Raw genomic sequence first — 72089 nt, 5'->3', positions numbered from 1 at the left:
TTACGTTGCCAAGAGTCTGTCATTTACTCCTTTTGGTAGGCATACATTCTTGATGACTAGATTCTTTTGACTGCAAATTTACACTAGCTTCAGAGCACTTCCCTTCACTGTGGCCACTCTGGAAAAATGGGTATCCATTTCCAAATTCAGTAAGATGGACTTCATGAGCCAGCCTTTTTTCATTTAGTGTTGATATTTGGATGTGATACCTGCTGAATTCTCTTGCAAAAAGAAGAGTTAGTTTTTTCAGATCTACTGAATTTTGAGTTGTCTATAAGTGTACACCCATTCCATGTACCGATGGTGAGTGTAGTCATCTTTACAGATTTGTTTTGTATTTTTTTTTTTATTTTGACCACATTTCCACAGAATGGGATTCCTGTCTGCTGTGGTAACCAAGCCATGGCTGGTTATGCAGGCGATTTTAGGGGAACTTTTTTCTAGCCCCTTCTTCATACCAGGTGAGCAGTACAATTCTTAAAAGACTACTCCGGAACCCAGAGGGCTGCCAAATCCCACTGCTGCTTCTAATGAAAAGATAACCTTATGGATTGGGCTGTCTGTGCACAAGAATGTGACTACAGCTCCCTATGTATCTGCATCTGCTGCTTTGTCACTTACCTGTTACCACAGGATTTTGGGATAGGTAAAAAAAGTGGTAAGATGGTGATGTCCTTTGATTTGTGCATAAATTGGATTTTAGTGAGGGAGAGTTGCACAAAGTCATCAGCCTTACTCTCTCATCCAGAATCATCACATTCCAGTGGTAAGGCAACATCCAAACCAATGGTGGTGGGTTAAGATACAGTGAATGATCTTGACATTTTCAGTGTCTAACCAAGGTCTAAATGCTCCATGATGTCTGCTTCAGTAGCCTTCTTGGCTGTTGGAACAGATTGTTCTCATCCACCTATTCCACTAGGGGATGTCTTCATATGCTTTGAGTAGACATCCCCCTAACTCACCAACGGCTTTGAAACACTTTAGTCACCCTCAACCTCAATTAGTCCATCTGCCAAAATGATTTATGGGAGTGTGACCTCTGCATATGCTATAGCTTCTTGGAGCTATAAGTAAGAGTTAGGTGGAATAGGTGGATACCAAAGGTGGAAAACAGTCCTGAAAAGAGCTCAGCAGCCCTCACACTAGAGGTACTAGTCTTCCCTGAACACACACTATACCATATGTAAATAAACACACACAATATGCATATATATATATGTCATTTAGTTAATTGATTAATAAGAGTCAATTAATAAATGGACAGAGGATATGAACAGGAACTTGTCAGCAGAAGGAATCACAGGTGTCCTTGAAAAAATGTCCTAAATTCTTAATAATTGGAGAAATGTTCATTAAAACAAGTTTGAGTTAGCATCTCAATCTTAGATTGGTTAAAATGACCAAAAAAGAAAGAAATTACAAATTATTGATGGGATGGGAAAAAAGCAATGAATACATTATTGGTGGAATTTTGAACTAGTCCTACCATCATGGAAAACAATTTGGAACTGTACTCCAAGGGCTATGAAATTGTGTATACTTTGCTCCTACCTGTGCATCTACTAGAGCTGTATTCCAAGAAGATCAAAGGGAAAGGACATATATGTACAAAAATATTAATAGCAGGAATTTTTTGTGGTGGCAAAAAATTGAAAATTGAGAGGATGCCCATCAATTGAGGACTGGTTGATTAAGGTGCAGTATAAGATTGTGATGGGATATTATTTTGCTAGAAGAAGCAAATAAGGAAATTGTTTTGTAACATTTATGTGAACTGATACAAAGTGAAGTAAGCAGAATCAGGAAAACTTTGTACATAGGGATAGCACTGATGTAATCATTATCTACTTGTGAAAGTCTTAGCTACTGTGATCAAGACAATGATCCAAGACTATATCAAAGGAATCATGGTCAAAAATACAATCCACCTGTAATGGTAATTTAAATAGAACAATCTTTCCCATTCATTAGGCCTATATGACCTGCTGAAATCGCATGTAAGCTTAAGTCACATGTGGTGGGAAGAGTTTATTTAATGGGTGTAACAGGAAGGGTGGAGCAGAGCTGGGAGGAAGTTGGGGAGAACAATTAGGGCAGAGGGAAGAAAAGACACAGTCAAGCAGACACTGCTAGACTCATGAGTGTTTATTTATTTGTGGGAAGGCCCCAGCAGCTGCTTGAAAGTGCCTTTGTCCCTTGCAGTGATTATGTGAATTGACTTCTTGGTTACTATGATGGGTTTGGCTTTCTGGTGTTGAGATTTGACTTTCTGCATAAATTTGGTGTCTGCATAAATGTTTTTCTTCTGCTTTCTATATGGAGAATCTGTTACACTTTGTGATTCAAAACTACTCTGGCAAATCCATAGTCACTTCAGTGCCATGAAAATTGCCTTGGCAATACACCACCTCCAGACAGGGAACTGAAAAATTCTCAGAGCAGATCAAAATGTTTTTTTTTCTTAAACTTTCTTTTTAATTACTTTTTTGCAATATGGCTAATGTTCAAATATGTTTTGTATGACTTCACATGCATAATGAGTATCATCATATCACTTGCCCACTCAGTGCATGGGAGAGGGACTGGAAGGAGGAAGAGAATTTAGAACTCAAAATTTAAAAATTAATATTTAAAAAGTAGTGTTCTCCTTCTGCATCACCAGGTTTTTTGTTTTTGTTTTTTTTTAATCAAAGGCTTGGTTAGATTTACTCTAAATTCTTCTTGTTTATTCTTATGAAAGAGTGTTTTCAACATGATGTCTAACATCCCATTCAAACCTGAAATCTGAATTTGGGAGAAGATTGAGTAAGTATATCACATTAGGAGTAAGATGTGGGACATCATAATTCCATACTTGTTTAAAATATATATCACACCATACCATCATGGTGTCTGAATAGCCAGTAAATACTTTCCATATCTTTCAGTTATCTTATTATTTAAATAGTATAAAAGATTTATATACATCTAAGTGAAAGTAGGTTCCTTTCAGAATGAAGCATATGACAAAGAAAAGTTGCAAGGGTCACAGAGCTCTTGCTGGTGGATAGGGCATATACTTTGGTGAGGTGACAGATTGAAGACAATCTCCACAAAGAGATAGATAGTTGTAATCTAAAATTGGATGGAGTGTTCAAAACCTATTTTACTTGCATCATAATTCTCGTTACTGACATTTCTGCTTCTGTCTATGAGACTCTATGAAATCCCATGCCTTTCCAAAGACTTCTGAAGAATTTAATTGGAAATGCACAATAATGTATCAGGTTTGAAATTGTCAGTGGCAAAAGGTATTGTAGAGTTTCTTTAAAATTTGAAGGAAAAAATCACCATATTTCTTTAGAAAATTTCGTCCAATTCTGTTTTCCAACAATATGTATGTTATCCTGATAGTAAATTTGAGCTAATGATGCACAATAGAACAGAAATCAATACCCACCCTCTACATGGAATGCAGACTTAAGTATCTGGAATTAATGAATAATTAATCTTTCTGGATAAACAAGGATTTTATGCTTTAGAGGAATGCTGATACTTTGAAAATCACATGACACATTACCTATAATGTATACACAGCAGCAGTAATATTGTATGCTTGTGCCTTCAAAGCTGAGTTGTAGGTAAATTTGTTTTTGTTCCAGGATGCAGATCCCTTGTGACTACTGTCTGTGATATCAATCTAATTGGGTTCTTTTGTTGTTTTTGTTTTACTAAAAGTGCCTCTGATTGAATAATGTGATTAAAGAAGAACTTTCTCACCCATTGATGGATCTCTCCATTGTAGGAGGCTTGATTAGGGGAGTTGTTTTGTAGGAGGGTCCCAAGTAACTACTGTTTTTTCTATTGAAGCACTGGGTCAGAGGGTTATGTCCTCTGCCTCTAAAAAGTGTATAAATACTCTAAGCTGAGGTTTTACTTTGGGGCTTAGTTTTTGTAAGAAAGTTCGAGTGCCAGATGAGGACTCTGGGAAGACACTTTAAAGAGGACCGTTCCCTCCAGTTTTGAAAACCAAGATATCAGTGCTTTCCTCTCTGGTAACTATGGTCAGACAGTTGTACCTGTCTGTTAAATTATGGTCAGGAAGAGGAAACCATGTGTGTTGACTACTTTGGGGCTTAATGACTGGAAGTATTTGACCACATGAGGACTCTGGGAAGCTGCTAAAAGAGCCCCCCATTTTTGAAAATCCAGATGTCAGTGATTCCCTCTCTGGTAACTATGGGCAGCCAGTTAGCATCCAACTGTCTGTTGAATTCAGGCAGAGGAAATCATGTCTCTTGATATTTTGATTTCTCTGTATTTTCTTTGAAATTCTGAATGTTGACTCCCCTGAACTAACTGAATCACACACACACACACACACACACACACACACACACACACACGCACATGCACAAACATATATACTATATATAGTATATATATATATAAACACTAACGTTATTGTTAACCCTTTTCTTTTCTGTCTTTTGAAAATGCAGTTGTTTTTTGTTTTGTTTTATTTTGTTTTGTTTTGTTTAGACCTTGACTGTCAGAGAATTTTATCTCTGATCAAATTCAATGGTCACAAGGCATTAGTTGTTCAGTCTTTGCTTCCCCTTCATTATTTTCATCACTGAAAAACAACGTTTTCTTCACTAACAGGAAATTTTCTCTCTTCTTTCTTCTGCCTCTGTTTAACACTGTGGTGGTCAGCTCTCTCCAGGTAGAAACAGAACGGTGTATGGTACAAAGAACGCCTATACAAGAAATAATTTCTTTGCAAGTGTGAGGGAGGTTATATAAGAACTCCTGTTTTTTAAATAAGTACAATTTTATTTTTAAGATATTTTAAATTGTCTTCACTAAAACTTTTCTTATATCTGTGTGCTTATGTGTCTATCTTTAGTGACACACTATATCTATATATCATATGATACATATATATATATATGTACACACACAAACATACACACACAAGCAAACAGCATATGTTGGACTTGAATACCTTTAAGTTCCTTCTAACTCAAAGATTTTATGATTCTGTGAGGACATCAGCATTTTATGTCTGCCTAGACACCAGTTTTTTGGCACCAATATACAAAATTCCCCTGTGGTTATTAATGCACCACAGTCTGACATAATCTGTCAACTACACTGTTCTTCCATAGAAATGAATATTGCTTCCTGTGCTAAAAACATTTTGTTTCTGATACTATAATGTAAGAAGGGAGGCAAAAAGTGTAAGGGTTGTCCTCTGGGTTCAGTCCAGGCTGTCACCATTTTGCTGCCAATGAGGTGAGGAGTCCAGGAAATTGCAGGCTGTCTGCCCCAACTCCATGAACCTTTTCTCCCTGTTCAAATATAATTGGAATGATTCCTTCAACCCCAACTGAATAATATTGGCCCAAGCCCAGCCAGAGCAATCATTACATCTCTAGGTACTAGAGAAACCAAATAGGACAATGATAGAGAAAGAGAAGAAATACTTTTATGCTATTTCTTTATCTATGAAGAAAAATTCTTTTCAGACTGCTAAATGCACATCAAAAGTCATTAATAGTGAACTGAAACAAGAATAAGTGAAGATCTTTTAATAATAGCTTGGTGTTTTCAATGAGTTTAAGACACTAGGCTCAACAAGTAGAGAATATAGTGCTCTGATAAGATATTTTTGCTGACTTTTGAAAAATCAGACAAATACAGGTGGGTCAAGGGGGATGTGGCTAGATAAAAATTCACATTTCAAAAATGGATTTTAGTAAACTGCGTGCTCAATACGATTCAACAGCATAATTTGGCAGCCAAAAAGTATTTTTTTTAATTTCAACATTAAAAAGAATCAATAGAATTATACTGTTAGGAAAATGTATGTTTATACTGCTACTATACTCTATCATGTTGCATTATTGACACCTGTCTTCCCTACGCTGTCACCCAGATTCCATCAGTGAGCCCTTGCAGAGTTCCTGACAAAATTAGGAATCATTTTTCCTATGACCTGATGCTGGCTGCTATAACATGTATGAGAGCTACCTAAAGAGATATAATGATGAACATATTTTGTAAAATATTGTATGGCAAAGATAAAGAAAAGAAGACTTACAAGGAAAAATAAATTATTTATAAAAAACTAAGTATAATCTTAAAGGAGAATAATGGGTCTTTTAAAAGTATTTCATTAAATATTTTTCAATTACATTTAAAAATTTTAGCATTCATTTCTTAAAAACTTTGAACTGCAAATTCTCTCCCTCCCTCACCCATTCTATACCACTTGAAAAGGAAAACAATATGTTACCAATTATACATGTGAAGTCGTGAAACACATTTTTCCATGTTAACCACTTTGCAAAAGAAAACAAATAACAGAAAAAAAAAAAGAAAATTAAGGAAAGTTTAAAAAATGCTTCAATCTGCACTAAGAATTCATGAGTTCTCTCTCAGGAGGCAGATAGCATATTGTTTGTTTGTTTTCATCATGTATCTTTGAACTTGCCTTGGATCATTGTCTTAATCAGAGTAACTAATTCATTCACAGGTGATCATCATTACACTATTACATTACTGTGTACAGTGTTCAACTCTTTCTGCTTACTTTGCATCAGTTGATATATCTTCAAAAGCTTTTCTGAAAATATCCCCACTCACCTTTCCTTATTACAAATAATATTCAATCAAAACCATTACTGCAACTTGTTCAGCCATTCCTCTACTAATGCACATCCCTTCAATTTCCAATTCTTTGTTGCCACAGAAAAGAGTTGAGATATATGAATGTATTTCTAATGATAGGTCACTTTTTTTCTTTTCTGTTATCTCTTTGGAATATAAAATTAGTAGTGGTATTGCTTGATCAAAGTAAATGGACACTTTTATAGTCTTTTGAACATAGTTAAAATTGGTCTCCGAAATTTTTCATCAGTTTGCAACTCCACTAACAGTGCATTAGTGTTCTTACTTTTCTACATACCCTCTAGCATTTGTCTTTCTCCTTTTCTGTCATGTAGATCAATCTGATAGTCATGATACTGCAAGGTTGTTTTGATTTGTATTTCTCTAAGTCAGTCACTTAGGGCATTTTTTTCATGTCACTATTGATGTCTTTGATTTCTTCTGAAAATTGTTGATATCTTTTGAACATTTGTCAATTGGGGAATAACACATGCTTATTACATATTTGGTTCAGGGTTTTTTTTAGATATTTGAGAAATGAGACCTTTTCCAGAGAAACTTACTGTAATTTTTCCCCCAGTTTCCTTTCTTTCCTTCTAAATTTAGCTACACTAGTTTGGTTTGTGCAAAAGTTTTTGTTTGTTTGTTTGTTTGTTTTGTTTTGTTTTGTTTTAAATTTCATGTAATCAGAATCATTCAGCTTACTTTCTATTATCCCCCATACTTCTTCTTTGGTACTAAACACTTCCCTAATGCACAGGTCTGACAATTACACTTTTTCATGCTTTCCTAATTTGCTTATATCAAACTTAATGTCTAAATCATGTATGCATTTTGACATTATCTTGGTATATTGTGAAGAATGTTCATCTATACCTAATTTCTACCATACTGTTTTCCAGATTTCCCAGAAATTTCTGCAAATCAGTTCTTGCCCCAAAAGTTTTAGGTTTATTAGACACTAGATTATTTTGTCATTTATTACTGTGTATTGTGTATCTAATCTATTCCATGTACCCACAACTCTATTTCTTAACTAGTACCTTTGAAATGCAGTTTGAACTTTGATACTATGAGGTCTCCTTCCTTTTCATTGTTTTCATTGATAACTTTGATATTTTGACCTTTTATTCTTCCATATGAATTTTTTTATTATATGTTCTATCTCTATAAAATAATTTTGTTAGCTTGACTGGTATGTCACTGAATAATCAATTTAACTTGGGTAGAATTGTCATTTTTAAAATATTCACTTGGCCTACCCATGAGCAAGAAATATTTCTCCATTATTTAAATATGACTTAATTTGTGTGAATAGTGTTTCATTATTGTATTCCAATAGACCAGGAGTCTGTCTTGGAGGGTAGATTCCCAAATATCTTATAATTATTGTCTTTAGTTACTTTAAATAGAATTTCTCTTTTTATCTCTTCCTACTGGATTTTTGTGGGTTTATTTTATATCCTGCAACTTTGCTAAACTTGATGATTATTTAAACTCATTTTAATAACAATACCATCATATTATCCATGAGTGAGATAATAGACCCTGAACAGAATAAAATATTTTCAAGAATTCCTGATTTAAATAAAAAGTTTTTGGAGTCTTTAATAAGCAATCACAAGACACAACATAAACATAAAAAGGTAAATAAAATAGAGTAATTTGAAGGGGCTAAACAATGGTGTAAATGCTTATATTTAAAAGGGGAAAAAGGCAAATGCCTTCATATTTCACTATCTATGAATCATAGAGGGAACAAAGAGAGACAAATGAAGAGACCAGGATGGTTTTATTCTGCTTTTTGAGGGAGGGGGTTTTAAGCAATGAAAGACTGTGATGTAAAAAGGAATTAGTGAAGAAATTATGATTAAGGGGAGGAATTTGCTATTTCTTTAAGTTTGGGAGTGCCACAAGAGGAGTATACATGTGAAAGATATGGTAGAGGAGAGGCTGTCTCATGAATCTCAAACTTTCTGAACTGAGTAAAGAAGAGTTGAACACAAATATACATACTTACATACATATGTTTTAAATTCAGCAGGGGTGAGGATACTTTTGCATGAGAAGATAGAACTGAATTATGAATAATGTATTAAAACAGAATTGTTAAATGGGGAGAAAGTATAAGAAACAGTGACTTGGTATCTGGGCTAGGTAAGGAGAAAAGGGATAAAAGTACAAACAGACCAAGTGAGTTGTAGAATATATTATTCTAGACTATATTGATATGATGGATGGAAAAATTGAATTAATAATCATAACAGTTAAAGTGAACAAAGTCAGTCAAAAAATAAACAAGTTTAGTGAAATATATTAGTACACAAAATTAAACAAGAAGTGATTGAGAACATAGATGAAACACAAAAATTCATATGGAATTAGGATAAGGAGCTGGAGAAGAAGTTAACTGTCTTAGGTTTATCCAAAAAGCAGGGTTGGTAATCATCTCTTCATCAATCATTTTACATAAGGTAGAAGTAGAAATGTATATGGTTAAAAAGGGAAGAGAAATTACTGTTTACTTAAAACAATAATAGGTAATGAAATACTATCAATCCTAAAAATAAAAACACCATACTACTCACACACACACACACACACACACACACACACACACACACACACGAGAACATAGCATCTAAATGCTTAAAATAAGCTAATTAAATTACAAACTAAAAACAGACAGCAACATATACTAATTTAGATCACCAGTGTGCAACTTTTATGCCAAGGAACAGCTTACAAAAAGATAAATAAAATAATTAATGACCTAAATATAATTTTAGAAAAGATAGATGTAATAGAGATTTGCCAATTATTGGATACAAATAAAAAAGATTATAGGTAGACAGAGAGACAGAGAAAGACAGACAGAGACAGAGAGAGAGATTTCTCAGTTTTATATGAAAATATTAGAAAAATACAACTCTATGACTGACTCATGCAGATTTAAATAAGTAGAAAATATTAGGTTTGTAGGGACTGGTTTGTGATTGAAAATTGAGTTATCTTTAGGAAGTCTGAGGAACCAATGATAGTGATGAGAAAGCTAATATGTATTATGTATTATATATATATATATATTTCTAATGCATATCATAGGTATATGAGAAGAGTAATATAAATACAGGCCTCCCATCAAATATTTTCTAAACCATAGATAAATGCACTTCTTAGCTTTCTGAGTAACAGTGAGAAGAGTGAATTTAATGCTTTAAATGCCTGTGATAGCACTAATATTTCCCATGTTTAAATACAAGATAGGCTGTGTTTCCCATAAAAGGCTACGAAGTTATCCACAGAAATTGATTAATCCAGAACTACCTTTCTCTTGCCTAAGCATTTTAGTAGTCTCTGGCCATACTGATTTGCCTTTGTGGTCATGTAAGGACATCAAAAAAGTCCTGCTTATGAGGGATCAAAGTCCTTCAGACTTGGCATATGTTCTAAGACCTCATATGTCACTCCACCTTGCTCTGCTGACCAGAATGTGTCCATGTGTAGACAAGAGGATGAATTGTCAAATAATCTAAGAGTGCCTCATTCTATCCCAACATTGACCATGAACTACAAGACTGCTAACCTGCATCAGGCCCAGCCATAATAACACTACAACTACCAACTCTGATATTAACATCTAAATGCCTTTTATTGTTTGCTTTGTTAAAAAAAACCACAGTGGTAGGGGAAACATTTCGTTCAAGTATTTCAGTTTAGCTGGAAATCATTTGACTTCTATAGATGCTGTAGAAGATATCAGCTAAAGGGCAAAGCAAAGTTATTTTTATCTATTTCAATATGAACTCAAATTTTCACCTAGAGTATACTGTAAAACTGAATGAATATAAAATTAAATGATATTCCTGACAACAGATGGTGATATTGTAGATAGATAATTATGAAAATAAGGCAAAATGCTGGCATTATGTATCTTAGAGTCTAAATAACAAGTGACATAAAATTGTTATCAGTCATCAGTATTTCCACTTTCATTATGGCTCAGACTTTAATTGTGAAAGTTCATCTAGGTTTCATTACTGTCGTTTTCCTTTTTCTCAAACTAAAGACTTCTAAACAGATTTGATTTTACTGAACTACCACATTCCAAAAGTCTGTCTTTTTAAAGAAGCTTCTGATGTTCCAATTGAGAGTTTAGAGAGCTAAATATTTAGTCATAAGTCATTAGCATTCTTTTTTAAACACATTATTGTAATTAACAAAGATAAAACACAGCTTTAAAAAAACAGCTAAATTTTTATGCTAGCTTTTGTCAAAATTTATTTCAGATTATTCCTTTCAGGGACAAGGCAAAAAGTTGAAATTGTTAAATGACTCAAGAAGTTAAACAACATGCTTTACCTTAAACTTCAAAGAGAGCACAGCTGTTATGAGTCCTCCAATCAAAAACCCCTAAAAATTAGGTAATAGAATAGTGAAAAATAAAACATAAAATATAGTTATTTCTTCTTTAATTTCACATAGTAAATTCAAGTTGAGAAGAAAACAGTGAGAATTAAAAGGAATGGTTGCTAAAATATTTATAATCCAGATATTAAAATATTTAATATGTTCAGAAAAGAAAGGAATATGTTGGCATAGTATGCCTCCAAGACTTAATTTAGCATAACACTACAATATAAGAATCATTTGGAAAAAGTTCAGTTTATTAATTTTTTTTATATTCAACATGCTTTCTGAAATATTTTCCTTGTCAATAGTCAGTGCCAACATTAAACATTCATTTCAAATACAGTATTTGTGTATTATGAGATTAGTGTATACAAAGGACCTTTTTTGTTCAAACTTTAAAGCTGGTCGAAGCAGGAATGGATGTAATGGGGAAATGTTTTCCAGCAGAAATTGCAAGATCAAATTTCTACACTCAATGCACAAACCTGAGATGAAAGCCTGGCTTGTCAGCAAATGTTTTAATTCCAGTGAAGTTCAAGCCTACCTTCAGTAAACTAATTGTGTATTTCTACATAATTCAACTACATGACATTCTATGTTATAACCCTAGAGGAGCCTTACATTAAAATTCCCTTATAATTAATATGCCCTGAATATTTTGAGTGTCAACTTATGTAGGAAAGCATCATTATAGAGAATAGAAAGTTATGTGAATTTAAAGACTGAAACAATTCCAAGAATGTTACACTGGTAAGATGAAACTCCCTTTAAGTCTGGAAAGGAAAATAACTCTTTAATACCAAATAATGTAATACTATCATAATAAGGAAGGACAAAATAATAAAGTCAATAAAATGAAGTGTTCATAAAAGGAAGCTTCATCAACATTAGCATAATGTCAGCCATGAAAATCTACGTTTAATAGCAGAGTGAATGAAATAGACAAGGCTATTTCAATGAAGAATTTTTTTTCACTTAGAGCAAAATACAAAAGTAGAAAAAATGGAAAGCAAAAGAACACTCTCATCTTCATTTTGTAGAAGGAAGTTCCCTGCCAAGCAAGAGAAAGAAACCAAGAGTTAAGGAACATGGTCTGTGGGTGGAATACAAATTCAATGATGTCAGATCATAGTAAGCAGACTGGCAAAACAAAAGAGCAGGTTAATGTCAGAGACAGGGCAGAGCTGGTGAAGACAGACAAGCAGCTACAAATAAGAGTGAAGCAATTTGCACACTCAAGGGATTCTGTGATAGTACAAATATGGTCACAGGGGGTCCAGTAACTATCTCGTTTTTGATTCTTAAAGGAGCAGTGACTTGATTACAAGATCAAACAACCTGACTGACGAAGTTTTCTTTTTCCAATTTTTTCTTTCATATCCAAGAAGTCAGAGACATATTAGCATTTAAATGTTGTTGAAGCAAAGGCATGTTGATGAAATAGGCTGAATTTTGGTGATTGTTTAGATAGTAATATTCATGTTATGAGAAAAGTTTCCTTTGTATTTGATCAAAATGGCTGTTACGTGTGTTTATATTGGGAGTTCTTTAAAGTTAGTCTGTGAAATGAAATACTAAGAAGTTAATTCATTGAGATGATTTCCAGGAAAAAAATATATTGATATATTTTACATTATGTATAATATATATGCATGTAAAACATACATGCATATACATATAACATACATGCAAATATAAACATCTAGGAACACATATATGTATATGTATATATATATATATACAAATACACATTCATAAATCACTAGACTGCAGATGGACAGATGTATATTCATCTAGATGTATAGCTATATGTTTGTATGATTATTTATGTCTAGATATGTATATGTACCTATTACGTATATATGCGTGAATATATGCATATGTTCCCATATCAATTTTCCATTTTTATTAAAATGCTGAATTTTTTCATATAAATAAATCATTTTAAAATAAAAATATGAATTATCTTAAAGGTCAAAGAAAACTCCATGAATCCATTAAAAATGCAAAAAATAAAAAAAATTGAGTGATATCAAATCTATTAATTTAACATTTTAACTTGTTTACATATAAAATCTTTTATTTCAAGAGAATTACAGAGGCCATGGATTCAAACATGATTTTTTTTGCATTTTATTGAACTAATAAATGTATTCACCTTGTCAGTTTCCAGAAAGAAAGATAATTTATTTCTGTTAGTTTAGGAAAAATCTCAATTATTCAGCCAAATATTTAAATAATGCTTTTTCTTCAGTAATTACTTAAGAAGTATAATAGGAGCCAAATGAAGAATTACTTAAATATTAAACAAACAAGCACTTTTTTATTCTTTATTTCTGCTGTAATTTGAATGGATACTGGTATGAAAATACATCTTTTAACCTTAAAATGCATTTTTGTTGGACTAGAACACACTGTGATCTAAAATGGATCCCTGATCATGACAGGAGTATATAAAGAAGAAGAAGAAGAAACCCTATAAAAATCCCCAGATAGTGATCTGAGAATAAAGAATTCAGGAATGTTTTTTTCCAAAAAATATTCTCTCTTAATTTGAAACAATTTACGTCAAATACCATTCCTTCCAGGAATATTTACCTACCAAAATTAACCAGCACTGAGAACTTAGTCAGTATGAGAGATGTGATTTCCTTTGATTTTTTGGTAATATGCCTTACAAAGTGGAAAAGTCTTTATGATTCTACAGCTAAGATACTGATGCAGGTTCTTAATAATAGGAGATCCTTCCTTCAGTGTCTGGGATTCCTACCTCTACTCTCTTTAATTCTTCAGCATATATGGGTCTGAAAAAGAAAATAGGTATTACATGAGATATAATCTTTACTATGAAGAACACAAGGAGCTTGAGTTATTCCAATAAATGAAGAGAAGAAAAAAAATTATTATTTCTGGTCATCAAGAATAAAATCATCTTATGTCAAACTACTGAAGGACATAGAATTTCCAGGATTCTCTTATATTTATAAGGAATTTTCAGTACTTAAGGCAATAAAAATTTGGAAAGTTATTTTTCATTTTTTCCAAGATTTCAAGGAAATAGAAAAACTTAGAAAACTGGGTTTGAAAAGCCATACCACAAATGAAAAACAGTGTGGAGTTAATAAAGATTTTTTGAATGGGTATTGGTTGATAATTTTTGCTCACTGACACACCACCTTCATTAAAAAAGTGGATAGATAAACAGATGGATAGATACATAGATAGAGATAGATAGGTAGGTAGGTAGGTAGGTAGGTAGGTAGGTAGGTAGGTTATAATGCTATCCATTTTGGGAGAAAATTTGATCAAAATTTACAAATATCAAATAACTTGAAGGAAAACAAAGCCTTAGAAAAATGTAAGAAATACTAGAAAATAAGAGCTTTTGACATAAATAAATGACTCACTAATCCCAAGACAAGAACCTTCAAACTGCTATAGCATGAAGAAAATAAGTTTGTATTTTTGTTGGTCATATTTGTACATATCTTATCAAGATTTGTATGTTATTAAATGTCACCTTTCCCCTGCCACTCAGTTTCATTTCCTTAATATAGCCTCCAAAGACACTTTAGTTAATGTGTATTTGAAGTGCCATTCTACTTAAAATGAACTGTGGTGAAAAATATTATCAAGCCCTTAGTACAGAAAGAAATCAATCTAGTGATGGTAAATGGTCTGTGGTCTCACAGGGATAGACTCATGTTGAAACTTTAAAGCTATACAAATCAGGTATCCATTGCTTTGGGAGGGGGCTGTTTTATATGTAATTCATGTATTTCTACCCAGAAGGCTAATGTCTTTTCAATTCCTATAACATGACAAACATAAGCCTGTCTTTATATCACCATGAAAATGGTCATTTTGGGGTCAATTCCTTCTCTCTTCTCCCTTTCATCGTTGTAATGATGAAAATATGGGCCATTGACTTATCTTCAAATAGTTATCCAATTGTCATCATCATCATCATCATCATCATCATCATCATCATCATCATCATCATCATCATCATTACTACCATTTTATAATGATTTAACGTTTGCAAAGTGCTTTACATATGCTATCTCTTTTTATTCTCACAATAGTTTTGGAAAAATAGGTTCTATTATTAGCCCCATTTTAAAGCTGGGGAAACTAAGAAAAACAGAGGTTAAGTGATTTGCCCATGGTCTCACAGTAAGTAATTGTCTGAAACAGAATTTAAAGTTGTCTTCCTGATTTCCAGTCCAGCTCTTTGTACACTGTTCCCAAACTGCTGCTTATTTAAGATAATTTAATAACGTAATCAAATCAAACATCGAATACCAAATCAATTGTCTGAGTTGATTCTGAAACACTAGTGGTGGGGTGAAACCTATACCACCATTAATCTCAATTTGTGTTTTTAATGATGAATACTATGTTAAAAGAAAGGAACTCACAAATAAGATCATAACCTCTTAAATGTAGAATAGTAAGAATGAGTATCAAAGTTGTACCAGTCTGAAAACCAAAATATATACCCAGTACTGACAGAAAAAAGAAAATGAAATAATCAACATAAATTTTAAAATGTAGAGAATTGTCTAGTTTGTTTTTATCTTTAAAAATGAACAGATGAATCAAACTACTTTTGGAAACTACTTTTAATAAATAAAGTGATTCCCACTGATGAAATATTTATGGTTTTGGAGATATTATACACTTCAAAGTTATCAAAAATCTAATGGCACTTTAAGATATGAAGAAAAACTTTTTGCATGTTTTAAAACATACAAATCTAAATAAGAGGAAATGAACTTCAATTGATGTAAAAAAAGTGAGATTAGATCAAAAGTTAGCAGCATTTACTCTTTGGTTGGTATAAATATTGTTTTCTTTTTTCAGAAACAATAGTATTCCATGATTGATAACTACATAGCATTGTCAAAAGGATACTGTTTCTTTTTTAATGATTGGATTGTGTGTGTGTGTGTGTGTGTGTGTGTGTGTGTGTGTTTCAGGGAAAAACTTGGGGTCACTGGATAAACTGCGTAGTTCTGCTCTCTTCCTCCAATTTTATTCAAGGTACCTGTACTAGTGGACCAGACTGACATATTTTCAAGTATGTATTTACTTGGAGCATTCTTTATACACTTGGTCTTTTGCTGTGTTGCAGGTTATAGAAAATATTATAAATAATACTACTATCCCAAAACTTTACTATCCCAAAACGATAGAACACTAAAAACTGTTAGTAATAGTCTTAGTTTCTGAGCTTTATAAAATCTTTTGGAGAAGTCACGAATTACAGGAATCTGATGAAATTTTGGGATGGAAAGGCCTGCTTTCAAAATCCACATATTTAAAGACCTAATTTATTCCAGACACCACATTTCATGGTTGCACAGTTGACAGAGAGTCATAGGGAAAATGCATCTTGTATGTTAATTTCTTCTTGATTACACATACTCACACACACATACACACACTTTCATTAGTATAAAATTCAACCTTATATTCTATCTTCCAACAGGATGCACCCCAGGAAGGGATTAAGCTCATATAAAATTCTATGACAGAAGTGACCATGGAGATAATTTGTGATGAGTAATAACATCAAAAGAAGTATAAAATCAGGGGCAGAGCCAAGATGGTGGAGTAGAAAGACACACATATGCTAGCTCTGAACCCACAGCCCATAAAATATCTGTAAAAAAGAACTTGCAACAAATTCTGGAGCAGCAGAAGCCACAGAACAAAGGAGCAGATGAGATTTCTGTTCCACAGAGAACAGAAATCCTCTTGCAAAAGATCCATCATGCTGCAGACACAGAGCCGAGTCCAGCCCTGCCTTGGCCATGTGGCACCAAGAGGAGCAGATCCGAGCAGGCTTCAGGGACAGAATCTCCAGCAGCCACACAGGCCCTTCCACCCACAGGTGCCTGGGGTGAGTGAGTCTTTTTGGGTGGCTGAGAGGGGAGCAGGGTGTCCCCATGATTCAGGCCCCCTCAGGGGGCAGCAGGGGGGGCTTCAGCATACAGGGGCTCCCAAAGCAGGCAGGAGCTCGGATCCATTGTTGAAGGTCTCTGCACAAACCCCTGAGGGAACTGAGCCCTGTGTGGCGGCCCTGCCGCAGCCCTGCCCCCGCCTAAAGCCCTGAGGCTGGGAAGCAGCATTGGAATCTCAGACCCCAGGCACTGGCTGGGAGGATCTGGAGGCAAAGTGGGTGTGAAGAGAATATTCAGAAGTCAAGTCACTGGCTGGGAAAATGTCCAGAGAAGAGGAAAAAAATAAGACTATAGAAGGTTACTTTCTTGGTGAAGAGGTATTTCCCCCCTTCCTTTCTGATGAGGAAGAACAATGCTTACCATCAGGGAAAGACACAGAAGTCAAGGCTTCTGTATCTCAGCCCACCCAATGGGCTCAGGCCATGGAAGAGCTCAAAAAGGATTTTGAAAATCAAGTTAGAGAGGTGGAGGAAAAACTGGGAAGAGAAATAAGAGACATGCAAGTAAAGCATGAAAAACAAGTAAACACCCTGCTAAAGGAGGCCCCAAAAAATGTTGAAGAAAATAACACCTTGAAAAATAAGGTAACTCAAATGGCAAAAGAGGTTCAAAAAGCCAATGAGGAGAAGAATGTTTTCAAAAGCAGAATTAGCCAAATGGGAAAGGAGGTTCAAAAGCTCACTGAAGAAAATAGTTCTTTCAAAGTTAGAATGGAACAGATGGAGGCCAATGACTTTATGAGAAACTAAGAAATCACAAAACAAAACCGAAAGAATGAAAAAATGGAAGATCATGTGAAATATCTCAATGGAAAAACAACTGACCTGGAAAATAGATCCAGGAGAGAAAACTTAAAAATTATGGGACTACCTGAAAGCCATGATCAAAAACACAGCCTAAACATCATCTTTCATGAAATTATCAAGGAAAACTGCCCTGAGATTCTAGAACCAGAGGGCAAAATAAGTATTCAAGGAATCCACAGATCACCACCTGAAAGATATCCAAAAAGAGAAACTCCTAGGAAGATTGTGGCCAAATTCCAGAGTTCCCTGGTCAAGGACAAAATATTTCAAGCAGCTAGAAAGAAACCATTCAAGTATTGTGGAAATACAATCAGGATAACACAAGATCTAGCAGCTTCTACATTAAGGGATCAAAGGGTGTGGAATAGGATATTCCAGAAGTCAAAGGAACGAGGACTAAAACCAAGAATCATCTACCCAGAAAAACTGAATATAATACTTCAGGGGAAAAATTGGTCTTTCAGTGAAATAGAGGACTTTCAAGCATTCTTGATGAAAAGATCAGAGCTGAAAAGAAAATTTGACTTTCAAACACAAGAATGAAGAGAAGCATGAAAAGGTAAACAGCAAAGAGAAGTTATAAGGGACTTAGTAAGTTGAACTGTTTACATTCCTACATGGAAAGACAATGTTTCTAACTCTTGAAACTTTTCAGTATCTGGGTACTGGGTGGGATTACACATACACACATGCACACAAGCACATATACATAGAGACAGAGTGCACAGAGTGAATTGAAGAGGATGGGATCATATCTTTAAAAAAAATGAAATCAAGCAGTGAGAGAGAAATATTGGGAGGAGAAAGGGAGAAATGGAATGGAGCAAATTATCTCTCATAAAAGAGGCAAGCAAAAGACTTTTTAGTGGAGGGAAAAAGAGGGGAGGTGAGAGAAAAACATGAAGTTTACTCTCATCACATTCCACTAAAGGAAGGAATAAAACACACACTCATTTTGGTAGGAAAATCTATCTTACAATACAAGAAAGTGAGGGAGAAGGGGATAAGCAGGGTGGGGGGGGGTGATGGAAGGGAGGGCATGGGGAGGAGGGAGCAATTTGAGGTCAACACGCATGGGGAGGGACAGGATCAAAAGAGAGAATAGAAGTAATGGGGGTCAGGATAGGATGGAGGGAAATAGAGTTAGTCTTATACAACACGACTATTGCGGAAGTCATTTGCAAACCACACAGATGTGGCCTATATTGAATTGCTTGCCTTCCAAAGGGAAGGGGTGGGGAGGGAGGGAGGAAGAGAAGTTGGAACTCAAAGTTTTAGGAACAACTGTCAAGTACTGTTCTTGCCACTAGGAAATAAGAAATACAGGTAAAGGGGTATAGAAAGTTATTTGGCCCTACAGGACAAAAGAGAAGATGGAGACAAGGGCAGAGAGGAATGATAGAAGAGAGAGCAGATTGGTGATAGGGGCAATTAGAATGCTCGGTGTTTTGGGGTGGGGCGAGGGAACAAAAGGGGAGAAAATTTGGAACCTAAAATTTTGTTAAAATGAATGTTAAAAGTTAAATAAATAAAAAAAGTACAAAATTTTGCATTTTATTCCTCCATTGGTGTTTCTTTATCATGAAATATGTTTGACATAGAAAACTAATTCAAGGAGACCAAAGTTCTTATGATGCTCCTGTTTACGTACAACATTGGGTTGGCTACATGGATAGAACATCTTCATAACATGATCACTCAGGAAGGATAAAATCTACATGATAAAAATAGTGAATGAGGGATGCATTATATACTCAGATTATTGCATAGATATGATGACAATTCAATAAATTAGTCCAACAATACTTACATTTTGGATAGGTACTGCAGAAGAACAATTACCTTGACCCAGAAATGAATAGGAAATGATCATATAGAATTGTGTTGTATTATTTTTTCAAAGAGCCCAAGTTGTTCAACTTCATAGAAGAATTTCTTCTGATGACATTTTTTCCAGTGTTGTTAAATGGCTGCCAATCGGGGAAATCTGTGATCTGAAGTTTCAACTGCATATCACTCAAAGAGCAATGGTAGGTATAGATGGGTATAAGAAGGCTTCAATATACTGTGTTTGGTGGATATAATTCACTTTCAGCATACTGTCTTAGATAATTTTTTCCTGAAAAGTGACATAAGATATATATCATAAAAAGACACTCTAAAACTATGAGGAGATGGTTATTTCACATAGAAAGAAGACAATCTGAATGGTGCACTGTTAACCAGAAAATATTAAAAGAATCAGAGAAAAGTTTCTAGAGTGACGTGTACATATTTTGAAGAAGTGTTTGATATGACAAAGACAAGAATAACATAGGCTGAAATACTCTAGTGAGTTATGCTCTGCTTAGTTAGGGTGGGGAAGATATTCCTTCCCAAGGGGCAATACACAATTATATGCAGCTCATAAGTGACCAATTACAACTTTGATTTATTTCTTAAACTCAAAAATAATTACTTTGAAATGAGAATTATTAAATATTTGACCAAACTATTGAGAAGAGCCATTTAACCTAACTCCCTAAAGCTTTTTTAAGTAAATATTTGATTTAGTTTTGATATTTTCCTCCAATAAACAGTGAACTAGGCTAAAAAAACTGTCTATTTATCTATCTATCTATCTATCTATCTATCTATCTATCTATCTATCTATCTATCTATCTATCTATCTATCTACCTGTATCTCTAGATATCCATATGAAAATTAAAATATACATTTAACTCTAGACATTCTTCTTTATAGAATTTATAGTATTAAGGGAGGATTAGCACCTTCAGTTTGAGGGCTTGCCAAGCTCTTTTCAAGGTTTCTCATCTGCTTTTGAAGTTCATCTGTCACCCAAATAGCACTGGTGGTTTCAAGAAGCTGCAGCATGCACAGAGACCATACCCTGGTATGGGCTAAACTAGGTTGCATGTAGCTGACAATCTTAAACCCTTTGGTCAATTAGGGGGATGTCTACCTCAAGAATGTGAAAACTTCCCCTGGTTGAATAGGTAAAAGAGAATAATTTATTTCAGTGGTTATGAAGGCAGCTGCAGTAGGCACCATGGAGCACTTATTGCATACTGGGCCATTACCAGTCATCCTTACTTTTGTCCTGCCACTAGACAGATGATTCTGGAACAGTGAATGAGGCTGATGACTTTGCATAATTCTGCCTCATTTAAATCCAATTCACATAGAAATCAAGATATCAACCCATGATGTAATTGGTCATCTTTGAAAATGGAAAAACAGCATAAATCTTTTATATTCATATTTCTATTTCCATAGATCAATAGAGAAATATAGGTAGATATACACACATACATACATGCACACATATAGACACACATACATTATTTTATATATACATACATAATGCATATATACATATATCTATAAGTGTAGGTATGTGTGTATATGCACATATGCATATATGCATGCATACATATACATATATCTGTATATATACACACATGTATGTCCTCTCTCCCTTAAACTTCAATACCATACCATCAATCACATATTGAACATTTGTAACCCAGTGTATCAAAAATATCTCAAACTCAACGCTTCCAAAAATCACTATGTATTAGTCTTAACTCCTCATTTTAAGTCATTAACACATGAAATCAGTTGCCAAATCTTGCTGGTTCTACCTTCACAACATCTGTCATATTCAATCCCATTTCTCCATTCATGCAGCTATTACCTTGCTCAGGCCCTTCTCATCTCTCATCTGAGTATTTCTATTGCATTCCTACTTCTATTTCTACCTACTCAATCCTACACATCACTGCCAAAGTAAATTTCCTTATACACAAAATTAACTATAGTACTTTCCTACTCAAGCAACACCAGTTGCTTCCTATTGCCTCCAAGATAATATGCAACTTCTCCGTTAGCTTTTAAAGTCCTATGCCATTTGGCCTCAAACTATCTTTCCTTATCTCCTTCCCACACTTGGTAATTCAGTCAAACTGGCCTCCCTTCTGTTTCTTACATGCAATATTCCATCTGCAGTCTCTGTGTCTTACCACTGATCACATATCTGAAATGTACTCTCTGATTCTTCTACCTGAAAGAGCTTTCCTCTAGGACTTAGCTCAAGTACTGTCTTTCATATGAAACTTTTCCTGATTACACAAATTGCTAATACCTTCCATTCCAAAGTATCTTGTGTCAATCAATCAACATTTATTAAACACCTACTATGTGTGAGGCCATGTTAAGCACCAAGAATGCAAAAGGAGGAAAATGACAGTTCCTGTTTTCAAGGAGCTTGCAATCTAATGAGAGAGACAACATGCAAATACATACATATATGTATATATATATGTGTGTGTGTATGTATATGTACATATGTATATATATATATATATATATATATATATATATATACATATAAAGAAAACTATGTACAGGTTAAACAGAAAATAGCTAAAAGAGTGAAAGTACTAGATTTAAGAGGGGCGAGAGAAGTCTTCCTGTAGAAGATAGAGTTTTGTTGAGACTTAATGGAAGTCAGGGAGGTTAAGTGGGAGCAAAGAACAGAGAGTATTCCAGGCATGAAGTTCAGAGAAAAATGCCCACAGACATGTTTTTCAAAAAAATTTGAATATACACACACATATCAATACCTATACCTACACACACACACACAGACACACACACACACACACACACACACACGCACACACACACACTCACACATATAGTATGTACTTATTGTCTGCCTCAATGGAATAGAAAATTTTGATTAGAATATGTTTAATTTTTTTGTACTTGTGACACCCAGAACTTAGAACAGTGCCTACTATATGAGAGAAAGTTTAAAATGATTGTCTATTTGATTGGTTAGAACGTAAGTGTGAGTTAATTTGATGGAGATAATTCAATATGTGTAATTCTTTGAGTTCTTCATTAAAATATTTTCATTCCATTATAGTATCTATGTCCAAGGTACATGATATCAGTCAGTCAACAAACATTTATTCAGTACTATTACTAGTAAGTACTGGTAAGCACTAGACATACAAAAAGAAAAAAAAACAAAACAAAACATGGTCTTAAAGAATTCACAGTATATTAGGGGTGACAGTATGCAAATAACTACGCATATAAAAGATACATATATATGTATACATATACATTTAAGTCTCTCTGTGTGTGAGTATGTATGAAAAGTTATATCAGAAAGAGGAGAGTAGCAGCAGATAGCAATGACAAAGGTCAAGTGCAGAAGATGAGATTGAACTGAGTCTTCGTGGAAATTTAGCAATCACAGGGCATTTAGGAAGAAGAGCTGCAGAGGGAAAGCATTCCAGGTCTATCACGTAGCCAGTGCAAATACAAAGAGCCAGGAGAAGTTTAAATTTTGAAGAAAATAAAGTAGAGCAGTGTTACTGAATCATAGAATTCATGGAGGGGAAGAAAGTTTAAGAATGGAAAAAGAGAGGCAGCTAAGTTATAAAAAATCTTAAAGGCAAAATATGGGATTTTGCAGTTGATCCTTGGGGTAAGAGAGACCTACTGTTGTATACCGAATGTGTGGGGAGGTGGTCAGATAACATGGAAAATCACTTTGGTAACTGAGTAGAGTAGGCATAGAGTCGAGAGATACTTGAAAGAGGAGGACCAGTTAGAATACATTGTCATAGTCCAGGAAAGAGGTTAAGAGGGCATGTGCAAGGGTGATGGTTGCATGTGAATGGTGAGGAGGGTACATATGTGAAAGATTGTAAAAATAAAAACCATCAGATTTGACAACAGATTGGATAAATGGTGTAAAAGCTAAGAGATGAGTTATGACTGACTGAGATGATGGTGGTACACATAAAAGAAAAGAAAAATTGGAAAAGTAAGAAAATTTAAAACACTTGAGACAACTGACTGGAGAGAGAATTATTATTTTTTTTTAAATTGACTTCTTGTGAAATATTGAGGGCAATTTTTCCATGTGTTTAGTCTAATATTTCTACTTAGATCCTAAATTTTTCAATGATATAAATTATATTTGTCTTTGTCCCCAACTAGACTTGTAATGAGTACGTAGTAGGGATTAAATAATTATTGTAAGATTTATTTTTAATTTTCACTAGTTGGTAAAACTAATCCAATTACTTGTAGATGCCCTTTAATTCTTCATTTTCTGTAATAAGTGGAGATAGTCAAAGACAGACATAAACATAAAACCCATCACTCACTACTAGTGGAACTGTGGATCAGAATTTTTCCTCTTTCAATGGATATAAATAACAAGATTCAATCATACTTAAAGCAGAAAGACAATGTCTAAGGGAGCAATGGGGAAAAGTATTATTTTAATCATTCAATCAATCAATGTGAATTTACTAAGCATATATTATGTGCCTATCACTGTATCATGCACTAGGGATGCAGTAGAGAAAATTCAATAATCCCTGACCTTAAAGAGATTTCATTCCAGTTGGGATGCTACTTGTAAAGACATAAGTAGAGACCAAATATATACAGAGCAAATAAAAGGAATTAAGAAGAATGGAGAGTATATGGAAAATTTTTCTCCTGTATTTTTCACTATGCAAGCAATCCATTTTAGAGGGACAGGGTGCCTCTCTTGAACTATAATACTATGAGACTGTGATTACTTTATGGAAACCACATATCCTAGAATAACCTTTTTGCCATTATAACATAAATAAGAATTCTTTATTGTCTGGGCCAAGTTGGTGTGAGTGTTTTTTAATGCCTTGAGAATATAAAATGGTAATCCAGACTGTTGAATGGCACTTCTGGTAGAGTTTTGTGGCTAATGTGGAACTTTGAATGACAGCATGCCAACCAGTCAAAGCTAACCTCTAGTCTAAGCAGCTTTTAAAATCTTACATAATGAAGAACAGATTGCAATCCATGAGCTTTTCCACAAGCCTAAAATCTTCCTGAATGTACACTTAAAATATAAATTACCTCTTTTTTTTCTTGTTTGGGAATAAAAAGTATAGCAACTTGGTCACACCATGGTATCACATCTTGTATATGTTCCAACAATACAAACAAATTACTCATCAAAACTGACATGAAAGCAATGACAGTTCAGACTATTTGGTATTTATTTTTTTGAATAATACTAAAAGAAAGTTAAGTTTTAAAATATTTTATTTAGATTTATTTCATAGGAAATCTCTAAAAGAAAATAAACAAATGAAAATGAAAGTATCAAGAATTTTTTTCTTCTTTCCCTTCCTTTTTTCCTCTTTCTCTCTTTCCTTCTTTCTCTCTTTTCTTTCTTTCTTCCTTTATTTCTTTCCTTCTAAATTGAATGATATGGTTTTTTTTAGGTTCTGAAATGAGGATAAAGAAATTGTATATATGGGAGCATTAAGAATAACAGATTTTAGATCTATAAATGTTGGAATACATACATATATACATACATACATACATGTATATGTATTTTCCACTGACTAGCAAGTTCACTCTTGCAGAATCTGAAATAGATCAATATTGAGTTTTGCACTATACATCAAATAAGAAGATATATAGAACTGTAACTAATTGGAAGGATGAACAATATTAAGGAAAAGGAAAAAAAAGGCATTCATATAGCGCCTAATAATGTGTCAGGCAATGTGCTTAAGCATTTTAAACATATATCTCATTTGATGCTAGCAACAACTCTACAAAGTAAGTATTGTTCTTATCCTATTTTATATTTGAGGAAACTGGGGCAAAGGTTAAGTGACTTGCCTGAGGTCACACTTCAAGTAAGTGCCTGAGGCTAGACTTGAACTGAAGTCTTTCTGACTCCATGCACAGTGCTCTATTTACTGTGCCACCAGCCACCTCTAATCTAGCAGGGTTCGTAGATTCACCTGAGACACAAATACAGTAGTTGATACAATTAGGCAATGTGAATCATCATTTCTTGGGACTCCAAAGACAATCCTAAATATATCAAAATATGAGAAAGATTCTATATGTGTCAGTAATTTTATCATTCATGAAAACTTGAGAGATCAAGAAGTCTGCACATATTATTTTCAATAGCAGACAATATATTTTGATCGCATAACCTACTAATATATAGAGATATTGCTTTGTTCACAACTTTTTGATCTTTAAAATACATTCAATGAAGTAAAATGAAAACTAGAAATAATTTTTAAAGATGTATTCAATCTATATATTAAAATTATATATGATTCTATATATGTTGGAAGTGTATAGATAAATTTTTCCTTTCCCAATACAAAAAAAATTGTCAAAAGATATGAATAAATAGTTCTCACAAAAAAATTGCAAAGTAGTCACAATCACATAAAAATGATCCTAATCACTAATTATGTGACAGCTAGGTGGTGCAGTGGATAGACTACCAAGCCTAGATTCAGGAATACTCTTCTTTTCAAGTTCACACTTACCCAGGGGAAGTCATTCATTCCAGTTTGCCTTATTTTCCTCGTCTGTAAAATGACCTGGAAAAGAAAATGGCAAACCACTCTACTACCATTGCTAAGAAAACTCCAAATGGATGAGGAAGAGTTGGACATGACTAAAAAATAACTGAACAACGACAATCGCTAATGATAAAACAATTGCAAATCCAAACAACTCTGCAGTTTCAGCTCTCATTCTGAAAAATGGCAAAAGAAAGTGACCCCCCCCCCCAAAAAAAAAAGAAACAGTCAGTTTTGGAGAGCTTGTAGAAAGATTTTAAAGTATTCTTGGTGGAGGTGTGAAATGGCACAACTCTTTTGGAAAGCCATTTGAATGCAAATAAAGTAGCTAAAATGGCCATACTCTTTTTAACCAGACTCTAATAATGCTTTCAAGCCCCAAACAAGAAAGTCTCCATTTACTCCAAAATATTAATACCACCATTTTTGTGTTAACAAAGAATTGAAAATAAAAAAGATGTGCATCAATTGAGCAGTAGCTAAAGTTCGGTAAATGAATGTAATGGAAAATATTATTACATAAAATATTGATCTTTCAAAGATCGGTGTTTTGATTAGCATAAACCAATTGAACCAAAGTATCTGCCTACACCTTAGTAAAGTCGATAAGGTGATCTTATGCCAGGACAATATAGTATAGCCCCTATATTCAGCCTAGTAATGAACCCAATATCTGATTTTTTGGTAAATTCATCAACCTGATTATTCACTCTAGCAGAGAGTTATTAGTGATCCGATGGGCATTAAAATACCCCACGCAAAGGCATGTATCTTCAGAGATATCAGCAAAAGTCCTCCATGAGTCCTGACCCAAAAGGTCCAGTCTTACTTCCAAGACCCAGACTAGTAAATCAAACTCATGGCCACTACCTAGGAATCAACATAGATGAAGATCTTATCTATATCATTCACCCACTGGACAAATTTTCCAGGACCACCACCTGTCATGGTAACCTCCGTTATTGGATTTATGCTTGCTGAGGTACAGTTGCCTAGTTTCTATCATAATGGGCAGGTTCAATTTGTGAGCTAAATAAAAATATAATTGCTCAAAACTAAATCATCCTTAGGTAGGGGTCCATGGCACCCTTGGAAGTACAACAGACATTGAAACTGGGATTTTAAGTCTCTCAGTTTCTAAGAATTCATACTTGTTTGCAAAGGGATTTACACTTGAGGGGCCCTAGTGAGCACATGCATTTAATAATGGAAGCCTGCTATACTCTAACCATCTTGTCAGAGGGATTATCAACACCTAACTTATAATGGACAAATGTGCCCAAAGGATAACTCTCTGACAACTGGTATAAAATTTCTTTTCATTAAGCAGTTTATTAAATATCTAGAGTGTATGGGGTGTTCAAGGAGGCCGTTTTAGGGCTGTTCATCTACCTTGTGTACTACCTGTAGTCAAACTGTCAGGAAGTTATACCATATAGGTTGACCATGTGCTGGTAAAACCATTCCAACAAACAGGCTAAACCAGAATAAGGATAACCAAGAGGCTTAAACCCTGCATCAAGTTAGGCAGATGTCTACCCCAAGCATGTGATGACTTCCCACCATGGAATGAGTGAATGATAATATTTTGTTCCAATGGCCAAAATGGAGACTTAAGAAGGCGCCATGAAACACTAGGGTCACACATCAAAGATGCCAAGCATCTGTGCCATTGCATCTGTGCCATCATCAGTCATTCTGATTTATCCTGCCACTAAATTTAGATGATTCTGGGAGAGAAATTGAGGTTGATAATTTTGTGCAACTCCAGCTTGTTTAAATCCAATTCAAGTTCAAGTCAAGACATCACCTGTGATGTCACTGATTCTCTTCAAGAATGAAGAATGAACAAGAAACAATCTGGTCTAGTTCAAGAAGTTTATGTCTCTAGAAGTCAAATGGTCATTTAATATGGTCATTTCTTTGTGCTTTCTGAAGGCTTAATTTACCTTGGTCCTTGCATACAAAGACCTCCAAAACCATAAGTGACAACAAGACCCATGACTTATAGAGAATAAACTACTGAATGATCTACTTTAGGTTTTTCAATTCATCAATAAGCATTTATTAAGCACCTCCTATGTGCCAAGAATTGTGCTAAACTCTGGGAATACAGAGAAACACAAAACCATTCCATACCTTCAAGAAAGTCTCAATCTAACACAATGCAAACAACTGTCTACAAACAAGAAATATACAGACTAAATTATAAGTAATCTCCAAGAGAAGTTTTTAGCATTTAGGAAGACAAGAAAAGACCTTATAAAAGATGGAATTTTAACTGAGATCTGAAGGAAAGTAGGAGGTAGAAATGAGGAAGAAGAACATTCTATTCAGGGGGAATAGCTACTTAAAACAGAAAATCAAGGGAGAGTCTTGCATGAAGTGAAACAAGGAGACCAAAGGTACTAGATGAAGGTGAGTAATAGTTTTCAACCACCCTGCAAAAGTATCAATTAGATTCTTTCAATCCACTGCATTCCCCAAGCTTAATTGTTCAGGTTGGACCCTGGATATTCTTGGATTGATTTCCCACCTTTTTTCCATGATATAGAACACCATTCAACTTTGGGCCTCTGCAGTTGTTGCCTCATACGCATCCATGCCTTCTGGAAGCAGAGTCTCTTTTCCAGTGTCTACCCCTTAAACTATGGCATTTATGATAGAGAATTCTAGCATCCATGAAGAAGGATGGTGAAGATTGAATTCTTTCCTAGGTAAAAGCAAAATGATCCCCAAAGGTTTCAGTCTTTAGAATAGAGAAAATGGCATTAGTGAGATCTATAATTTCATACCCTTTACTGGGCACTGAACTACCTGATCCATTACATTAATGAGGTCAAAAACACATTTAGTAATTCACAGAACAACATTTTTTGAGTTCTCAACACACTTCAGCATCCTTCTTCTACATCATTAAGAACAGATAAATGTTTCACTGCTATTCCCCCCTGTGTGCATGTGTACTCATGCACGCGGGCACGCACACACACACACACACACACACACACACACACACACACAAATGTCTGACATCATTTCATATTAACTATACAAGATATTTCAGGCAACTACAAGGGTTTCCAGGGCTCCTGCATGTTTTGGTAGATAAAATGCCAGTCCTGAAGTCAGGAAGACTTGTCTTCCTCAGTGCAAATTTGGTCTCAAGTACTTAGTAGCCATGAGACCCTTCACAAATCATTTAATCTGGCTTGCCTCAGTTTCTTCATTTGTAAAATGGTGTCGAGAAGAAAATGACCCACCACTCCAGGGTCTCTGCCAAAAAAAAATTCAAAAGATATCACAGAGTCTGACGCAACTGAACAACAATAATACAAGTCTCTGTTTGACCCTACCTACAATAAAAATCTTAGTAGTGACTGTAAGAAAAGTTATACGTAAGCAAATACTAGTTAATATATTGTGTGTATATATATTGTATTATATATATATATGTGTGTGCATATATGTGTACACACAGGTGTGTGTATGTGTGTGTGTCTGTGTGTACTATTTGTACTGTCCTACAGCAGAGTCATACCGATTAGAAACCACACTGTGACCCGGATAGGGAGCCTTTCCACCACTTTAAAGTGAGCAGGGATGGTCCATTCTTCACTGGTAGGTTTTTCATTGATCCTAAAACCTCTGAAGGAAGTTCTGAGGCTTACATGGATGTGGCATAACAATGAATGTCAGTACATGGAAGGCTTTTTATATATCTTACAGTTATTTCACTTCTCAAGACATCTTGATGCATTCTACCAATCTCAAAGCTAGAACAGCGCTAGACTCAGGGCAACAATAGCCTTTGCCCTAAGGAGACTCATCCAAAAAACCTGAGAAGTCTTGATACAAAGACCTTGATAAGAAGAAAAAACAAATAGGGGAATGCTCTGGGAAATATTCTAAATTTCACTGGGACGAAAGAACCTTAAATGCCCTAACACTAAATAACTAGATACAGTTTCTTTAATTCCCCCCAAGGCTAGCTGAAAATTATCTTTTTTTTTTTTTAAACAGTACATCCGCTCATAATCTATGGAACATTTATAAGACTTTTAGGTGGCCCTATGAATGGAAGTGCTACATCTAGGGTCAAGAAGACCTGAGTTCAAATCTAACATGAGATACTTGATGTGTGAACCATGGCAAAGCACTTAACTACTGCTTGCCTCATTTTCCTAGTAGGATCTATATCCATGGCTGTTGTGAGGATTAAATGAGATAATATTTGTAAAGAATGAAGCACAGTTACTGATACCTAGTAGGTGCTCTACAAATGCTAGATATTACCATCATTATGATTTTTATCAATTTGTGTAGGCAACCTTATTTCTAAGACAGCTAGTGCAGATCTCCCACTTTCTTGGGTGAATTTCAAAAGTCATTCTGCACAGATCATTATGGTAGTGTGTTAGAGGAGACCTATGATGAAACCTGATGTTCAGGTGAAGTTTACCCAGAGGGACATGGTTTGAGGGGGTTGACTGAAGGTAACGTAAACCCAATCAGCCAAACATATCACTTTTAAGAATTTGATCTCTTCCTAGATGTTCCCATTGGGAAACCAGTTAGAGAATGATTCATCTTTTTGGAATTAGATATGGATGATAACTCTGTATTAGTTACCTAAAAAGGATTTCCCTTCGGGGTCCTCTAACTTATTTAACTCACTTTGCAAAAGGACAATTGGGGAGACGGGGACCTCCACAAACAATTAGAATTCAGCAGAGACAATAAACTCAGTATTGTTCCTAATAGACTGTGCCCTCAATCAATTAATGAATGAATATTCACTAAACACTTATTTTGTACAGATGGTAATTCTGTGGTATTTCCAAGGACTGCAAATAAAATGAATGATACAATCCCCGCTCCCAAGGAGCTAGTGCTATAATGTAGCAGACAAGAAGGACATATGTACATAGGAAATAAATATAAAGAAAATGAATATAAATGCCAAGTAGTTAAACGCAAGGTCCCTATGTGGGAGGTAGGGAACTAGCAGGTGAGGGGACCAGAAAAGACTTCAGAATGTAGAAGGTAATGCTTGAGCCATTACAAAAGCACAGGGATGTAAAATATATTGCTCTGCATAAGGAAGAGGGAGAAGACCGATATGCCTAGATGGCTGAATATAGGAACCTTCCAATGAGATTGGAAAGAAAGAGTGGGATATGATTGAAAATGGCTTTGAAAACTAAAAAGATGTGGGTTTTCTATGTAGATAGATCTGTGCTTAATGATTATCTGTTGAAATAGAGGCACCAGTTGGGTGAGGGCCTGAACAGTATGAGGAGGTTTCTGTTTCACCTTCTACTTCAACTACTAAATTCCTTAGAGTTTACCTGCACTGATTCCTTCTCTGTCCCCTAACCACTCTATGGAGGAAATCACTTCCTGGGAGGTAGTAATAAAATAAGCCTCAGGCTTTCTTACCAACTGTGCTAGTTCCCAGTTATCACCTTTGCTCCCACTCCCTTTGTCTTCTTAATAGCTCTAATCTCAGCAGGATATAGTATATTATCTGAAAGTCATTGGAGAGACTATGTTTACCACAAGCAGACTACTAGTCTTTACCCTTTCAGCATTGAATTTTTTTACTTGTGTAAGTCTACAAACAGCCCCTGTATTTTTAAGGTACAATCCTTAAAAAATAAAACAAAATACCTCTCTTTAACTGACCAGTATTGCAAAAACAATTTATTTTCATTTTCCTTATACTAGCAATCTAGATTTCCTAAAACTGTTACAAATGATTATAGGATACTGACTTTTACAAAATGTTTCTTATCTCTGTCAAACTACAAAAAGTATCAATGAGACTAGTTCTACAGGGTGACTGAGAGCTCCCACTTAGAAGGTTGCCCCTTTACAATTAAAATGTCACAGTAGCAGGATAAGAGTGTCATATCTGACTACTCCAATCACCCAGACTTCTTTTCTCTCTAAATCACCCTTTCTCTAACTTCAACCACGCAGTAATTGCAATTGACTATTTCCCATAAATACCAGACCTAACTCAGACTAGTCCAATAATTCAGGCTTATGAATGGAAAAAAATAATGGAAAATAAAATTCAATAAAAATAGCTATTATTATAACAAAGAATTGAAAGCATATAATTACATTTTTTGAAAAGATATTGCTCTTCTCTGTCTCTGTATTCAGTAGGCTTGCAAAGCTGGGTCAGAAAGATGTCTCTTTTGGAAGTGGGCATTTGACCAGATTACAAGAACACCAATTTTCTAGACATTTCAGCATTCTTTTAGATCCCTAGTACTCTGGACCAATTAAATTTTGACAGCAACTGCCTTACCTCCTGGAAGGGAAACCATTCCATGCAATATAAAAAAAAAAGTTGCTCCTATTACTTGGAGAATGACAGGTATGAGGATGTGATGGAATATTATTGTTCTGTAAAACAGAATGAAAGAAAATGATTCAGAAAAAAATTATGAATTCTTAAAACAGGAGGTAAAAGGATGAATGATAATAATTTTTGTCATCAGTCTAATATTGTAAAGAAAAACTACTATGAAAGACAAAATGATCAACAAAATGACCAGTCACAATTCCAGAGACTGATAATGACTTTTACATCCCTACATATCTTGTAGAGATATCATGAACCAGAGTTAGAGAATGATTTATATTTTCAGATACAGAATGTTGATTTTTTAAATGACTAAGTTTATTTATTACAAGCAAGAATTATTTTATTTTATTGAGAGGTGAGTATTAGGAGTGTGGGGATAGTGATAGTGATACTCTAAAAAGGAAGACAAATTTAAAACATCTTTCATCAATAATAACAAAAGAAAATGGAATCAAATAGAGAGAATTTCAGAAACACACAAGCAGGACAAGATTTGAATAACATGCTAAATTCAAAATATACCAAAACAACAGCAGGCTATGCATAATGGAGAGGAAGGTCTCATGTGCAACCCCCTTTCTGTTTTTCTGTCTATAGGGAAGTGTTGATCTTTGACAAATTGATGATAATTAGAATTTTTAAAAAATTACATACTGAAATGTGGTACAGGTTGTTGTCTGGAGTAATGGTGGGATTACTCTCACCAACAAAATTATAGGTCTTTGTAATTTCTTATTTGACCATAACTTGAATTCTCTAAGATCTCTATTACCTTATGATAGAACCTAGGAAATTTTGCCAACTACAATGTCTATTTGAAAAATCCACTACTGAGAATTCACACTAAAGTATCCTTGAAAATTTTAAAGTATGCTACGTGTTTCAGGATGGTTTCTAATCTTTACTGGAATTCTGATTATTCTTATGTCTAATGAGAGAGGAAGTATAACATAATGTTCAAGAAGACCTGAATTCAAATACTGCCTCTGTCATATATGGACTGCCTGACACTGTGAAAGTAAAACCCCTTAGTGCCCCTTGGCAATTTTCTAAGACCATAAATTGTAGAAAATTTTCTCATTGGCATTGATCAAGGGAGTTTCCTCACTAGGATATCATTAAAATGATTAAATCAGGTCTAATTCTAAGAGACAGAGATAGATAGATATGTTTATGTACATATTATATATATAATATTTATATGGATAATATACTGTAATATTACATGTATGTATATATCTGTGTATTTGGAGGCAATTGAGGTGAAATGACTTGCCCAGGGTTACAAGCCTAGTAAATGTTTAAGTCCAGATTTGAACTGAGGTCCTTCTGACTCCGGGGCAGTTGATCTATCCTTTCTACCACTTCTGCCTCTCAGTACAAATATATTTCAATGACAAATTTCCTCTCCCTCACTTTCAGCAGGCCAACACTCAAATTCCCATGTGCACAAAGGGACGTAACACAATGCAAAATTTTTTAAATGTAAAAAGTGCTCCATTGTGGCATTCAAACCAATAGCCAAGATGACTAAAGATATCTATCTGACTGTTACAACTACAACTTTTATGATATTAGAAGTTTCAAGATGTGTGGCGACATAACAGTGAGACTTAATGCTCAGCAATCAATTTCCTTGTTTTCTGACTAAGGAATAGCATGATTTCCTCACAAATTTATGGAAGTCTTTACTTTTCTTATGATTTTGTAGTCCTGGAATTTCTATGACAAAACAAAAACTATAAAAAGGCATCATTTCCAACATAAACTCAAAAAACAGTGTTTACTGAATATCTTAGGTGAATAGAGCTTTATCTACCTGGATGAATAGACAGCTGGGTAGAACAGTGGAGAGATTGTTGGGCTTGATATCAAGAAGTAAACTACAAGGCTGCCTCAAATGCTTCCTAGTTACGTGATGCTGGTAAAGTGATTTAATCCCTCTTAGCCTCAGTTTCTCTTTCTACTAAATAAGGATAATAGTAGCGCTATCTCATAGTGTTGGTTTGGGGAATAAATCATATAATATATGTAGAGTGCTTTGGTTGGCCAGCTAGGTGGTGCACCTGGAGTCAGGAAAACTCATCTTCCTGAGTTCAAATCTGGCTTCAGACACTTATTAGCTGTGTGACCCTGAGCAAATAGCAACCCTGCTTGCCTCACCTTCTTTATTAGTAAAATGAGCTGGAGAAGGGAATGACAAACTACTCTAATATCTTTGCCAAGAAAATTGCAAATAGACTTATGAAAAATTAGACATGACTGAAATGTATGAACAAAAGTGCTTTGAGAAAGGTAAAGTGTTATATAAGAACCAGTTATTATTATAAAAGATTATTCTCATTGGTTGTATTGACATTTCAAGAAGTCAACAAGCATTTATTTACTAACTATTACATGCCAGGTATTGTGCAAGGCAAAGCCAAAAAAAAAAAGAAGAGAACTAAAAAGTTTCTGCCCTCTAAATGTTTATAATCTAAGCAAGGGGAGACAATATGTACATATATAGCCATATTCAAAATTGATGAATGACAATTTTAGGAGGAAGGGCACCAAAAAAGCCTTTATATAGGTGGCACTCGAGTTGAGATGAAGGATTATTAAGTTACTAAGAGAGAAAGGTGAGAAGGAACCCCATTCCAGGAATGGGGGGCAGTCAATACAAAGGCACAAAGATGAAGGAAGTGTTGTGGATAAGGATTTTTTTTACAACATAGTTTAGATGGACAATAGTGTAAGACAAAAAAGTGGTATGTACTAAAGCATAAAAGGTAGATTGAGCCCCAGTGGAAAAGGGATTTAAAAGCCAAAGAGAGGGGTTCATATTAAATCCATGTGGTAATCAGGAACCACTAGATTTACTTGAATAGGACAGTGACATGCTTAGACTAGCACTTTAGGAAAATCGTTTTTGCATCTATGTGGAATATGGAATGGAAGTGAGGAGAAGCTTTAGGCAAGGAGAAAAGTTAAAAGGTTATTGCAAAAATTCAGACAGGAGATGATGTCAGCCTTAACTAGGGTGTTGGCTATATGTATAGAGAGAAGATTACACATATATTTTGTGTTTAGGAAGTAGAAATATTAATATTTTGCAACTGATTGCATATTTGGGGTAAGAGTGATGAGCCAAAGTCTATAGCAAGGTGGAAGATAATAGTATCCTAGAAAGTAGGAAAACTTGAAAACCAGGATAAGAAGTTCTGTCATATGTATGAGATACCTGCAAGATATTCGTTTTGAAATGTGCATTGAGCAGCTAGTGATGTAAGATAGAAGCAGTTGACATACTAGGACTGGATATATAGATTTGGGAGTCATTAGGACAGAAAACATAAACTCATGATAGTTGATAAGGTCACCAGAAAAGTAAAGAGAGTAGAAAAGAATATCCAGGATAAAGACTTGGAGGTACATAATCTGCCCCACTTCTAACTTTCTAATCTTTTTTATGATTTCTTCACCCCTAAATGCTCTGAAATTTAGTGATGCTGATCTCCTTGCTGTTCCTTACACAAGAGACTCCACCTCCCAACTCCATGGGTTTTCACTTTCAGTTCTCTGACTTCTGATTTGACCTCAAACACAAACCCTACACTAGACCTTGAATTCAAAAATCATAAATTTGCTTTCTAGATAAACTAATCCCCCTGGCTGTGATAGCTAATCCACATGACAAGTAGAAAATATGTGCACTCTCACTAAGCAACTATCTTGAATGGGGAAACACTTATTTGTTCTCCTCTTATTCCACTTGGCACTTTTTTAGTAGGCTCATGACAAATTAGAGCTTATACAGAGGAATAAAACAAAAAAACACAAAAGTGCATACTGGTGGAGCAGGAAGGGATCATTACATTCAATTTTCTCATTTTATATATGAGGAAGTTTATGCTCTGAAAGGTTTTTTACTTTCCCAAGGTGTAATGTTAAGAGAATTTGAAGATCTTCCCCGCCCCTTCGTAGACTCATATGACCTTCTTTAACCTTTGGCTCAGCCCATAGCTTGAGTCACATGGAGCCCATGATAGCAGGAGCTTGTCCATTGGGTGAAACAGGAAGGGAAGAACAGGAAGTGAGAGTGAGGCACAGCTGAGGCAGAGCAGCTAGTATGAGTGAGAGAGGGAGGAATTTTACTTAGGGGGGCTTTTTTGTGGGGAGACTTAGTGGAGGGAAGTCTTAGGGATGTTGATGGTCCCTAGACTGGTGATGTGTATAAATTTCCTTTTCCCTATGGTAGATTTGGCCTTCTGGTATTTGAATACATAGCTTGACTTCATCTTTGAGGAAGAGAGAGTTATTTATATTTTGTAAATTTATCCTAGAAATACCCATGCATACTCATAGAGGCTTCTGTGGATATTGCATTGGTGTTATACAAGGTCATATGTCCAATAAGTGGCAGAGCCACGAGTGGTGAAGGTACTTGAGAAAATAATCTGTAAGGATAAATTAAAGAATTACATAACCTAGCTTCTTTCCTCTTAAAAGACAGACCTAAGATAAATTGGTGGAAATTATATGAAATTATAATTTGATTAGTCTTAAGGAATACCTGTATCTGTAAGCACCCCAACATGCACAGGGAGGCCTGCTACCACAGGTTCTTAAATATGCAATCATAAAAGGTAAGGTAACTTTTAAGAGATTAACAATCACTTTAATCAAGCACCTGTATCATTCCTTTAACAAAGTACTTATGTTATTGACCTAGTTCAGGGGAATAAGCACTTTGAATTTCAAAGAAAATACAGAGATATCAAAAATTGACAGACATGACTTCCTCTGCCTGACCATAATCAATACATACGTCACAAATTAACAGACAGGTCCAACTGTCTGACCATAGTTACCAGAGAGGGAAGCACTGACATCTGGGTTTTCTTAGCCAGGGGACTCTTTTGCAGATTCCCAGAGTTCTTGTCTGACTAAACAAACACTTCCAGTCAGTAAGCCCAAAAGTAAAACCTCAACTCAGAGTATTTTTTCCTTTTTTTAGAGCCAGATGGCATCACAACCCTTGAGAACCAATGCCTCATTAACAAAAGGCCTTCCCACAAATCTTCCCTAATTAAACTCCCCTTAATGGCAAGCCAATTAATGGGTGGGGAAGATCTTTAATCACATTAACGTAATTAACAATACAAAAACCTATACTGTTTCTAGTTAAAGAAACTCTTGTTTCTGTACTTTAGTCCTAGTAAAGACTCTTGATTGATAAAGGCAAGATTCAATCAGAAGCATTTGATTATACTAAAAAAAAAAATAAAACAGCAAAAGATCCTATTTTGCTTGCCATCCCACACCCCCATTCCAGGATCCTTGGCCTTACAATCTAAATGGCCATGGATCCTGGAATAAACAGGCATTGTACATCTTGATTATATTAAAATAAAAAAGCAAAAGATCCTGCTTTGCTTTCCCTTAAAATACCTTTCTTTCATTTAAACATGACTAAAATAAAATGGGCTACCATAAAATGGTCGTGAGGTGTCCATCACCAGAAATCTTCAAGCAGAAATTGTTATGAATGTTACTTGAATTTATTCTTTGGTTAAAGGTGAAACTAAATATCTCTGAGTTATCATATCTTTGTAATTCTAACATGTAAAATCACAGGTTGCTAAAAATTAGTCACATTAGGATATAAGTAGACATAGACAGAGAATAGATAGATGATAGAAATACAGGGGTAGAAATGCTATTACTGGTCCATTTTAAAAATCCTTTCCTTGGATTTTTTCCAGAAATAATATTGGATTTGCAATGATCCATTCATAGTACCCTCCCTTTCACTGAATTTGTCAGACAGCCATTAGAACACAGTACAGTCTGTGACTGGAGAATAATATAAAGTTAATTATATTGTGTATAGTGATCAAACCTATGATTTTGGTCTCATTAGTCTTAGATTTGGTCTCATTCAGTCTCATTAGCTCCAAAGAACTCAACAGCACAGATTATTATGATTAGGGAAAATGGAATATACTATATAGAACATGCCAAACTTGATGTGGTATGCATTTTTTTTTCAGAATACCATTTTTAAAGGTCAATTAAAAGCAATCACAGTTTTGCACTTCTTTTTAAAGTTACTTTTCACTGACTACTCCCCATCTTTCAGAATTAGCATTCCACATATGATGTGAACTCTTCTAAGAAAGTTATGCTATCCCACTGTGAGGGACAAAAGTCCTATTTTCAGAGATGAACATATTTCCTCTTATTTGTTGCAACTTTCTATTGACACCTTAACTTTCCACTATACCATATTTTTGGTTTGGCATGATTAACAGGCGTAGGTATGCTTATAAACATTTAACAGCTGGTTCTCTGGAAGGGGAAAAGTATCAGTGTGACACTTAGGTTTAATCTGCATGCATAATATTTTCTCCATCTCTTTCTTAAGTCTAGACAGTCAGCAAAACAAACAAGAAATATTGATAGCATTAGTTGATTTCCTAGTGTATAAATGTTCACTGAAAATTTAACAATCCCCTCTTGCAAGTACTTCAAGTTGGCTCTAGTATCCTCTTGAGGTGAATGTAGGTGGAGTATTAAAAGGTAGAATGAAATAATGCAACACCTAAGAATGTGAGTATAGCCAGCAAGAATGGCTAATACCAACTTTTTTTTTTTTTTATGTAGGGTTTCTTTTTTCACAGAAATATTTTTTCCTACCATGGTGTATGAGCTTTACTACTACTCCTGTGAAAAGTACCAATGTCATGTATATCTAACTGTGTGCAAAGTCAAATTCCCCTACAATAGAATGACTCTACTTGACATTGAGGTAGTAAGTGTAGGATTGCAGAATTTAGTGATGGAAAAGACCTCATAGATCATCTATTTTACTTTACAGATGAGAAAATCCAGGGCCCAGAGAAGACTTCTTCCCAAGTAGAATGTGGTGGAGTTAGGATTTGAATCCACAGCATTTGTTAAAAAAAACTAATGCTCTTACCACTGCATCACACTGCGTCCCATGATAATGCCAATGTAACTCACGAAGTGCTCCATGATTTTTGTCTACTTATAGTCTTGAAGACAACAAAAAGTTCAGAATCAGACGCATTTTAATAACAACTCTATTTTAATTTTTGATAGATTTCTAATTATCAGCAAATGAATTTATTCATGTCCATACTATAATAGCACTTCATACATATGTTCATGGGTGTGAACTTTTTCCAAATATAAAACATTTTTTCAGTGTGGAAGAAAGCACAGATTTTTCTTCCTGAACATTTGTAAGTTTCACAAAGAGATTCTCAGAGATCCTTCATGAGTATATGAAGACTGCTCTCACTATTCTGACATTTTTGGTTTAGTCAGGAAAAGATGATAGAGTGTAGAAATTCATGATCATAAGTCTTGGTCACCTGTGCATCAGCTAAGGACATTCATTAGTCCTAGGAGATAACGAACTTTTTTTTATTTTTATTTTTATTAATTTTATTTATTTTCAGTGTTCCACAATTGCTAACATATAACTTAGATTTCTTTTTCCTCTCCCTCTCCCCTACCTTCTTCCTCCGTCCCTGAGATGGCATACAATTTAACATAGGTTCTCCACATGCATTCCTATTAAATGCATTTTCACCACAAACCTGCTACATAGAAGAATTGAAATGAATGAGAAAAATCATGTAACAAACCAAAACCTAATACACACACAAAAAAATGATCTGCTACATTCTGCAATTGAATTCCATAGTTCTTTCTCTGGACGTGGAAGACATTTTCCCTTAAAAGACTATTGGGAATTTTTTTTTAAGTTCTCCCATTGCAATGAAGTTTCATGTCTACCAGAAAAAACTCTCACACACTGTGGGCTTTGCTGTGCACAAAGTTCTCCTCGTTCTGCTCCTTTCCCTCAGCATCAGATCATATAAGTCCTTCAAGGCCTCTCTGAAGTCTTCCTGTTCATCATTTCTTGTACTGCAATAATACTCCACTACATTCATATACCATAATTTATTCAGTAATTCCCCAATTGATGGGCATCCCCCTGATTTCCAGTTTTTGGCCACCACAGAGGGTGTTGCTATAAATATTTTTTGTACACACTGGGGAGCCTTTCCCATTTTTATGATCTCTTGAGGATGCAGTCCTAGAAGTGACATTGCTGGGTCAAAGGATATGCATATTTTTTGTAGCCCTTTGGGCATAGTTCCAAATTACTCTCCAGAATGGTTGGAGCAGCTCACAGCTTCACCAACAATGAATTAGTGTTCCAGCTCTCTCACATCTTTCTAACATTTATCATCATCCTGTGTTATCATATTAGCCAATCTGACAGGTGTGATGTGGTACCTCAGAGTTGTTTTAATTTGCATTTCTCTAACCAATAGTTTTTTTTTTTCATATGATTACAGATATCTTTAATTTCATCCTCTGAAAACTGACTGTTCATATCCTTTGACCATTTATCAATTGGGCAATGACTTGCATTTTTGTACATTTGACTCAATTCTCCATATATTATAGAAATGAGGCCCTTATCACAGGCACTAGTAGCAAAAATTCTTTCCCAGTTTTCTGCTTCCCTCCTAACCTTGGTTACATTGGGTTTGATTGTGCAAAATCTTTTCAGTTTAATGTAATCAGAATTATCCATCTAGCACTTCATAATGCTTTTTATCTTGTCTTTAGTCAAAAATTCTTCCCTTCTCCACAAATCTGATAAATACACTATTCTTTTCTCCACCAATTTGTTCATAGTATCAATTTTCTTGCCTAAACCATGTACCTATTTGGAGTTTATTCTTGTGTATGATGTTGGCTATTGGTCTATGCCTAGTTTCTGCCACACAGTTATCCAGTTTTCCCAGCAATTTTTGTTGAACTGTGAGTTCTTATCCCAGAAGCTGGGGTCCTTGGGTTTATCAAACAGTAGATTGCTATCATCATTGCCTACTGTGTCTTGAGTACCTAGCCTATTCCACTTGTCTATCCTTCCATTTCTTAGTCAATACCAAGTGGTTTTTGGTAATTGCTGTTTTATAATACAATTTGAGATCTGGTAGTGCTAAGCCACCTTCCCTAGCATTTCTTTTCATTAGTCCTCTTAATATTCTGGACCTCTTGTTCTTCCAGATGAATTTTGATATTTTTTTTCCAGCTCTAGAAAATAGTTGTCTGATAGTTTGATTGGTGTGGTACTAAATAAGTAACTTAATTTACACAAAATTGTCTTTTTTATTATATTAGCTTGGTCTATCCATGAGCAACTAATGTTTTTTCCATTTACTAAGATCTGACTTTATTTTGTGCAAAAAGTGTCTTCTAATTATGTTCATATAGTCCCTGGGTTTTTTTGCAGGTAAATTCTTAAATATTTCATAGTGTCTACCCTAGTTGTAAATGGGATTTCTTTTTCTATCTCTTCCTGTTGGGCTTTGTTAGTAATATATAGAAATGCATATGATTTGTGTGGGTTTATTTTGTAACCTGTAACTTTGCCAAAGTTGTTTATTATTTCAAATAATTTTTTACTTGATTCTCTGGGATTTTCTAAGTATATTGTCATTGTCTGGAATGAGGTTGTTGATTGTTTCTATGATTTGTTGTTTAACTCACCCCTTCTTTCTTTCTTTCTTCTTTGTTATTTTTATTATATTTATTATATTATATATTATATTTTATAATATTATATTATTATTTTTATTATATTATTTGTATATTATACATAAATATAATATATATTGTAATATTTAGTATATTACTTGCTTTCCAATTAATTTTTGGTTAATCTTTCCATGGCCTTTATTACATATAATTTTTATTGCATTATGATCTGAAAAGGATACATTGACTGTCTCTGCCTTTATGCACTGGGCTGTGAGGTTTTTATGCCCTAGAACATGGTCAATTTTTGTACATATGTCATGTACCATTGACAAAAAGGTGTATTCCTTTCTATCCCATTCAGGTTTCTCTAGTGATCTATCATATTTACCTTATCCAGAGTTTTATTTACCTCTTTTAACTTCTTTCTTGTTTATTATAAGGTGAGATTTATCAAGTACAGAGAGGGTGAGGTTGAGGTACCCCACTAGTATAGTTTTGCTTTCTATTTGTTCCTGCAGTTCCCCCAACCTCTCCTCTAAGAATTTGGATGCTATACCACTTGGAGCATACTTATTTAGTAAAGATATTGCTTCATTGTCTATGGTACCTTTTAGCATGATATAGTTTGCTTCATTATCTCTTTTGATTAGATCTATTTCTACTTTTACTTTGTCTGAGATTAGGATTGCTACCCCTGCTTTTCTTACATCAGCTGAAGCACAGTGTATTTTGCTCTGACTTTTTATCTTTACCCTGTGTGTATCCCCCCATTTCAAATGTGTTTCTTACCAACAACATGTTGTTGGATTATGGCTTTCAATCCATTCTGCTCTCCATGTCTGTTTTATGGGAAAGTTCATTCCATTCATATTCACAGTTAGGATTAAAATCTGTTTCTTTTTCTCCATCCTCTTTCCCACCATTTGTGCTTTTAGTTCTCCTGTGTCACTTCCTCTACTCAATAGAGTTTTCACTTATTACCACCATCGCCCACAATCTTTCCTTCCTTCTTTCAACTCCCTTCCTTTTTACCCCCCTTTACCTTTACAGCTTCTTTCCTCCTTTTTAGCTACCCCTTCCCTTTCTTCCCCCTTCCCCTCCTACTGCCTATGGAACTAGTTAGATTTATATATTTAATTAAGTTTATTGTTCCCTCCTTGACCCAAATCAAATGAGAGTACCTCTCAAAGAATGTTCATCTCCCTCCCCTCTTTCCCTCTAGTATAATATAATTTTGTACTTCTTTGTGATGTAATTAATCTTTTTTTTAACATTTTGTAGCACTTTAATCTTTACAAAGCACTTTACACACCTTATGTTATTTTAATACTACAACAAGCAGATAGGACAGGTACGATAAGTACAATTAACTCCATTTTGCAAGTAAGGAAACAAAGATTCATAAATGTGATATATGTGTCCCTGTGGTTTTAGTGAAGGTTTAAGTTGAAATAATTTAAATGGAGCTTTAGGCTTTAACTGCACTAAGACTTTTGGGACTCCCTGGATAACTTGATTTTGGAAGTCCATGGATTTAAATCCAGGTCTTCCTGATTCTTCTTTCAGATTACTTTTTTTTTTTAATTTTTTTTTTATTTTTTTATTTTAATTTATCTTTTTTTGCTTCCTCCTTTTCAAATCTCCTGTTACAATACCTTCACATGCTTTACATCTTCACATGAATTATATCTTTATCATCTCATCATTTACTTTATATTCATTCCTTCTCTCTATGTGTATTCTTTTTACACTTCATAGCAGATGTACAATTCTCAAAGATAACAAGTATCATCTTCCCTTATAGGGAGGTAAACAGTTTGCCCAAATTGAGTAACAAGTTTTTCTTTTCCCCTGTTTACTTTTTTACACCTCTCTTGAGACGTGCATTTGAAGATTAAATTTTCTATTGACTTCTGGTCTTTTTATCAAGAAGGTCTGGAAATGCTTTATTTCATTGAATGTCGATCTCCTTGCCTGAAATGTTATGCTGAACTTTGCTGGGTAATTCATCCGTGGTTGTTGTCCCAGATCCTTTGCCTTATGGAGTATTGGGCTCCAATTCCTTCAGTCTTTTAATGTAGAAGCTGCAAGGTCCTGTGTGATCCTGACTGCAGCTTCTTGATATTTTAATGGTTTCATTCTGGCTGCCTGTATTATTTTCTCCTTCACCTGATAGTTCTGGAATTTGGCATCAATGTTTCTTGGTATTATTACACTAAGGGAGGTGTTATTACACCTCCCTTTTGGGAGGTGAACAGTGGATTCTTTCAATAGCTATTTTGCCCTCTGGATGTAGCACTTCTGGGCAGTTTTTCTTGAATTCTTGGAAGATAATATCTACACTCTTCTTTTCATCATGGTTTTCTGGTAGGCCAATGATTCCTAAATTTTCTCTCCTGAATCTATTTTCCAGGTCACTTGTTTTTCCAATTAGATATTTCACATTTTCTTCTATCCTTTTGCTCTTTAGATTTTGTTTGCCTGATTCTTGATATCTTATATGTCATTAGATTCTACTTGCCCAATTCTAATTTTAGTCAAATTGTTTTCTTCAGTTAACTTTTGCATCTCCTTTTCCATCTGTCCAATTATTCCCTTTAAGGAATTTTCTCCAGTTAGGTTTTGTGCTTCCTTTTCCATCTGTCCAATTTTCCCAGTTAGGTTTTGTGCTTCCTTTTCCTTTTGTTCAATTTTCCTTTATAACAAGGTGTTCTCTTCAGTGAATTGTTTTTTCATACTTTTAAAATCATTGGCCAGTTTTTCTTCTATTTGCTTCTGCAGCTGTTCCAGGAGATGAGCTTGTGCATGTGAACAGTTCATAGTCCCTTTCTGAAATTTCAGATGGGAGTGCAGTCTCAATACAGCCCTCTTTGGTATTTGTGTTTTGGTCCTTTTCCCATAGAAAGAGTCTATGGTCTTTTCCTTACTCCTTTGTTTCTTGCTCATAATGGTGAGGCTTTGTGTGTTGTGGCCTCTGATTCTTTCATTTAGAAGCTGGAGAACTTCGTGTTGAGCTGACTGGTGTGAAAAAGCTAAGGACAGGCACTTTATTTATTTATCTATTTATGTATGTATGTATGTATTTATTTATTCATTCATTCATTCATTCATTCATTTATTCATTTATTCATTCATTCATTTATTTATTTATTCATTTATTCATCCATTTATTTATTTATTTATTTATTTATTTATTTATTCATTCATTCATTCATTCCTTTATTTATTTATTTATTCATTTATTTATCTATCTATCTATCTATCTATCTATCTATCTATCTATCTATTTATTTATTTATTTATTTATTTTGTGTTGCCCTGGATTAGCCCTGGGACTAGCTTGTTAAGTGTGGGGAAGGGGTGGTATGGTCAGGGGAGATCTCTTCAGCTGAGCCAAAGAAAGGGAAACTTAGCCCTTGGTGATCCTGGCTGCTATAGTGACTTCCCATTTACCCTGGAACACTTAGGCACACCTGGGTCCTAGTGCTAGTTTCCACCTCCCTGGGACTTCTCTCCTTCCAGTTTGCCTCTGCTACAGTAAGAAGAATATTCTTTAGTGATTTTTCTAGCCTTAGGTGCTACGAGACTGTTTGTCCCTTCTGCTGATCCAGAATTTTTCTGGGGAAATATTTTATTGTTCTTTTGAGGTCAATAAGGGGAGGGGGAGAGAGCATTTACTGATCACTCCAGCATTGTGGCTCCCAGAAGTTCAAGTAGGTGACTTACAGATGTTTAATCTGTGGGCTGAAAGTCTGAGGACCAGTTGTGGCTGATACCTGGGGCTCAGTGGCTGTTACTTACTTGGCTCCTGGTGGTCTCCTGTCCTGGGACTGCCAACCTACTGTTCTGCCCGCTGCTCCCTCAGGCTTCCCCAGGGGTTTCCTGCTTGGCTGCACTGTGTGTTGTGAGTTCACTGACATGGAACAGATCCTTCCTGTTGACCTCCTAGTCTGTCCTGGTCTATGAATCTGCCACAGTCTGTCTCCTATTAAATTCTGCACCTCCAAAATTTGGTTAGATTCTCTTTTTAAAGGTATCTGAAGGAGTTTGTATAAGAGTTTAGGTGAGTAGTTGCTCTTACTCAGTCATCTTGGTTCTACCCCCTAGATAATGGCCTTCTAAGATGAGTCTACATGAGAAGGGTGTAGAATTGTTCAGGTTGATATGCTAATATATTTTCTCAGTTTTATCTCAACCTTCTTAGTATATTTCTGAGCTGAACCATCCTGAGACTTTGTAAAACTAAACCATGAGCTTTGTGGGTTGAATTTAGACAAAGTTGAATAGTCTTTTAATCACTGAAAATGTACCAGTGTTTTATTTTCTGGTGTCATTTTTCATATCAGTCTGGTATTAGCTTAGAAAAATGCAACTTTTTCTCATGAATGAATGTAATAGTAGAACTCAAGTTAAGACTGTCATTTTAAGAGTACTAAAGTTTGACAGAGCTATACTGTTTTAGCCAAACAGTAAAAACATGGGAAAATTAGCAGATTTTATAAATCAGCAAACATTTGTGGGGTTATGTGTGTGTGTGTATATGTGTGTGTGTGTGTGTAAGTGTGATCCAGTAAGAATGAGTACAGATTTATGAGTTTCATCTTGTTTCTTAAGTATTTTGTAAACCATCTTCTTTATATAAAACACAATGTTAAAGGTCATATCTCTAAGATTAATTACATATGATGACTATTAAAAAGAGATATTTAAATTATTTCTAATCATTCCCAAGATAGCTAAGAAAATAATTTCTCATTATTTTGCCATTAGTGGAATTTTTCCTTATCATATGTATCATTAGTCACTAAACTAAAATATTTAACTATCATGACAAAATGATACTTAACTTAGTGTAACAAATATATCATAGACATCTTGAGATGACTTATTCTGGCAATCATTCCAAGCAGAGGATTTAAGCCATCCTAAGAATGTATTTTTTAATGGTGCCCTTAAAAATCTCTAGAGAAGATTCATTTTCTTCTACAGTTTTCATCTTTACCATCATGAAGTTCTCTTAATGTCAGGTCTAAGATTTTTCTTCTGTAATCCAGGTTGATTTTAATACTGTCTTGATGTGTTTTAATTGGCATGTCTAAAAATAGAACATTTTCTTCTATGCCTTCTTTTTCCTAGGATACACAAAAAGCAATTGATGTGTATTCACAAGATACAAATCTCTGTTCTTTATGTCTATCTTAATTCTTCTTATATCACATTTTTGCAGGTGGCCTAACTTGAAGAATATATTTACTATAAATGTAATTATTGGTAATTAATAAAATTTAGTTTTATGTAATGCTGAAAAGTTTGCATTGGGCTTTCCTCATAGCAATCCTCTGAGGTAAGTTCCTTGAGGACAAGGACTGTCTTTCCCACTTTCTTCTATCCAAGTACTTAGCATATAGTACTGGTTCATAGTAAGTACTTAATAAATATTTATTGATTGATGGAAAGTAGGTAGTTTAATACTCCCATCCCAACCCCCACCTCCAGATCATTGCCTTGTCCAGACAGAGTGACTTGCATAACTCAATGAAACTGTGACCTACTCTGTGCAGGGTTACTTAAGATGGACATACCATAGTGAATAATTCTGACAAAAGGTGATGTATTGAAGAAGGAAATGACAAAACACTGTAGTATCTTTTCCCAGGAAAAAAATCATGTACAGAACTAAAATGATGAGAGATATGACAGTGAAAGATGAGGTGTCATCTTCAGATCAGAAGGTGTCCAATATGCTACTGGGAAAGAGCAAAGACAACTATAAGTAGCTTTTGTACAAATAAAGTGACTGGGCCAAAGTCAAAAGAAAGATCAGCTGTGGATGCATCTAGTGACCAAAGGAAAGTTGGATGCTGCAAAGATCGATATTAAACAAGAACATGGAACGTAAGATCATTTAGCCAAGGCAAGCTGGATATGGTCAACCAGGAGACTGAAAAATTAAACACTATTATCTTGGGTGTCAGTGACCTTAAATGGACAGGAATGGGTGAATTTCATTCAGAAGATCACTACACTACTTCACTACTATAGAACCACTATGGTGGACAAGAATCCTTTAGAAGAAATGGAACAGATGATGAGAAAAGAGTTACTAGGGTATCATATAAAAAAAATGACTGAACTATATATTTGAATACAAGGCAAACCATTGAATACAAGTCTATGCTCCAACCAATGATGTTGAAGAGGCCAAAGTTGGTCAGTTATATTAAGATCTATAATATCATCTAGAAATGACACCAAAAAATGATGTCACTTTCATTATAGGGGATTAGAATGCTTAAGTAGGAAATTAAAAGATAATTGAAATAACAGGCAAGAATGGTATTGACATACAAAATGAAGCAGAACAGAGTCTAATAGAATTTTGTTGAGTAACTCATTGGTCATAGCAAATACACTTTTTCAACAACTCTACTCATACATATCATCAGATGATTCAATATAGAAATCAAATTGATTAAGTATTTTGCAACCAAAGGTAGAGAAGTTCTATGCAGTAAGTTAAAATAAGAGCTTGTCTGGAACTGACTGTGAATCAGATCAGGAGCTTCTTATTGCAAAATTCAGTCTTAAACTGAAGTAGGGAAAGCTATCAGAACATATAAATATGCCCTAAATAGCATTTTTTATGAGTATGAAGTTGAGGTGATGAATATATTTAAGGGATTACAACTGGTAGAGTACCTGAAGAATTATGGGGAAAGGTTTACAACACTGAACAGAAGAAAATAACATTTTTTTCCCAAAGAAAAAGAAGAACAAAAAAGCAAAATGTCTGATAAGGCTTTACAAATAGCTGAAGAAAGAATGAAAATGAGAGGGAACAGAGAAAGCGAAAGACATATTCAACTGAATGCAGAATTCCAGGGTACAGCATAGAAAGACAAGAAAGTTTTCTTAAAAGAGCAAAGAAATAGAAGAAAATAATAGACTGGGATAGACAAGAGATCACTTTAAGAAAAATAGAGCTTTCAAGAGAAAGTTTCATTTGATAATGATCATAACAAAAGACAAAAATGGTAGGAATTTAACAGAACCAGAAGAAAATAAGAATAATTGGCAGGAAAACATAAAAGAATACATAAATACATGGCACATAGCATAACATTACCAATAACCGTGATAATATGGTTACTCACTGACAGCCATAACTTTTGGAGAATGAAGTCAAGTTAGCCTTCGCAAGCATTGCTAACATTAAGGCTAGTGGAGGTGATGGAATCTCAGCTGAATTATTTAAAACCCTAAAATATAATGCTGTTAAAATGTTGCAGTCAATATGCCAGCAAATTTGGAAAACACAACTGTGATCACTGATTTTGAAAAGGTCAGTTTATATTCTCATTCTAAGGATGGATAATGTCAAGGAATGCTCTGATTACCAAACAATTGTGCTCATTTCACATGCCATCAAGGTTATGCTTAAGATTCTGCAAGATAGACTTCAGCAACATGTGAACTGAAACTTACCAGAAGGGCAGACTGGTTTTTGAAGAGGCAAAGGAAATGAAAACCAAATTGCAAATACTCACTAAAAAGCACAGACATTCCAGAAGAAGTTTACTTCTGCTTTATTGACTATGTCAAAGTCTTTGACTGTGTGGATCACAACAAAATGTTCCCTAAAAGATGGGAACCAGATTATCTTACTTGTCTCCTGAGGAACCTGTCTGCTGGACAAGAAGCAGCATTTAGAACTGAACATGAAGCAACTAATAGGCTTAAGATTGGAGAAGGAGTACAATAAGGCTAAGTGTTGTCACTTTATTTATTTATATTATATTCAGAGTACATCATTCAAAATGCTAGGGTAAATGAATCAAAAGTTGAAAAAGAAGAGTGTAAAAGCTATGAATCATATACACAGATGTATATATACACACATATACATAGTTACATAAGCACACATACTCAAATAAGACAGACTGCAAGATGATGACTGCTGCCATAATACTAAAGAAAGTGATTACTCTTTGGAAGGAACGTTGTAACTAATGTCCATATAGTCAAAATTATGACTTGTATTCTGCAATCCATCCAAGCTTGCCTTCTTTTCATTCTTCAAAAGGAACACTCCTCCTTTTTCTGCTCTTCTAGTTTGGAATATACTCCATCACCTTCACTTCAATGAATTCCTGTCTTTCTCTCAGATGTAGTTCAGTTATTATCTTTTGCCAGAAACCATTCCTGGCCCCCCTACCATACTCCACCAATTGCTATTACTCTCCCTCTCATACTGCCTTATATTTAACTTCTTTGTAAATGTTTTTATTTATTAACTTTATATTTATGTTTTATAAATGTATGCTTCATGTATTTATATCTACATACATATGAATACATGAATATATAATTATTTCCTCACCTATTAGAATATTGAAGTATAAGTTCTTTGCCAAATTTTGTTTCATTCTTTTTATTTGTATCATCAATTTAGTGTCTGAGACATAGGATGTACTTAATATTTTTTGATCAACAGATTGAGAGATGGAATTCAAGTCCAAGTTTTTTGGCTCAAAATTGGTCATTTCCCATTTTGTACATGTCTCAATTCTGTTTCTACAAATATGTGCCAGAAACTTTTCTTAAATTCAGAATTTTCTTAACTTAAAAAAAATTACTGTTCTTGGTATATATAAAATTTGTTAGTAGGTCTATACTTCATAAGGTAGATCATATATAGGTTGTAAAATCCAAGATTTATGTATGGAAGACACCTTAGAGATTGTATAATCTACCCCTCCTTTTATAAATGAGGAAATTGAGTTCCAAAGAAATTAAGTTACCACCCCAAGGAAACAAAATTAATAGGAAGCAAAGTGAGGGTTCAACCCATATCTTCTCAGGGCAGAAGTAATGTGGTTGTTTTCTCCCCCATTTTATGACCTATATAACTAGTTTAGATTAGAAGTAGTAAATTCCATTGGATTTTCATAATCCAAGAACTTTTGCTACTTGTCCAGTTATCACAATGTATAGATTAAAATGTTCCTCCTAAAAGGATTTCTTGCCCAGTTTCAAAACTTAGTAATGTTATCTCCTCTTCCCTCTGTTTGTACATTTCCTTCATTATTACAAACTTTTTCTTTCCAATAAATTAAATAATCCTTGAGATGTATACATGCATATAAACACAGAGTTGTTAGGAAGTTTTAAGTGCATTTTTGTTTATTGTCATAGTGTTTCTTTTCTTCTTGTTATGACAAACTAGTGTTTGTTTCAGTTTTGGAGTGACATTTCTGAAAAGATTGGGTGGATGACCGATCATTTTGTTTAGATTGGGTGGGGTATGGAGAGAGGGAGTTGGATAGAGATGAGTTTCTTTGTCCAAGAGTGACATGGTCAGAATCGCTTACCCCACCTCTTATTAAAATAGGACAACGCATAATTATAATAGTGAATATTATTTCTCTTTCATTAATTGTTAGCCCAATCAAAATGGATTTCCACATGTCAGGAATACCCACTTTTCCTAGGTATGTAAACATTAAGTGGGTTGGAATCGTTCATTTTTGGTTTCTGAGAGTGCCACTGAACTCATTTTATTAATTATCTACTAGCAATAATTAATACATTGATTATTAATTACTCAGAAACTATGTCTGCTGGACTTTTCATTCATTATAATATATTCTAGAGCAAAATGATTTTTAGAGAAAGAAAAAGCTCACTAAAAGTCGTTATACCAAGAGCAAAGATAACATCATTAGATACAGCATAGAGAAGATAAATTTAAAGAATCTAAGTAAAGATAAGAATTCTTTAGATAAGAACAGTATACTGTAGAAACACACAATCAATGCAACAGTAGAGTTAAAACAATACTCACAATGAATAATTGTATAGCAAATTCTAATATTTCAAAACTACAACTAAGAATTAAAAACAGTGATAGGTTATAAGAATATAAATGACTGAAACAATTTCCAACCTTTCTCTCCACTTTGTTTTTGTTTTTTTTTTCTTTAATTTAGCAGTCTTTCTGCTGTCTCTACCTTTGCACAAACTGACCTTCAAGCCTAGAATGTTCCCTACCCTCCTAAATTCTTCCTTTTAGAATCCCTGCATTTCTTCAAAGTTCAGTTTCTGGACTATCTTCTATGGAAAGACTTTTCTGATTTTCGCTGTCAGAGAAATCTTCCTACTTCTTATTAGCATGAATATTTTTTTCAAATTCATTGGTTTTCAATTTTCAACAAAATTTTCATAAATTTTACATTTTGTCCCCATCCATCCCCGAGATGGCATGAAGACTTATATGAGCTCTACACATACATTCTCATTAAATACATTTTCACATTAGTCATGCTGCATATAAGAGCTAAAACAAAGAGAAGGCATGAGTAAAGCCAAACAAAACCAAATATAGCAAAAGAGAAAATAGTCTGCTTCATTCTTCTTTCTGACTCCATAGTTCTTTCTCTGGATATGTATGGCACTTTGCATCATAAATTCTTTGGAAATGTTTTAGGTTCTAGCAGGAATATTTTTAACCTATAATTTAAATACTCCAAATAATCTCCTTATAAACAGTGAACATTTCTGTTTTCTTCTCTATATCGCTAGAATTTAGAATAATGCCTTGTGCTTGATAGGCACTTACTAAATGATTTTATAATTGAATTTGTTTGGGTTCTAACTAAGCTTCCACTAAATATGAAACAGTGATTTATTCTGTGTGCTAACACATTGTGTACTGGTGATACATGTCATTTTTCATCTGACGATCAAACTAGTTGATTTTGAGGAGACTTCAGGGTGATCATAGCAATTTTAGAAGCCAAAACTGTCTGCTATTTTGGGGGAGAAAATAAGTTGACTATGATACGTATCAGTAAAATTAGATGACAAATCAGACAGACAGAATGACAGATGCATAGATAGAGATATTTATGTTTGAACACATACATAGAAACATGAATATCCAAATGCATAATGCTTACAATATGCATGTATATGTGGTATGTGTATGCATGTGTGTCTATGTACACACATACATGTGCTTTCATATGTGTATGAATGCAAAAATATTCAGGGTTACTAGAGTGTATACTCTACAGAAGTGTGAGTAATGCCTTATTTAAGCTTTGTACAATGTATGGCACTTATTGTTTGTTGGCTAAATTAAATATCTACTTTAAGTTTGGGATGATATATGTCTTGGACTGACATTACAACCAAAGAAAAGCTGCATAGCTGATGAATATATATATATATGTATGTATGTATGTATATATATATATGCACATATATATAATGTTTGAAAATTGCACTCACATATCATGTATTATTTTTAGATATATACACATATACATACACATTATGTACATGTACAAATGCATAAAATGTATATACAGAATATATATTCTTATAAATGCAATGCACATGCACATGTGTATTTGTGTGGGTGTATTTGACATACATTTATATGTATCTCTATGTATACAGACAGAAACATATACATATAGAGATGTATATACATGTGCACATATACATATAGAGACACAGACTTGAAATCAATCATTAAAATTTGCTACTCAGTACATTAAAGACAAAAATTAAACATCATTATCTATGTTTAAGTCCATGTTTTTCAAACTATGGGGCATGACACACAAGATGCTCACATCGCACTGTGAAACAATGGCCAAAATTACTGAATAATTTCACTTATGACATCTGCACTAATACTTGCAGAATTTCCCTGTGAAACAAACATTAAATTAAATAAAACAAGACCAACAGGGCAAATTCACTCAACTGACAACAGGCAGTGTAAGACAGAGTATGGATTGTTGAAGAGGGTATGAATCTCAAGGAATGGATCTGCAAAGTCGTTTTTCCTCCTCTTCCTCTCCCCGTCCTACACTCAAAGGTGGTTTACTAAAGGAAAAGTGTGGGCAGTTATGACATGATATAGTCAAAGATTATGGATGTTAACCTCCCTCTCTGCCAGTCCAACTCCACTGGAAAGGCATCTCATAATATGTTGTGCACATATCCAACCATATGTTCATGCTTTTTATGTATTCCTTTTATTTTTTCATATTGTGGTATAGAACACTTTCTTTTTCTCTTTTACACTGTGTACTTCGTGTCTCTGATAGTGTCACTAGTGGTACAACAGTGCTGTTCTCCACAATGTTAGTCTCAAGAGGTTTGAGTTTTCCCAAATATCTCTATTTCTCTTCCACAGATTGTTTTGTTCAGTTATTTCAGTTGTGTCTATGTGACCCCATTTGGAGTTTTCTTGGCAGAGAAACTGGAGTGATTTGTCATTTCCTTCTCTAGCTCATTGCCTCCCCTGAGGCAAACAGGGTTAAATAATTTGCCCAGGATGAAATAGCTAGAAAGTGTCTGAAACCAGATTTGAATTCATGAAGATAAGCCTTCCTGACAAGAGGCCCACCTATACAGATAATAAATTTCAGTTTCTTGTTCATGAAAGGTACTGCAAAGTATCTGCTATATGTAGCTATAGGGATATAGCTAAATTTTTCCTATCTTCCTTATTATTTTTCTCAGTTACATTTTGCTGTAGAGAGGCTGAGAGGACAGCTTAGAAATACAGTTAAACAACTCTGAATATTAGGTGATCAAAGACTTTCCTATCAGTCGTAGAGAATATGGAATGTAGTCTGTTTGGTCTGCAAGTACAAACTTCAGAAGTAGACAGTGAGGGGGTTTTTCTCCCTTTTAAAATATCAAAATTTGGGCAAAGATGTTCAAACAGTCCAAGTGTTCATATATCCCTCCCCTACATGAAGCACTGTGATTCTCTCTTTCCTTTGAGCTGACATTCACTGCTGTCTTCCTATGCTCTATTTTTTTTTTATTATTTCTTGGGTTAGCTGCTCAGTCAGCCCCATTCATTAACTGCAGTTATCTTTCCATGATGTTATAACTACATCTTGCTCATCAACCCAATCCATTTATTTTTATTTTCATTCATATATCCCTATAACAATATTTGCAGAGTTCTAAAAATGATTTGTATGGGCTACATCACATCAGAGATATGTCACCTTCCTAGCTGCAGGAATATATATGTGGGTATATGCATATACACACATAACATGTATGTATGTATATGAATGTGTATACATGCATATATATTTGAAAATGTAAAATGTGTGACAATTTCTCAGAGATTTTTATAGTCTTTGTTCCTTGTTTTCAAGCTATCCTTCCCTAAATTCTCAATGTCATGAATCTGTCTTTTCTTCTCTAATAGTACAAGGCCAAATTAGTATATATCTGAAAGTACTATGAACAGAGCTGTTATCTCAGCACGTTCCTACTAGTACTGCTCCACAGGTATCCAATATTGGTGCAAATGTAAGGTAGACTTAAGATTAACTAGTGACAATTTATTACTGACAATTGCACAGTATTCCATTCCATCTGCAGAAACCTAGGGTGCTAAATCTATTTGGAAGATGGGCTAACCATTCTAGAGGAATAAAACAGAGAAACAAAATGAGATCAAAATAAAGGGGGAAAAGATCTATCCCCATGAAGTGAGTTAAAAGTGATAGAGGACAGGTAATAAAGAGAATAATTTAAGGAGATAAAACAAAAGATGAATGAATAGATTTGTCTTTCTTTTTAAGCTTCTTAAACTTCAATGCATACATCTCTCCAATTCTTCCTATATAGCTTCAATAATGATTGTCTCATTGTACCAACGGCCTTCGTTGGAGTGTTTTATAATTCTATGGTTATCAATACAGCAGAGAAGGTGTCCCACCTTATTCTTTGCTTTCAAAATAGGACTGATGACCCTCCTTTCTCTAATGGATATCTTCTAGATTTTCTCTTATACCAATTCTGATATATATGCTTGTTGGTGCTAAAGTCTATTTCATCCCCTTTGAAATTTTCTGTTACCTTTCAGGTTATGCACCATTTGCAAGTTTTGTAGGTTGTGGCAATTTATGATCTTCAGTCATAAAACAGCACTTGAAGAATTCTTGTATTGAAAAGATGGATTTCATGCCAGGGAGCAGCTGAGAGTTTTAAAAACACTATGCAATTTTCCAAATGTCAATATACTATTCTGCTTTGTTCCTCTTCGTCAATTCTGGTTCATGGTTCATCTGTAGTACATATTCAATATATATTGGCTATCGACTAACTTAATAGTCAATCAATCTAATTGAATGTCATATTCATGAAGAATGCCCATTGCTCTATTGACTTTGAGTTTTGCTGCATGTATATGTTGAGGCCTCCTTTTAAGTCAATCTATTAAGAAAAGAGACTTTAACAGATTAAGTTTTTGAAATAAGATTGCAGAAGAAATCATTATCCTCCTATCATTAGGAACTTGAGAAGCATATATTTGCATATAAGAATATTATATATTTATAAATATATTTGAGACTTGTAATTCATCTTATTCCAAAATTTTTTTATGAGATGCTAACAAATTAAACCTAATGCAACAAAAAATTAGGATAAAAACAATAAAAGACTAAAAAAACAGAATGTGTGGGTACTTCCTAGAACCATATACTATTACCACCTAAAGGAAGTGAAACAGGACATTGAATTTAGTGCTGTTTCCTGTAAACTAAGGACAAACAAGAAACATATTGTAGTTTTAATTTTTTGACAAAAAGAATAAAACAGACTCATCAACAGAAACAAACTTTTTCTTAGAACGAAACTCAAGCAGGACTCTCATAAAGTCCTTGTGTATCCATTAATGAATATTTTTGAGCATCTACTATTGTAAGGTGCTATTCTAAGTGCTGCAGGGAATATAAACATGAACAAAAAGTTATCTCTACCCTCAGTGGACTTGTAATCTGGTAGAAAGGGTAAGAAACACACACAAACAACTGTAATACAAAGTTGAATGTTATGAGTCCCGTAGGAGAGAGAGAAGTGCTATGGGGTTTCACGTAAGTAGAAATAATATCCAGTTTCCAGGTAACAGAAAAATGCTTAAGGCATTATGTCATATTTGACTTATGTAATAAAAGATAAATAAAAATTTGAAAAAAAAGATTGAAAAGAAGCATATTCTAAGCAAAGAAATAGCATAAGCAAAGCTTTAGAAGTGGAAATTTTCAAGGTATCTTTAGGGTTTAGAAAGTAGTATAGTTTAGTTGGTGCATAGGAAACTCTCTCTCTCTCTCTCTCTCTCTCTCTCTCTCTCTCTCTCTCTCTCTCTCTCTCACTTTTTTTCTCTCCCTCTCTCACTCACACTCTTTCTCCTTCTCATACTTCATATTATTTTCCAATTCTAGTGTATTTAACAACTGTTCCATTTTTCATTACACATCTCAAGGGACCAATTTCCAATGAATAACTAATCCATCAATTGCCACTATGAGTGGAATGTCCTAACAAACTTTTATATCTTTTTGTGGATAAATGTCCTCTTTGACTTGGACACAGATATGCTCAAATCTCAACATCTTGGTCTAATTCCCTCCTTTGACTCAATCTCTATCCATTTTGCATTATACTAATTTGCATGCTTATCATATTTCTCCTGGTAGAATATAAGTTCCTCATGGACAGAGACTATCATTTTTACCCTTGTATCTCCAACCTTCAGCAGTATGTTGTATAAAATTAGCTATTTTAAACAATGGCTGGAATTAATTGAACTGAAATATAAAGGAATAAGTGTTTTCTGTGGGGAAGATGATGAGTACAAGTTTAGACATATTTTACTGATTAATTGCATACAATGATATACACGTACAGCAAGTGATTGTAACTAAAGATTAAAAGATTTGGGGGCCATCTATTTTTTTTCAGGGTTATGTAGACCTAAGTAAAGTGCTAAGAAACAAACCCATTTAAAACAAAACTTATATCTATCACAAAACCATTCCATGTAGTCTTCTTTTAATAGTAATATTTTGAGAGTGTCCAGAGGATTAAATAGTTGAGAAAATATATCAAGATTGTCTAATTTGACTTATATGTGGTTCCTATCCATGGAACAAAATGCTGATGGTAAATTAATGGATGTTGCAAATGATCTTAACTTTCCATAATATGTTTTATCAGTGAGATGGAAAAGAGCACAATAGTGATTAGAAATGGAATGAGCATTCCATAATTTGAAAGTAATAAGGATTTCCCTTTTTAAAGGTAAAACAAATCATGCTTTACATCATGCTTTGTATTCACCAGGTGGGAACTCTAGCTAGAGATCTAAGCAGAGATTCATTCCTGTTCTGACCCATACTGAAGCAAAATTATCCAGGTTTCTGAAAGATTGTTGGTCCCCAAGAGGCAGAATACAGGAATCCATAAAATAGGGTGAAATACAACTGAATGAAATAATGATCAAAAGGGATGATATAACAAACTGTGTACTTATTTCTGTCTCTGACAGCTGGGACCCAAGACTCTCAGAGGGAAACATTGTAATCTGTTTAGGTTTCTGTGGGGGGTAGGGAGGAAAAGATATATCATTTATAGGATTTGAATTTTTAAGTTGGGAGTTGCTGCATCCACACTGAGTAGATGTACATTTATAATGGCTTTATCTTTTTTAATAAGAAGTAGCATGATTCAGTGAAAAGACAACTATATCTGCAATCCATTGAGACTCCTGGCTTAGAAATTTTGAATATATTTAACCATGAGCAAGTTACAGTCTCTATGGAAAAGATACTGGAGTGGTTTGTCACTTCCTCCTCCAATGGTTTAAGGCACATTGAGGTTAAGTGACTAGAGATGGACACATAGATAGTAAGTATCAGATGCCAAATTTGAACTCAGATATGCCTGTGTAGATTGAGCACTCTATCCACTGAGCCACCTACAGGTCTCCTAGGCAAACAGAGGTTAAGGGACTTTCAATATCGCTGACCCTCAGTTTGACTATGCACTGTTATCAGAAACATGAAATTTGGCTAAGAAGGGGTTAAAAACACCACTAATTCAAGAAGGATGTGCCTCTAGAAGCTCTCCTCTCACAGCCCTTAAAATACCTGTAAAAATGACTCTAAACATATTCTAGAGCAGCAGAAGCCACAAAACAACAGAGTGAAAGGGATTTCCAGCCCAAAGAAGCCTGGAAGGGTGACAGGAATTGTCTGTTACACTGGGCATGGAGCAGAGAGCAGCCGAGCTTTGGCTGCATAACAACAAGGACAGGACTGGAGTGGGCCTCAAGACACCACTCTTAGCAGCTGGGAGTCCCAGATTCCTCAACTCACAAATGCCAAAGATAGCTTCAAAGGTTAGTGAGAAAGTACTTTCACCTAGGTGAGAAGGGAACAGAGTTGTTTAGCCCCTGCCCCAGGAAGCACCAGCTTCCATTGTTGGATCCCTGGCCTAAAGACCCTGGGGAAATTGAGAAGCTGATCTGAATCCTGGGTAGCCCTGGGGTGATGAGGAGCACTGGCTGGTGGAGCTGGCAGAGTCTTTGGAGAGGGAATTCTACTCACAGAAAAAGAGGCTTGTAGCTGCTTCTAAGCCAGAGTGCAGGTCAGAAGAGTAGTAAAATCCTCTCCCATGACTGTGTCACCTTCGAGGGACTGAGAACTTATAAGTCCCCAGAGTATACCCTCTTCTTGACAAAGACCTCAAAAGTCAAGCAACTGGCTTGGAAAATGCCTAAAAAATGGGGAAAGAAAAAGACAATAGAAGGTTACTTTCTTGGTGAACAGGTATTTTCTTCCATCCTTTCAGGTGAGGAAGAGCAATGCATACTATCAGAGGAAGACCTAAAAGTCAAGGCTTCTGCATACTCAACCTCCAAAATAAGCATACCATTGTCACAGGCCATGGAAGAGATCAAAAAGAATTTTGAAAATCAAGTAACTGAGGAGGAGGAAAAATGGGAAGAGAAATCAGTGATGCAAGAAAATCATGAGAAATGAGTCAACAGCTTGCTAAAGGAGATCCACAAAAATGCTGAAGAAATTAATACCTTTAAAAGTAGACTAACTCAAATGGCAAAAGAGATACAAAAAGCCAATGAGGAGAAGAACACTTTAAAAAGTAGAATTAGTCAAATGCAAAAGGAGGTTCAAAACATCACTGAAGAAAATAGTTCTTTAAAAATTAGAATGGAGCACATGGAAACCAATGACTTTATAAGAAACCAAGAAATAACAAAACAGAATCACAAGAATGAAAAATAGAAGATAATGTTAAATATCTCAGTGGAAATACAACTATAATGGAAAACAGAACCAGAAGAGATAATTTAAAAATTATGGGACTGCCTGAAAGCCATGATCAAAAAAAGAACCTAGGCATCATCCTTCATGAAATTATCAAGGAAAACCACCCTGATATTCTGGAACCAGTGGGTAAAATAAATATTGAAAGAATTCAGTAATCACCTCATGAAAGAGATCTGAAAAGAAAAAATCCTAGGAATATTGTAACCAAATCCAAAAGTTCACAAGGCAAGGAGAAAACATTGCAAGCATCCAGAAAGAAACAATTCAAGTACTGTGGAATACAGTCAGGATAACATAGTATCTGGCAGCTTCTACATTAAAGGATCGAGGGATTTGGAATATGATATTCCAGAAGTCAAAAGAGCCAGGAGTAAAACCAAGAATTACCCACCCAGCAAAATTGCAAAATTGAGTGTAATACTTCCAGGGAAATAGTGGTCATTCAACGAAATAGAGGACTTTCAAGTACTTTTGATGAAAAGATCGGAGCTTAATAGAAAATTTGACTTTCAAACCCAAGAATCAAGAGAAGCATGAGAAGGTTAACAGGAAAGAGAAATCACAAGAGGCTTACTGAAGTTGAACTGTTTACATTCCCACATGGAAAGGCCATATTTGTACCTCTTAAACTTATCTCAGTATTTGGGTAGTTAGAGGGATTATACACACACATACACACACACATACACATACACACATATAGAGACAGAGGGCACAAAGTGAGTTGAATAGGAAGGGATGATATCTAAAATAATAAAATTAAGAGGTGCTAGAGGAACATATTACGAGGAAAATGGCAGAAAAGGAATGGGACAAATTATCTCTCAAAAGAAAGACAAGAAAAAGTCTTTGCAATGGACAGCGAAAGAGGGGACTGAGAGGAAAAAAGTGAAGCTTACTCCCATCACATTTGGCTTAAGGAGGGAATAACATGCACACTCAATTTGGTATGAAAATCTATGTTACACTACATGAAAGTAGGAGAGAAGGTGATAAGTGGGGTGTGGAGGGGATGATAGAAGGGAGGGTAAATGAGAGGAGGGATAATGAGAAGTAAACCCTTTTGGGGAGGGATAAGGTCAAAAGAGAGAATAAAATAAATGGGAGAGCAGGATAGGATGGAGAGAAATATTGTTAGTCTTTCACAACAAGACTATTTTGGATGTCTTTAGCAAAACTCAGTGGGGAAAGGTGGGGAAGGAGGAAGGGAGAGAAGTTGGAACTCAAAGTTTTAAGAATCAATGTTGAGAATTGTTTTTGCATATAACTGAGAAATAATATAATAAATACAGGTAATGGGGTACAGAAATCTATCTCCCCCTACAAGAAAAGTGAGAAGATGGGGACAAGGGAAGGGAGGAGTGTGAAAGAATGGAGGGCAGATTGGGGAAAGGGTTAATCAGAATGTAGGGCATTTTGGGATGGGGGAATGGGAGAGATAGGGAGAAAATCTGAAACTCAAAATCTTGTGGAAATGAATGTTGAAAACTAAAAATAAATAAATAAATTGGAAAAAAGAAAAAAACAATAATTCACATATACATATTTATGTATGCATGTATGTATTTTACTATTCTCCTTAAATCTGAGGATTTGATAGTGCTGTATCCACACTGTCTGGTAGGGAAAAATTCTTCTTTAATTCACAACAGTAGATCATATCTAGGGCAGCTAGATGGCTCAGTGGATAGAATTCTGGGCCTGAAGTTAGAAATCCTAAATTCAAGTCTAGCCTCAGACACTGTTAGGTCTTCCTCTGATAGTATGCATTGCTCTTCCTCACCTGAAAGGATGGAAGAAAATACCTGTTCACCAAGAAAGTAACCTTCTATTGTCTTTTTCTTTCCCCATTTTTTAGGCATTTTCCAAGCCAGTTGCTTGACTTTTGAGGTCTTTGTCAAGAAGAGGGTATACTCTGGGGACTTATAAGTTCTCAGTCCCTCGAAGGTGACACAGTCATGGGAGAGGATTTTACTACTCTTCTGACCTGCACTCTGGCTTAGAAGCAGCTACAAGCCTCTTTTTCTGTGAGTAGAATTCCCTCTCCAAAGACTCTGCCAGCTCCACCAGCCAGTGCTCCTCATCACCCCAGGGCTACCCAGGATTCAGATCAGCTTCTCAATTTCCCCAGGGTCTTTAGGCCAGGGATCCAACAATGGAAGCTGGTGCTTCCTGGGGCAGGGGCTAAACAACTCTGTTCCCTTCTCACCTAGGTGAAAGTACTTTCTCACTAACCTTTGAAGCTATCTTTGGCATTTGTGAGTTGAGGAATCTGGGACTCCCAGCTGCTAAGAGTGGTGTCTTGAGGCCCACTCCAGTCCTGTCCTTGTTGTTATGCAGCCAAAGCTCGGCTGCTCTCTGCTCCATGCCCAGTGTAACAGACAATTCCTGTCACCCTTCCAGGCTTCTTTGGGCTGGAAATCCCTTTCACTCTGTTGTTTTGTGGCTTCTGCTGCTCTAGAATATGTTTAGAGTCATTTTTACAGGTATTTTAAGGGCTGTGAGAGGAGAGCTTCTAGAGGCACATCTTTCTTGAATTATTGGGTTTTTTAACCCCTTCATTAGCCAAATTTCATGTTTCTGATAACAATGCATGGTCAAACTGACGGTCAGTGACATTGAAAGTTAAAATAAGTTTTGAGGAAAATTATTCTTATCTATATTACCAAATATATTCACCATCAGTGCAGAGATAAACAGTGAAAGGAAAATCACTAAATAAGAATGCTGAACACATTGTTAGAAAATCATACGAATTTCCCCAAGCCTCTCTGGAGGGACAGCCACCTTATAATGGTGATAAATGAATTGGACCAGAAATTTTCCTCTTTGAGTCAGTTACCCTAGGAGAAATAGACACAGGTGACATTGATCTAATTTATGTTTCTATACCTGAAACCTTTGTAGAATTCTTAATGATTCTGCCTTTGGAGTTTTCATAATTATTATATCAGTTATTTTACTATATGAATTCAGTGTGCAATCATCAAAAGACTATTGTGTCAGTATATAAAATAGTAACATGGATTTGGTACACATAAAGGATGCAAAGGTGGAAAAAGCACTTTATTTGAAATCATAAAACTCATGTTTAAGCTTCAGATCTACCATTTACTACAAGGAGAGAAGCTGGTACAGGGGTATGCTATGCAATAATACATGAACATTTTTATAAAGCTAATATATTTTAGCTAATATATATTTAGCCAATGTATATTTAGCTAATATATAAAGCTAATATATTTTATTTGTTTAATAAATACTTTCTATGAGAGAGGCCAGAGTCAAGACAGCAGAGTAGATTCAAAGATTTCCCTTAGCTCTCCCCCACAGCCCTCCAAATATTTGTAAAAAATGGCTCTAAAAATTCAAGAAGTGCAGAACCCACAAAATGACAGAGTAAAGCAAATCCCCAGCCTAAGGCAACCTGGAAAGTCAAGAGGAAGGGTCTATGGCACTGGTAAAAGAGTGGAGCACAGTCTGGCATGGGCCACATCTGCACAGACCCACCAAGAGCAGGCCTCAGGGAACTGAACCCTTAGAAACTGTGGCAGTTTTAAATCTTCTCAACCCACGAGTGTCAGTAATGTCAGTGGGAAAACTCTTTGGGACCAAGGTGAAGGAGGATCCCCTCTTGTCAAGACTGGCCCCAACCCCAAGGTAGTGGAGGTAGTGGTGGTGGTGGCCCATGACAGTGGATAGTGGCCACAGAAGTAATAGCAGCAGTAGCAGTTGCAGAACATGAAACAGAGGCTGTTTCCAGAGCTGGGCTCACACTGAGTGAGAGATTGAGTGGTAGATACAAAATTCCTGAAGCCTGGGATAGTACACCCACCACCATCCCCACTGCCATCCCCACTGTCATCCCCACTCCCACCCACACAGGAAGCAGAGTTCTACCTAGACAAAGTGTTAGAAAATCAAGTGTTTGGCTAGGAAGATGAGTAAATTCATAAACAAACTCAGACTATAGAGTTTTACTCTGGTTACAAGGAAGATCAGGGCATACAACCAGAGGAAGAGACAGAGTCAAAGCTTCTACACCAAAAGCCTTCAAGAAGAATATGAATTGGTCACAGGCCATAGAAAAGTTCACAAAGAAATTTGAAAATCAAGTAAGAGAAGTAGAAGAAAAATTGGGAAGAGAAATGAGAGTGACTCAAGAAAAATCACGAAAATCAAGTCACTAGCTTACCAAAGGAGACCCCAAAAATACTGAAGAAAATAACACTTTAAAATAGACTAACCCAAAGAGCAAAAGAAGTCCAAAAAGCCAAATGAGGAGGAGAATGCCTTAAAAAGAATTGGTCAAATAGAAAAGGAGGTTCAAAAGTTCACTGAAGAAAATAGTTCTTTCAAAATTAGAATGGAACAAATGGAAGTTTATGAACTTTATGAGAAATCAAGACTTAAAAAAGAACCAAAAAAAGTAGAAAGCAAGGTGAAATATACTATCAGAAAAATCACCGTTCTGGAAAATAGTTCCAGAAGAGATATAAAAATTTAAAAATTATTGGACTACCCGAAAGCCATGATCAAAAAGAGGCTAGACATCATCATTCAAGAAATTATCCAGGAAAACTACTCTGATATTCTAGAATAGAGTGTAAAATGGAAAGTGAAAAAATCCACCAATTGCCTCTAGAAAGAGATCCCAAAAGGAAAACTCCTCAAAATACTGTAGCCAAATCCCAGAGTTCCCAGCTTAAGGAGAAAATATTACAAGCAGTCAGAAAGAAATAATTCAAGTATTCTGGAAACACAACCAGGATAACACAAGATATAACAACTTCTGCAGTAAGGATGCAAAGGGCTTGAAATATGATATTCTGGAAGTCAGAGGAGCTAGGATTAAAACCAAGAATCACATATCAAATAATACTGAGTATAATCCTTCAGGAGAAAAAATGGTCAATCAATGAAATAGAGGACTTTTAAACATTCTTGATGAAAAGACACAAGATGAATAGAAAATTTGAAGAATCAAAAGAAGCATGAACACTTTCCTCCATTTGCCCCAATGCTGCATGCTACTTCCTTGCAAACCTGAAAATCCTGCAGTACAGATGGAGAATTTCTTGTCTTATTGTTGGTGTCATATTGTGTCCATCATACCGGCCACTCCCCACCCACAGTGTGGAGGAGAAGAGGGGGGAGTGTCAGAAGTCCTGTGATGCTGAAAGGGACTTTATTTTCCACATGAATAAGCTCCAAATTAAATGTGTGCCATGTGTGTGTGAATATATCTTTTTAAAGGAAAAATAGAAAGGTGAATTACTTCAATGATTGGTTCAAAATAAGTCCAGCCACTCAGTCCTTGGCAATGATTTTTAATAACTGAGAATACCTCAGAATTTTTCGGAAACAATTCAATAAAATCATGCCAACTTAAAAATGAATAAATTAATAAATATTTCCCAACTACATTTAAAAAACCAGCATGCATTTTTTAAAACACTTTGTGTTACAAATTCTCTTCCTTTCTCCCAGACCTTCTATCCTGTGAGAATAATACTACTAGGTCTATATCTCAAAGGATCAAGAAAAAGTGAAAAGCTCCTGTTCGTATAAAAACATTTATAATAGCTTTTATATGGTTGCAAAGAATTGAAAATTGAAGAGATGCCCATGACTTGGAGAATAGCTGAAAAAGTTGAGGTATATAAATATGAAGAAATACTATTGTGCTCTGAAAATGACCTGCAAAATGGTTTCAGAAAAATCAGAGATGGCTTACATGCACTAATTCAAAGTCAAGTGAACAGAACCAGGAAAAAGTTGTTCACTGTAACAGCAATATTGTAATGATAATAGCCTGTGAAAAGATTTGGCTACTCTATTTAAAGTTCAACTTAAGTTCAAAGGAAGAATGATGAAAAATCTTATTCATTTCCAGAGAGTTATCTGATGAATTCTGAGTGCAACTTGAAGTACTCATAATTTACTTTCACTAGGGGCAGCTAGGTGATGCAGTGGATAGAGCAACAGTGCAGGAGTCAGGAGGACCTGAGTTCAAATCTCACCTCAGACACTTGATACTCACTAGCTGTGTGACCTTGGGCAAGTCACTTAACCCCAATTGCCTCATCCTGGGTCATCTCCAGTCATTCTGATGAATATCTGGTCACTGGATTCAGATGGCTCTGGAGGAGAAGTGAAGCTGGTGATGCTCACAGCCCTCCCTCACTCAAAACAAAGTCAAGTGCAAGTCATGTCATTTCTCTGATGTCATGGTCTGCTTTGGCAATAAAGGATGAACACAGATTTACTTTCTCTATTTTCTTGGTTTTTGCATGTTTTCTTTGCAAAATATTTAATTTGGAAATGTCTTGTGTTACATGTATATTTGATATCAATATACTTGCCTTCTAAGAGGTAGAGGAGACAAGTCACAGATAAAATTTGGAACTCAAAGAATTTTTTTTTCAAATAAATGTTTAAAAATGTTTATAAGTACTTGGAAAATATTTAACAAAATAAAAATATATTAAACAGTCAAAAAAGAATTATTTTCATCAGTGAAGTTTTGTGCATTTTTTAAAAACCATTTGTCTAATTCTTGTTTTGAAAGTCTTATTTTCTTCATTATTTTGGGGGCCTGTCTTAACAAACTGTTCTTTCATAGTTCTTTTTCCCTTTTACTCTTATTCTCATATCCAATTTTCCCTTAACTACTCTTCTTTGATTTTCAAAATGACTTTTTTTTTAACTCTACATGAATTCTTATTGGACATGTGTCAAACTTTTTCCCCTTGGGGTTTTGCTTGTAACTATTGTGACATCATTGTGTTCTTTGTTGTTTGTGTTTTCATATTCTTTGTCACAATAGTAGGTTTGCTTATTTGGGCTAGATCAAATTCTTTTGTCATTGTTTGATCATTTTTCCAGGCTATTTCTTGACATTGAATTTTATGTTAAAGTTGGGCTCTGTTCTTGACATGAGAGGTGGGCCTGGGGTAGTGATGAACTACACTGCTAGAAGGAATTTCCTCATAGTCTAAAATCATGACTCTAGTCCATACTTAAATTATTAAACTATAGGTTTACATATCTTACCCACCCCTATGATATTTAGGCAGGATCATTTCAGTGTAGACTTTAGACTGAATGAACATTTTTAGAATTATCATATGTACAAACCTAATAGAAGAACTTCATTATTCAAAGTTGACTTTGGTAAACATTAATATCCTGTAAATACAGAAAAAAAGGCGAATATCCAAGCCAACAGAAATGAACAAACAGAAGTGATTTGGAGTCTTCTCTTCTGTGTTTTAAAACCACATACACGATTTTGTCATTTTCATAACTCTATCCAACCAAGCTGTAATGAATAGTTGACACAGACCTATTCTGAGTGAATTTCTGAAGACCTGTGGTCACTTTAAAAGAGTGGTCAATGAACACAAAGAAAGTCACGTACCCTAATATACCCCATTGGTGGAGTTGTGAGTTGGTCTAACCATAATGAATAAATAAATGGATGGATAGATGGATGAATGGATGGATGGATTCATGGGTAGATGAATGGATTAAAAAATAAGTATATGCTTACCCTGACTCACACTTGGTCCCAACCCTGAAGAAGCTTGAAGGAGTCCCTTTGAACTCATTTCATCAATACCTACATTCACTGTCAAGTCTACAGAAAACAATTAACTCTTCACCTCTTCACAATTTAGGGTTAACGGAAATGCTTTGTACTTTTTAATACACTCACTCACAGGCTCCCATCTGGTGTCTTTTCTGATATCAACCTTCCTTTCTTTGCCAAAGTGAGACTTAAAGCTGTAGAGTCTTTCTGTGACAGAGTTAAATGGTGTCTTCTTTATTTTTGCCAAACTTTTTTTCTCCTATTTTACTTTTTACACAAACATATTATGAGTGATGTAGGAGCAGAGGAAAGAGATTGAACATATCTTTTTAGGAAACTAAGATGATGTGAATATAAGAGATATCAGTAAATTTAGAGAAATTAACTAGCAAAAAAAAAATCTGATGTGGAGGAAATGTGGTTTATTTGCAATCCTATTTCCATATTCAGCTATGAAAAGCTTAGATAACAAGTTGAATATGCTCCATTTTACTTGATTTCAGGTTTCCCCTGAATTATTTCAACAGAAATTTCCCTACAATTAGAGAAATTCATAAATAAAATTAACTATGATGAGTTCACACATAAGTATAACCTGCAAAACAAATGGAATAATTAATGGAGAAAGTGTTTTTGTTTCAGCCCAAGGACCCAAGGGCCTTTTCCTACCTCAATCCATCCCAAATCATAGTCTCTATCCTCTCAGATTTACCCTTAAATGAAGAAAGATTAAGCTACTTGCCAATAATTTGGCACATTTTCTTAGTCAGTTCTACACAGTTGAGGGTCTGGAGACCAGAGAAGACCTACCTAAATCAAGGACAAAAATGTTTTCTGGTGCCATCTCCTGACCCTACATCCTAAATTAGCTGCATGAACAGTGAAATACATATGTCTTTATTCTTTTATTCATTCAACAGACACTAATTAAGCAACAATTTTATGTTTTTCACTGTGAATTGAAAATATAAATCAAACTGAGTACTTGCCTTCATATAATTTGACCTTTATGTTCAGTTGGTAGTAACCTTCTCCCTACCCCACACTAGCAACCCTTTGCAGTGTGAATGTGGGATATATGCTATAATGTGATTGGAATATCTTTTTCTCCTCCAACATTGGAGTGGGGGGTGTGGTTGTGGGGAGTGAGGCGATGAACTATATTCAGACAGATACCTGAAGATTGATAATAGAATTTCTGATAGATTTTAATTTCTTTAGTTCTGTGCAAGCTTTTATGGATATAAAAGTCAATTCTACATTCAGAAGAGTATAGTACACGAACACAAATGAGCCAAATATTCCAAGCCTGAATTAATTTCTACTTGTTAATTCCCTAAAGAGCCCTGAGAAAGGAAACATTTTATGGAAGAGGAAATCTTTGTATTCATCTCTTTCTTCTCCCTACTGGAGTTTTCTATTATAATTTCAATATACATGAATAAAATAAAGTATTATCTTCTAAGAAGATACTTCTTCTGAAGTTTCTGGCATCCCTTAAATGATTGCCAATTTACAAAGAAAATTTCCTATATGAAAGGAAAATAACAAATTGGACCTATGGACCAAAATTATTTTGGGACTCAGATGTGACTAATTCTTTAAGGATATGTCTGTTAGAGAGAATTGCAAATTTAATCAATTGAAAAAATGTTCTGACTTCAAAATGAATTAGAACAAATAAGCTGAAGTATTTGAGATGTTTCTCTCTTCCTGTGCTTTCTGTTGCTGTCTGTTTCTCTGTATCTCTTTTTGCCTGTCTGCCACTCTGTGTCTACATCTCTCTCTGTCTCTCTGTCACACACACACACACACACACACACACACGATTCACTGCAAGAAAATCTTTTTCATTTAAAAGAACTCATTAATTTTCTATTCTTGAATAAATCAAGGAACTGGGATATTTAGCCTTGAGAATATTCAGGAGGGATATGATAACTTTGTGGGAGTATCTGAAGGGATAAACAGAGAAAAAGACATAGACATGTTCTCATTGACTCTGATGGGAAAAAATAATATAGCAAAATTTTGAAGAGGTCAATTTAGAATTGAAGTCAGGAAAACTATAATGTATTCATCAGGAGACATTTGTGATCCTGCAGCATCAGAGAAGTGTGTCTTTTCTCTAAAAATGTGCCCCCCTCATTTTCCCTTTAAGACAGATCCTCTATACATACAACCTACCCCCTCATTTTACCTACATATCTGTCCTGCATTCCTCTGTCTGACTATATGTGTTTTTATGCATGTGTCTCGCTATGTTCATTTCCTGTGTATGGTTAGTTTTCACACTGAAGATAAGATATGTTGGATAATATATCCTAGGCTTATCAGAAAAATGATTTATTGTTACTTTTCTTATAAAGCCATTGCTTTACAATACCAAAACCTTGAATTAGTTGTGTCTTCTGGCACACTTTAGGATTAACATTATTGGATATTATGACAGAATTTTAGTGGATAAGCACATACATAATACTTTAAATTCTGAGTAGCTGCAAAAGACCTTTTGATTGGAAATTGCCCTCAGGTGTCATATATCTATTTTGCTTATCTATTTATTGTTCACCTCTTATATATCTATCATCTATGTCATATATATATGTATATATATGCATACACACATGCTTACACATGCATATACATTAATTCATGCCTCCTCTGAACATGTGATTCGATTCCATAAGAAAGTCTTAATAAGAAAACAAGGAAATCCCAAGGTTAGCTCTCTATGAGATCTGCTACACTGTGTCTCTGATGTAAACAATGTATTAATAATGAACATTTCCTTTTCCACTATATTGAAATTCTAAGGATTGAGTGCTTCCATGTGGTGTTTGATGTTCCATGATAATCCAATATAAAAAACTCAATGCATGGGTACACCATTACCCATACAGACTAATACGATAAAGAAATAAAAAACAAACAGACCAGTAGATGTCAACACATATATTTCTGACCCTTCTCTGACTTCCTTCAGGTTCCAGCTAAAATATTTCTTCTTTAGCATTTTCTAAACCCTCCTCATTCTAGAGCATCTTTATCAATCAATCAATCAACAGAGTTCAGCCAACAGAGAGATGAAGGCATGCATGCATGTATACACCTTGGTTAAACATATTTGTTTGCTTGTTATCTACTCCATTGAATATGATCTCCTTAACAGAACAAAATATCTTTTGCTTCCTTTTGTGTTACTAATATTTAGCACAGTAGCTCTCACATAATAGTGCTTAATAAATGCTTATTTACTGATATTTTTTTAACTTCTATCCAATTAATGCACAATGACCCCATAGGTTTTGATATAAACAAGTTTTTACCTAAATTAACTTAATCTTATTTCTATTATTGTGAGAATGTTATCTCATGGGGAGAGTGAAACCAAGATGTCAGAATAGAAGAAGCACTCAGCCAACTTCTCCCAACATTTCCCACCAAACAACTTTAAAATAATGCCTCAAATTGAAATCTGGAGTGGCATATCAATTAAAATGTCTGAGAAAGACAGGTTTTTGTTTTGTTTTTGTTTTTTTTTTTTCCAAGCCAAGGACAATATAGGAGCTAAGAAAGATCTGTGACATATGGGTGGAGGCTGAGGTAGAACTAATGAGGAGGTAACACTAGTGGTGGAACTACGTGGTGGTAAAAGAAACATCAGCAGTTTTGGAAGCTTTAAAGCCAGAGATGGAAAGGGAACATGGCAACTAGGCAAAAAGAGATTACAGGGGAATCCTATGATAGTAGTAGAACATACGCAGCTTGGCATCTCCTTTGTCTATGCTCACTTCTATCTCAAAGTTGAAGAGCAGAGAGGAGCAAGTACAGTGAAGAGGGAGTAGTACACCTAAGGAACATTATTGATTTTGGTCACAAGGAAATAGGGAATATGAAGATAAGTATTTCTTCCAGAAGGTCATTGAAGAAAATAATTCCTCAAAATTTTGAATTGGGCCAACTGAAGCTAATGACCCCATGGGATATCAAGATTTCAAAAAAATAAAAAAAATTAAAAAACCCAAAGAATGAAAAGGAAAATGTGAAATGTCTCATAAACAAAAAATGGAAATACAAAATAGATTG

The sequence above is a fragment of the Notamacropus eugenii genome, chromosome 3, assembly GCF_028372415.1.
Source record: "Notamacropus eugenii isolate mMacEug1 chromosome 3, mMacEug1.pri_v2, whole genome shotgun sequence".
NCBI classification, from domain to species: Eukaryota; Metazoa; Chordata; class Mammalia; order Diprotodontia; family Macropodidae; genus Notamacropus; species Notamacropus eugenii.
This window is presented reverse-complemented; position numbering follows the sequence as displayed.